A 72,089-nucleotide genomic window follows, 5' to 3' on the forward strand; every position below is an offset into this window, starting at 1 on the left:
AAGGCCTGATAGAGTTCCCAGCCCCCACAGTTACAACAGCGGTGATAATCAACACAAATGAATACATATAAAACGTACATACATATCGAAGCAGACGCAAACCCAGACGCAGCGCTCGGAAAACTAGGTGATGACATGCTTTTTTTAAAAAAAACTATATCTTGTTCCGTGGCAGCTCGGGCGACTGTGGATATTTCGAGAACGCGGCTTGGTTGCACTCCTCACGTGATCCGCAATGACGAGCGGCCGCGCTGTGTCGGCCGCGGGACGCTATAGAAAATAGCACACTTTTGGACTTTTTAACTTTTAACAGCCACGTTTGGCTCTTCAAACGCGAATTTAACCAATTTCCAGTATAAAATCAGCTTTGATTTTTTTCCTGTCATAGAAATAGAGAAACTGGACTTCACAAATCAAGTAGAAACAAAACAACTCGTAATTTTCAGAAAAAAACAATTTCACCGACGATTACGATATTCCCTATTGCGAAATTTGAGCGCAGCCCTACACGTGTTTTCATTTCGCGATATGTATTGGCTGACGCGGACAATCTGTCTCGTGCGGCGCGACTGCCTCGCTTATCTGGAGATCGCTAGAGGCCGCGCGTGGGTGGACGCGTGGGCGCGATTCACGGCAGCTGCCGCCGCAGACAGACCTCCCAGACGACGCTCGCCAGTCTGGCGCCATCTCGTAGCCATCGTCTCGCCGCACTACGCTTCTCTTCTCACGCTTTCGCCATGCCCTCCTCCTCCGCTTTCCTCCTCGCGTCTTTCATCCCCCACTGCACTCCTCGTTAGCTCTTTCATCATTCGCTGTGCTCGTTCGCTCGGTTACGCCGACGGTCGCCGCAGAAACGGGCGCCTAAGCGCTGCGCCCTAAAAAACGCTTTTCTCTTTCGACTATAGAATCTTGTTCCTTCGTTCTGGTACCTGCAGCCCGTGCTAATTGCTGCAACTACGTGTACTGGTGAATTGCTTAATATATGTTCACGCTGGCCATTCCGTATTATTCACTTTACGCCCGAGACCTGGGAGGTATTTGACACGTACGAATAACTTTTAAACAAAAGTCCGCCTCCATTCCACCTTCTGAAAGTCGATGTACGGCGAAGCTGGTGCGCAGATTAGACGACGTTACGCAAGCACCACCGACACAAGCGAAGTATACGCCATGCGCGGAGGCACGTGTGCGAATGTGCGGCGTGCATCCTCATTCTTCGATTCCGTCCGACAAGCGCAGGTGCCTCATTGAACTAGATTGATGTTTAAAAGTAAATTGCTTCAGAAAAAGCGTAAAGGACGACTTGCGCACAAGCTGCAGACATGATAGCTTCGGACTGTTATTCGAATATACGCGAAAAACGTAAACCTGTTACGCGGAAACTAAAAGACAAAGTCCCTTTTCAGCTGCCGTTCTGTCTGAGTGGCCGCGGACGCTAGGGGGCGGCACCGTTAGCACAGCACGCGTCGTCATTCTTGTTGGATCTCCGCATAGCGCAAGTGCGGTGTTGAACTAGTCGAATTTCTCATAGTAAACTGCGTCAGAAAATTCGTTACGTAAGACTTGCACACAACCCGCAGACACGACAGCATCGGATTGCGATTCCAATATACGAGAAAGCATAATTCTGTGACGCGGGAGCTTGCGAACACAAAACCATTTTCCAGCTACCGTTTTAATGGGTGAGCACGCCACGAAAAATCCTGACCAACGAGGCTAACAGCTTCGCTGTAATAAATAAATAAATTGGTCCAGCATTGGTGGAATGAGCAATTCCGATCACGTCTTGCATGCGTTTTGAATAAACATGGTCAAAGGGACAATACTATATATATACATATATATACAGGGTGTTTCAGCGAACACTTCCAAATTTATTTAAGGTTGCCTGTGGCAGATAGCCCAATTCTAGTTAATGAGCTGGTCTTCTCGAAGCGGCGGACATTACTTGCGCAAAAAATTGAAATGCATAATCGACTAATTATTAAAGATTCACTAATTAAGTTTTTAACTAATTACCTGATGGCCCGTATTGTAATTTACAAATTGTAGCAGTGGAGTTCGCAAGGCAGATCCACTTGGAACGAATTCCCGGGATGACATCGCTTTCGAGATATTAATTCCCGAACTTTGCGAAGAAATGCATTGGCGTTTCAGTTAGTTTCTTAACAAAACGTCGCTTTATGCATTGAAGCACAAAATTAACTGGAACGCCAATGCATTTCTCCGCAAAGTTCGTGAATTATTATCTCGAAACTGGTGTCATCCCGAGAATTCGTTCCAAGTGGATCCGTCTTGCGATCTCCACGGCTACAATTTGTAGATTGCAATATGGGCCATCAGGTAATTAGTAAAAAATAAATAGTGCATTTTTATTAATTAGCCAATTATGCATTTCAGTTTTTTGCGCAACTAATGTCCGCCGCTTCGAGTAGACCGGGTCATTAAATAGAATTGGGCTATCTGCCACAGGTAAACTTTAAGAATTTTTGAAAGTGTTCGCTGAAACACCCGGTATATATATATATATATATATATATATATATATATATATATATACCGGGTGTTTCAGCGAACACTTTTAAAAATTCTTAAAGTTTACCTGTGGCAGATATATATATATATATATATATATATATATATATATATATATATATATATATATATATAATATAATCAGCCTATATTTATGTCCAATGCAGGACGAAGGATTCTCCCTACGATCTCCAATTACCCATGTCTTGCGCCTGCAAATTTCCTAACTTCACCACCCCACCGAGTTTTCTGCCGTCCTCGACTGCGCTTCCCTTCTCTTGGTATCCAATCTGTAACTTATGGTCCACCGGTTATCCATCCTACGCATTACATGGCCTGCCCAGCTCCATTTTCCCCTCTTAATGTCAACTAGAATATCGGCTATCTCCGTTTACTTTCTGATCCACACCACTCTCTTTCTGTCTCTTAACGTTAGGCCTAACATTTTTCGTTCGATCGCTCTTTGTGCGGTCCTTAACTTGTTCTCGAGCTTCTTTGTTAACCTCCAAGTTTCTGCCCCATATGTTAGCACTGGTAGAATGCAATGATTGCACACTTTTCTTTTCAACGACAGTGGTAAGCTCCCAGTCATGATTTGGTAATGCCTGCCGTATGCACTCCAACCCAATTTTATTCTTCTGTAGATTTCCTTCTCATGATCAGGGTCCCCTGTGAGTAATTGATCTAGATAAACTTACTTCTTTGAAGGCTCTAGAGGCTGACTGTCGATCCTGAATTCTTGTTCCCTTGCCAGGCTATTTAACATTATCTTTGTCTTCTTCATGGTAATCTTCAACCCCACGCTTACACTTTCTCGGTTAAGGTCCTCAATCATCAGCTGTAATTCGTCCCCATTGCTGTTGAATAGGACAATGTCATCTTCAAACCGATAGGTTGTTGAGATATTCGCCGTTGATCCTCACTCCTAAGCCTTCTCAGTCTAAGAGGCTTGAATACTTCTAAGCATGCAGTGAATAGCGTTGGAGAGATTGTGCCTCCTTGCCTGACCCCTTTCTTGATAGGTATCTTTCTATACTTTTCTTGTGGAGAATCAAGGTAGCTGTGGAATCATTGTAGATGTTGGCCAAAAATATTCACGTATGCCTCCTGTACTTCTTGATTACGCAATGCCTCTATGACTGCTGGTGTCTCTACTGAATCAAATGCCCTTTTCATAATCTATGAAAGCCAAGTAGAGAGGTTGATAGTACTCCGAAGATTTCTCGATTACGTGATTGATGACATGAATATGATTCATCGTAGAATATCCCTTCCTGAAGCCAGCCTGTTCTCTTGGTTGACTGAAGTCAAGTGTTGCCCTAATTGTTTTGGAAATTATCTTGGTGAATTTTTTATACGATAATGAAAGCAAGCTAATGGGTCTATAATTCTTTAATTCTTTGACGTATCCTTTCTTATGGATTAGTATAATGTTGGCGTTCTTCCAGCTCTCTGGTACACTTGAAGTCGTGAGATATTGCGTAGAAAGGGCCGCAAGCTTTTCAAGCATGATATCTCCTCCACCTTTGATTAAATATACTATTATTCAATCTCCTCCAGCAGCGTTTCGCCTGGTCATGTCTTGCAAGGCCCTTCTAACTTCATCGCTAGTTATAGGAGCCTCTGTATCCTGTTCATCACTACTTCAAATGAAAGTAGCTTGGCTGCTCTCGGTCACTGTACAGGTCAATATAGAATTCTTCCGCTATGTCATCTTTACTATGTCATCGAAATTGCTGATTACATTACCCTTTATCCCGGCCACGGCGGCCGCATTTCGATGGAGGCGAAATGCAAAAACGCCCGTGTGCTTGCGTTGTAGTGCACGTTAAAGAACCCCAGGTGATCAAAATTAATCCTGAGCCCTCCACTACGGCGTGCCTCATAATCAGAACTGGTTTTGGCACGTAAAAACCCAGAAAGAAGTACATTACCCTGCTTATCTGTCAGTGCATACATCTTGCCTTGTCCTATGCCAAGTTTTGTTCTCACTGATTTCATGCTGCGTCCATATTTTACTGCTTCCTCAATTTTTCCGCGTTATAATTTCGGATATCCCTTCTTGTTGATCTCTCGAGTTTGCCACTTTCATTTTTTTTGCCGTTTCTTTATTAGGTCCTTTGTTACTTGGGAGAGCTTACCTACTGGTTGCCTTGGTGCCTTACCTCCCACTTCAATTGCTGCTTCTGAGATCAGCCTAGTTACGGTTATATGCATTCCCTCTATGTTGTCTTCATCTTCCTGTTCTAAAGCTGCATATTTGTTTGCGAGCACCAGGGTGCATTGGTCTGCTTTTACCCTTACTGCGTCTAGGTTGGCCTGTTTCTTCTTGACTAATTTTATTCTTTCTCTCTTCAAATTGAAAGAAATCCTAGACCTCACTAACCTATGGTCACTGCACTTAACCTACCTAACACTTCTACATCCTGCACTATGCTTGGATCGGCAGAGAGTATGAAATCAATTTCATTCCTTGTTTCTCCATTAGGGCTTTTCCAGGTCCACTTCCTGTTGCTGCGCTTCCTGAAGAAGGTATTCATTATTCGGAGCCTATTCCTTTCCGCGAATTCTACCAACATCTCTCCTCTAGCGCTCCTAGAATCGATGCCGTAATTGCCAACTGCTTGTTCACCAGCCTGATTTTCCTCCACTTTTGCATTGAAGTCGGCCATGACTAGAGTATACTGAGCTTGCACCTTCCTCATTGCTAATTCAAAATCTTCATAAAACTGTTCTATTTCTTCATCATCGTGACTGGAGGTTGGGGCGTAGGCTTGTACTACCTTCATTTCATACCCACTGTTCAGCTTTATTACGACGACTGCTACACTCTCATTAATGCTGTAGAATCCATCAATGTTGCCCGCTATGTCCTTGTGGATAAGAAATCCTACTCCGTATTCTCTCTTATCTGGAAAACTCTGTAGCAGAAGACGTGGCCGTTAGTCAGCACTGTATAAGCCTCATCAGTTATTCTAACATCACTAAGGCCAATAATATCCCAGGCAATGCCTGATAATTCCTCAAATAGCCCTACTAAGCTAGCCTCACTCCCGAGGGTGCGCGTGGTAAATGTTGCCAGGTTCAGATTCAAGTGGTGGCGTGGAGCAGAGGTAGAGCACCCGGCTTTTAATCTGAAGGTCGTAAGTTGGAATCCTCCTCCAGTCCACTACATTTTCAGGCATCCATGGAGTGGCGCCTGACACCGGCAAAAAAAAAACAAAAAATATTGCCGAGAGCTAGTGGGGCTATACTAGTCCAGGTGCAACCAAAGTAGGAAGGCCCACGAAGCTTCAACAATGTCACTCCCTCACCAGAACAGAAATTGGCCTGCCTGGTGCAGTATTCGGCCACTACCTGCCTCATGACATATATATATATATATATATATATATATATATATATATATATAATTAGTCAACGCAACGCGCGATGAACTCACCGTCGTTATTGCCGCTGCCACCATCACTTCGTCTCGTTCGTAACGCCTGCGATGTGGAATGAACATCGTATAGCGCCAGCTTTCCTTGTTAAAGCGTGCTTTGCAAATTTGCAGCTATGTTTATCCATATATACCCGTTTTACATGTAATGAGCGCCAAACTATACCTGTGCGAAATTTCTGTGTGCCCTGCACTCCGTACTTTGAGCTTACGCTATAATTTTTGTGCGTTTGCGTGAAAGAAACACAAGAATTGCGGGACAATTTTGCTGACGCAACTTTGTCGCTTCCTACTTTTTCCCGTAGCATCACTAAAGCATTCTGTTGACTTTTTTTCCCCCCTGTGCACTTACAGTAAAATGCCATTACTCCTTTATGGGAGTAACGTTTACTCTCCTAGGAGTAGCTTTTACTCCCTTCTGGATTGCAGTTTTCAGGGAGTACGAAAGAGGTCGATTGTTGTGATGCGGTTGTGCGTGACAGATCACACAAGTGTTGATAACCGTGCTAGATAGAGCGCCCATACTGAGTGCCAAGACACCAGACAGGCCGACACTACGCGGCACATACAATCATAAACTTTGCCAATATATTCATATAGCCATTCTCTGAGTGGCTGTGATGGCATTGTGAGCAGCTGTATCTCTTGGCTCTAATTGGCTCGAGCATATGAGGTCTGTCTGCCTCTAAGAGAGTCCACCTAGTGGAATGTCCACTTCGGCTGTCGCCATTGGCTGCCGCTTCACGAGCGCGAAGGTGCCAGAATAGCCCCCCTGTACAACGAATGATTTTGGAGGATCTCAAGCAATTCGTTAAAGAGGCGTTCGACTGTATACGTATGCCAGGGCTCGCGATTTGATCGAGCAAATTGAGGATGAGCCTCAGGTGGAGCATCCCAAACATGTGCACGGCCCTACGGGGTATGTGCGACGTAAGGCGAGAAACTTACACACAGGTTCCTGCCAGGCTAACGCCCGTCAACACCGTCTGCGAAAACAAAGAGAACAACAAAACTTGGAGGATGCTTAAACTTCGCCTTTAAGAGTAGAACGCGATAGCGTTATCGGGACCCGTTCGCATCGCATCGTTCGCATACGACAAGTCGACTTCATTCACTGCAACTCTGTACGTGGGAAAGCCAGCTTGCAAAGACCAAGGTTACACCGAACCCCTTGATGTCGGCTTCACTTTTAAACTGAAATGCATTGCTGGAAAGACGTGTTTCCAGGGGCAATATAAGTGGTCTTGTATTCATATGTGAAATCCCTAGCACTTTTTTAAAATTATTTTATGGATTGTTTGCCATTGCCCTGACGCGCGCAGGTCTGGTAGAAATGTTTGAGTTTCCTCGTAGCAGAATTAGGTTTTTTCGTACATTCAATTACAATCCGACGGCGAATCCGACGCCGAATGGTAAAGTCATACTTTACAATTTTTCTGACGGATTTCACTACGAGAAACTTAATTTTTGTTGACCAAAACCTTGCACCACGTGGAGGGCCTGCGCGGTCGATGTGGTTGGATGATTTTCTCAGCCACCCGCGATCACACGCCGGTTGCCGACGCCGGATTTTCTGCGACACGGGGCCCTGAGCGCTATCGCGTTAAAATGCAGGTTCTATGTTACGCGAATAATAATAATAATAATTATAATAGTAATATTAAGTTTATTTCCCATCAATGCACGCACAATAGAACTCGCTTCTGGGCCTAGTTGGTTCTTGTTGAGTGTCATAATTTGCAGCCAAAAGCACACACACCAAATGTAAACGCAACACATGCACACAACGACACACCTTTTGTCAATGCACGCACAGTTGACAAACTAGGCTGAAATAAAAGCGGCGAACCATCTGATGGGTGTGACAGTGTTCTAGCCACGTGTGCAGCAGGCAGGTGAATCCCGCCATTTACCGAGAGCAGTTTCCGAGTGGCTTAGGCACTGGACCGTGACCCGCGGCGAAATAACCGGATTCGAGAAAGCGGTAATATAAATATGCGGCCATTGCTATATATATAACGCCATATACAGGGTGTCCCAAGTATCATGTACCAAGATTTAAAAATGTGCAAAAGCCACGTAGCTGGACAGGACCGAGGTAATGTTGTTTGCCGTTGCTTGGAGATACTCAGATTATTTCTTGCATTCCGCCTAATTACGTAATTAGTCTTAATTAATTAATCAATTTCTCAAACATTATACTTAGACGAAAAGTGTCAATGAGAAAATCGTAGAGCAACATGATAAACTCCCGATCCAGCTTTCTGTTGCTCCATACGTGCTACATAAAAATACTTTTTCCGAGCGCGAAAGATGCCCGCGAATACGCGCGGCAGTTTTGCGTGTATTCGCGGGCATCTTTCACGCTCGGAAAAACACTTTTATGTAGCACGTATTGATCGCAACAGAAAGCTGTATCGGGAGTTTATCATGTTGCTCTGCAATTTTCTCATTGGCACTTTTCGTCTAAGTATAATGTTTGAGAAGTCAATTAATTAAGACTAATTATGTAGTTAGGCGGATCGACTGCAAGAAATTTAGTGTCAAATTTCTCGAAAGCGGATGACAAGAATGTGAGTAAACCACTTCTTTACAGTTACACAGGCACCGTACTTCATACCCAGAATGAATTTCGAAAGAAAGTTGCAGGCAATGTGCAATGTATTGCACAAGGGGTCTTAGGAGGATATAGCCGGGCCAAGAAGCAGGCCTATATATATACCGTATACTTACGAACACTGAGAGCAATATCATGTTTGTCGGGTGAGAACGTGCGATGTTCTGGCAGCAGACGAGCACCAGAATAATGATCATGCTGAGGATGCTGCAAGCAGAGTGTGCACGCGTCGTCGTCATTCATCATCATCACCGTCATCGTAATGATGCCCGCTACAAGCTCATGGACGCGTTTATTCGATGAAGATGTTGAAAGCGTTACCAGTTAAACAGTTAGAAACACACTTTATTGATCCACGTAACAATTGTACAAGTTTCCTAGAAACCGTATATATAATTGCTTCTTTAAGAAGTGTCTGAAACGCATAAAATTACTATCGTGATGGGCGGCACTGTTTTGTCAGCTGCGTAAGCGTGGACTGATTGTACCAACTTACAAGTGATAGATACTTTGCAATTCTTCTTTCATGTGATGCTGGTGCTTTAACTTCTTTGGATATTTTTATTGCATGTTGTATTTTTATATAATGCTGCCGTTTTGCGACCGTAATGTTTGACTCGTACGCCTAATTGTAATTCTAATAGTTGTTACTGTATTCGAAATACTGTCTCCAGCTTTAGTTTGTTTATTATGCAGTCAGGTTGTCCAGAGTGAAGAAACGTTTATCTGGCATAATTTTCTTTTATCTCAAGTGCTTGTAAGGGTTTGCTTTGTAAGAGAGACTGCTTACTCTGCATTCATTTTTTTAATTATATTTTTTGTCACCATCTGCCAAGTAAGACGCTTCCTGTGGCCACTCAAGTACAGCGCAGCTTTTAGCCCTAGAGGACATTTATAGTGTGTACTAAAAAATAAAATTGAATTAAATTGAATAATAGCGTCACACAGATCTCTGCTGTTGAACCACAGGGAAGCGAATTTTATGACCTCGTATGGCCGTTTTCGAGCTCCGGAAGGCTTATCTTGTTTGGATGGTCGGACCGACGTGATCCGGCCACATTCGGATGGTCCTCGTCGATCGCCCGACTCCATATTGGAGCGCCGAGACACGCTCCTAGTATCGACGTGGAAGCAGCAGAGAAATCTGGCTCGCTTGTCGGGCACGTGACCACGCCCCTTTTCCCCATGGTTGCACTGGCAACCATGGCAATTCTCGCTCCGTTCACGATTGTCGCGATGATTCTCGGATGCGGCGGCGGCACTGGCCGGCGTCACGGGCAGTTGCCCTCAGCTATCGCTTCCTTCCCTCTCATTTCTCTGATAAGCGGCAAGCTGTTTGGTTGGCGCAGGATATCTCCGACACTGTAAAATTACTTACACCCCTAAAAGTGAATAGGAGCGTAAATGGGTCTAACTCACACAATCACACAGTGGTGTGAGTTAGGCAGAATTACACCATTATTCACTTTTACGGGTGTAAATTGTTTTACATTGTACTTGGATCCCGAGTGCCTCTGATATCGGAGCGCTCGCATTTGGGAGGATCACAACGACCACCCGAAGATGCCATTTGTACCCTATTTTCATGGAGGTCGTGCCCTTACCTCGTTGCTCCAATCAGAATCTGTCCCTTTGGTGACTTCGCAAACTCGGTGAGCTCGGGGCTGCGAAGCAAGGTTTCAGAAATCAACAAGACATGCTGTTAACAAGCTCCGTTAATCTAACCTGCGTGAAACTCAAAATTTGAAGTTTAATTCAATATAATTTTATTTTCCTTTACATTAAAGAAAAGAGCGAGCCGCTAAAAGCTTGACCAGGTGATTTGCCCCAATATATGACGGGGCAACGGACCGTTTACAAACGAGCAGTTCGTGTACAGATATGTCACGCGTACAGTCAAGAAATCAAGTTTTGAAAAGAAGCACTCCAGTATAAAAATCAAGAATCGTGGATCTCACTAGCATGTGTGAATTGGTGATAAGTGAAGGTTTCTTCGGTGCTTAATGAAATGTTTTCATTTCCTCCCTTCTCTGTATCTCACCACTCCCCCCTCAACGCAAACCCTTGGTCCCATTTTGTCCCCTTCACTTCACTCTCCACACTCGGCCGCTTCCGTTGCCGTATTTTTGACTTGTTTCGTGTTCTCCTTGTCTATTCGGGTACCTACCAGAGGCACATACCCGTTCGGGGGTATTGGCCAACAATGTCCCGATACCCACTGGCACATTCCCTGTGGCACATTCCCTGTGGCACATTCCCTGTGGCACATTCCCTGTGGCACGTTCCCTGTGGCACATTCCCTGTGGCACATTCCCTGTGGCACATTCCCTGTGGCACGTTCCCTGTGGCACGTTCTCTGTGGCACGTTCCCTGTGGCACGTTCCCTGTGGCACGTTCCCTGTGGCACGTTCCCTGTGGCACGTTCCCTGTGGCACGTTCCCTGTGGCACGTTCCCTGTGGCACGTTCCCTGTGGCACATTCCCTGTGGCACTTTCCCTGTGGCACATTCCCTGTGGCACATTCCCTGTGGCACGTTCCCTGTGGCACGTTCCCTGTGGCACATTCCCTGTGACACATTCCCTGTGGCACGTTCCCTGTGGCACGTTCCCTGTGACACGTTCCCTGTGACACATTCCCTGTGGCACATTCCCTGTGGCACATTCCCTGTGACACATTCCCTGTGACACATTCCCTGTGGCACATTCCCTGTGACACATTCCCTGTGACACATTCCCTGTGGCACATTCGCTGTGACACATTCCCTGTGGCACGTTCCCTGTGGCACATTCCCTGTGGCACATTCCCTGTGGCACATTCCCTGTGGCACATTCCCTGTGGCACATTCCCTGTGGCACATTCCCTGTGGCACATTCCCTGTGGCACATTCCCTGTGGCACGTTCCCTGTGGCACGTTCCCTGTGGCACATTCCCTGTGGCACATTCCCTGTGGCACATTCCCTGTGACACATTCCCTGTGGCACATTCCCTGTGGCACGTTCCCTGTGACACATTCCCTGTGGCACATTCCCTGTGGCACGTTCCCTGTGGCACGTTCCCTGTGGCACGTTCCCTGTGGCACGTTCCCTGTGGCACGTTCCCTGTGGCACGTTCCCTGTGGCACGTTCCCTGTGGCACGTTCCCTGTGGCACATTCCCTGTGGCACATTCCCTGTGGCATGTTCCCTGTGGCACGTTCCCTGTGACACATTCCCTGTGGCACATTCGCTGTGACACATTCCCTGTGGCACATTCCCTGTGGCACGTTCCCTGTGGCACATTCCCTGTGGCACATTCCCTGTGACACATTCCCTGTGGCACATTCCCTGTGGCACATTCCCTGTGGCACATTCCCTGTGGCACATTCCCTGTGGCACATTCCCTGTGGCACGTTCGCTGTGGCACGTTCGCTGTGGCACATTCCCTGTGGCACATTCCCTGTGGCACATTCCCTGTGGCACATTCGCTGTGACACATTCCCTGTGGCACATTCGCTGTGACACATTCCCTGTGGCACATTCGCTGTGACACATTCCCTGTGGCACATTCCCTGTGGCACATTCCCTGTGGCACGTTCCCTGTGACACATTCCCTGTGGCACATTCCCTGTGGCACGTTCCCTGTGACACATTCCCTGTGGCACATTCCCTGTGACACGTTCCCTGTGGCACATTCCCTGTGGCACGTTCCCTGTGACACATTCCCTGTGACACATTCCCTGTGACACATTCCCTGTGGCACATTCGCTGTGACACATTCCCTGTGGCACATTCGCTGTGACACATTCCCTGTGGCACATTCCCTGTGGCACATTCCCTGTGGCACGTTCCCTGTGACACATTCCCTGTGGCACATTCCCTGTGGCACGTTCCCTGTGACACATTCCCTGTGACACATTCCCTGTGGCACATTCCCTGTGACACGTTCCCTGTGGCACATTCCCTGTGACACGTTCCCTGTGACACGTTCCCTGTGGCACATTCGCTGTGACACATTCCCTGTGGCACATTCCCTGTGGCACATTCCCTGTGACACATTCCCTGTGGCACGTTCCCTGTGGCACGTTCCCTGTGACACGTTCCCTGTGACACATTCCCTGTGGCACATTCCCTGTGACACGTTCCCTGTGGCACATTCCCTGTGGCACGTTCCCTGTGACACATTCCCTGTGACACATTCCCTGTGACACATTCCCTGTGGCACATTCGCTGTGACACATTCCCTGTGGCACATTCGCTGTGACACATTCCCTGTGGCACATTCCCTGTGGCACATTCCCTGTGGCACGTTCCCTGTGACACATTCCCTGTGGCACATTCCCTGTGGCACGTTCCCTGTGACACATTCCCTGTGACACATTCCCTGTGGCACATTCCCTGTGACACGTTCCCTGTGGCACATTCCCTGTGACACGTTCCCTGTGACACGTTCCCTGTGGCACATTCGCTGTGACACATTCCCTGTGGCACATTCCCTGTGGCACATTCCCTGTGACACATTCCCTGTGGCACGTTCCCTGTGGCACGTTCCCTGTGACACATTCCCTGTGGCACGTTCCCTGTGGCACGTTCCCTGTGACACATTCCCTGTGGCACATTCCCTGTGGCACGTTCCCTGTGGCACATTCCCTGTGGCACATTCCCTGTGGCACGTTCGCTGTGGCACATTCCCTGTGGCACATTCCCTGTGGCACATTCCCTGTGGCACATTCCCTGTGGCACATTCCCTGTGGCACATTCCCTGTGGCACATTCCCTGTGGCACATTCGCTGTGACACATTCCCTGTGGCACATTCGCTGTGACACATTCCCTGTGGCACATTCGCTGTGACACATTCCCTGTGGCACATTCCCTGTGGCACGTTCCCTGTGACACATTCCCTGTGGCACATTCCCTGTGGCACGTTCCCTGTGGCACATTCCCTGTGGCACATTCCCTGTGGCACATTCCCTGTGGCACGTTCCCTGTGACACATTCCCTGTGGCACATTCCCTGTGACACATTCCCTGTGACACATTCCCTGTGGCACATTCCCTGTGGCACATTCCCTGTGGCACATTCCCTGTGGCACATTCCCTGTGGCACATTCCCTGTGGCACATTCCCTGTTGCACATTCCCTGTGGCACATTCGCTGTGACACATATTCCCTGTGGCACATTCCCTGTGACACATTCCCGGTGGCACATTCCCTGTGGCACATTCCCTGTGGCACTTCCCTGTGCCTTGCACATTCCCTGTGGCACATTCCCTGTGGCACATTCCCTGTGGCACATTCGCTGTGACACATTCCCTGTGGCACATTCGCTGTGACACATTCCCTGTGGCACATTCGCTGTGACACATTCCCTGTGGCACATTCCCTGTGGCACGTTCCCTGTGGCACATTCGCTGTGACACGTTCCCTGTGGCACATTCCCTGTGACACATTCCCTGTGGCACGTTCCCTGTGGCACGTTCCCTGTGACACATTCCCTGTGGCACATTCGCTGTGACACATTCCCTGTGACACATTCCCTGTGGCACATTCCCTGTGACACATTCCCTGTGACACATTCCCTGTGGCATATTCCCTGTGGCACATTCCCTGTGGCACATTCCCTGTGACACATTCCCTGTGACACATTCCCTGTGGCACATTCCCTGTGGCACATTCCCTGTGGCACATTCCCTGTGGCACATTCCCTGTGGCACATTCCCTGTGGCACATTCCCTGTTGCACATTCCCTGTGAGACATTCCCTGTGGCACATTCGCTGTGACACATATTCCCTGTGGCACATTCCCTGTGACACATTCCCTGTGACACATTCCCGGTGGCACATTCCCTGTGGCACATTCCCTGTGGCACATTCCCTGTGGCACGTTCGCTGTGGCACATTCCCTGTGGCACATTCCCTGTGGCACATTCCCTGTGGCACATTCCCTGTGGCACATTCGCTGTGACACATTCCCTGTGGCACATTCGCTGTGACATTCCCTGTGGCACGTTCGCTGTGACACATTCCCTGTGGCACGTTCCCTGTGGCACATTCGCTGTGACACGTTCCCTGTGGCACATTCCCTGTGACACGTTCCCTGTGGCACGTTCCCTGTGGCACGTTCCCTGTGACACATTCCCTGTGGCACATTCGCTGTGACACATTCCCTGTGACACATTCCCTGTGGCACATTCCCTGTGACACATTCCCTGTGACACATTCCCTGTGGCACATTCCCTGTGGCACATTCCCTGTGGCACATTCCCTGTTGCACTATCCCTGTGAGACATTCCCTGTGGCACATTCGCTGTGACACATATTCCCTGTGGCACATTCCCTGTGACACATTCCCGGTGGTATGTGGCACATGTTCTGTGACACATTCCCGGTGGTATGTGGCACATGTTCTGTGACATATTTTCTGTGACCCAACTTGTATAATCGGCAAGGCAAGACAACAGCCAGCGCCCGTACGGTGTGAAAAAGAGGAAAAAAAACGCTTTGCTTTAATTTAATTTGATTTATTAATTCCTTAAGGAGGCGGGGGGGGGCGCGGTGCGTCGATATGTCAGGACAACAATATTCAATGAGGGTAGTGCTTAAACAATAATCGAATATAAATTTGAGTACAGTTGTAATACAGTTAATACAGTGTAACGCAGTTGAAAAAAAAAGCACTAGTAAAAGCGCCTGACATACATGAAATAACAAAGAACCATAACAAAAGGAAGTTATAAAGATTAAAGTTCAAGTCGAGATTGTTGCGGAAATGATCCCGTTTTCTTTTTCTGAACGATGTGCGGTCACAGCATGATGCTATGTATCGTCGGGTAGTGAATTCGAAATAACGGCGAACGGATACCCACAGTCTTTTCGAGGGCACGCAAAGCACCTCGGCAAGTAATGGCCACGCATTTTAGACGTCCATAAGTGACCATGCAAACGGTGTCAAATGTGCGAAATTCTCGCGAATACCACTGTGCATGTTTAAATAGATAATGACACGTCACTAACGGGCACTATTATAAACGAGTACTTTTCTTCTTGTCAACTATACAGCTCACAAACGGGTGCGGTGAAAATGGTGACGCGTATTCGGACAGGCTCGAACTCTCGGATGACAATGCATACATACGACGCGATCACAAATGACGATATCGCGTCGTGTGTCAATTCATGAAGTTATAAAGCTTTTAGCCCGGGCCCAACTCCGATTGCGACTATTCAAGTACATGCAATATGCAGACATGCTTTGGTGAGGCAATCACTGAACCTATATGAATGAACCTTGTTACACTTGGTAAAGGTAGTGAAGTTATAGCAACTTTAGGCGGCAGAATTTTGATTTAAGGTCATAATTTCTTTTACAAAAATTGACGTAAATCGCTGTTCCAAGAAAAGTAGGTGCACGAAGTTTACAAATCCCGTAGCTCTGCGCTAGAAACACGTATCTCAGTTCTATAAAAAAAAAACCAAAAAAACGGCATCTGTTAGAGCATCTCAAGCGGACTAATGCGATTTTTGAATTTATAACTCACGTGAGATTGTTACAATGCTTACAAGGTTGCTGCAAAAGTCCGACTTACAGATTAATGGTATACTTAAGAGCGGTGTGTAATTCATCAATTTTATCCACTGTAGATGTATTATTAGGTTAGGTTTTACAGAATTGTGATACACCACTTGCTTACTTTGTTGCAGAGTTGCAACCTTGATACTCGAGCTGTTCTTTAAAAAAAAAACATTTTAAATATTCAAGGATATTTTTTAAAACAGTTAGGGAGGTGTATTAAAAACCCACTTCTTATAGTTACTAAATTTTAACTTATTCCTTTAAATCCAACCAACCGCATCAAAATCAGTGTAGTGGTTGCCTAGAAAAACCATTTCTCCTTTCTCATGTATTTAGATCGGAGCTGCCGAGCCACAGCTTTCTCTAATAACGCGAACTACACTGTCAGGTGCGCAGGTACCTGCGCAAGCAACACGTGCGATACTCACATGAGTATGAAGATAGAAATGATGACCGACGTTACGATCAATTGCAGAGACAGTATGGCATACACCTTCCTGATGAAGCCTGCAATGAGACCGCCGAAAAAATATGGCGTTTCAAAGAACACCAAGGATGTGCGCAGGGTGATCTCTTGTAAGAAAAGGCATACTTGGTGCCTGCTTGTACGGCAGGTGTGGCAATTGTGTCACGCAAGTTGGATTACTTGAAGAGGTGGACGTTACCGTGCACCATATATGTCGCAGTGATATGTTAGCTAAGTAGCGAAGCTTTAATAGTGATTAATAATTATTCACTGCAGTACACTGGTCCTAATTGCGAAATTGAACCCAAGCCGTAGTGAAGTCGTATCCACTTAGCGGAAACCATGTGCTCAGCAACAGTACTAAGAAATACACCCTCAAATTCCGAGGCTAAATGACATGGTGATCGGGTTAACACTTAATTGTCCGCACAACATCTTTCTGCGCAATGCTGAAACTTGCTAGGTCGAGCATTCGGTTCTTTTAGAACGCTACATTGTCCTTCTTTACCGATGAACCATTAGCTGTACAGGAGTTTAAAAAAATATCTCGAAATGCATGAGGTCACGTCGAACTGATGTGTGAAATTAACGACGGCGGCGCCACCAGTGCTCTTTTTTTTTTTTTTTTCGTCTTTTCTGACTTACCAAACCCCTTATCACGATAAGAAATGCTGCTTTTCTACTGCAGAAACGTAACTTACTAGCACAGCTTATCTTGCTTTATTCTTCAGTGCGGTTATCTGAAGTTAAGGTAAATTTCCGCCTAAATTGTTACAAATTCCATCACCAAACCTAGTCCAATCAGATGTATTTCCGCGTAGTATACACGGTTCAATTGCTCAGAGCGCAAACCAATGGTTATGAAGGCTTCGCGGGGTCGGCATCCTGCTTTATCATTGAATTAAGCTCGCGAAATGTTATATCGGAGCCAGGAGACAAGCGAATAGCCCTCCACCCTTTGCCTCCTCTCTGAACTTGATCCCGTGACTTGCGAAATCAACGAAGATTACCGTAGTGTTATCTTCGTTGATTTGACGCAGGAAAGAGGAAATCATGAATGATAAAAGAGTGCTTTTAAAGGGTGCAAAAACTTCAGAGAGTGCCAAAACGCCCGTGTACCGTGCATTTGGTGCACGTCAAAAGGCCACAGCTGGTCAACATTAATCCGGAGCCCCCCCACTACGACATATACCTTATAATCATATTGCGGTTTTGGCAAGCAAGGCCTGATAATCTTTTAAATAAATATTAATTCAAAGAACACGTTTAGGAATAACTCAGGCACATCGTACAGTAGATGAATGGTGGCCGCCATATATGCTAGGGTACTAGCAAGTCTAAAAGCTGCACTGATAATACGCTGAATGAAGTACGGTCACCGTCAAGCGGCAAAGCAATGCACGCGTTTTAGTAGCGTGCACTGACCTCATCGTGACCGTCGTGTTTGAATAATATACTCCGTTTCAGAGATCAGGTGCAACGCTGTGAGGCTATAGTGACCTTTAAGCGCAAAGCACTTTAGGGGCCCGGGCTTTCGGCGTGTAATGTGATCTCATGTCATCGTGGTCACGCGCGAAAACAGGGTCAAAACAAGTGCAGAATTAATCAAAACCGAATCAAAATAAACGAACATGATTCAGAATAACGTAAAATGTAGTAGTAATTAAGCATTAAGCGCATTAATTAGCAGAAACTCGTGAAAATCTTTTCCCAAATGCCAGTCTGGTACCAGAGCAGCGCAACAGAGGGCGCCGCCACCCCACATTCCTCCTCACTCCAGCGCTACTCCAGCACCCGATCAGCGCGCGCCGTGTGGCAAGAGAGAAGGAACCGGGCTTTATAAGCAATTGGCGCGCTCCGGAACTTTCTTTGTGCCATGGACGCCGAGCTGCAGGCGCGCATCGAGCGACAACGCCTGACGCATCACTGCTTCAGCACTTCCCCAGGTTTCACGTTAGTGGAGCTGCATCAGCGCTGGATTTGAACTGCACAAGCGCATGCTTTATTTTCCAGTGGCTGCGTCCGCACTTTGATACCGTTCGTGTCTTTTTGACCGCAATTGTGCGCAACGGTTTTTCGTATAGGCCCACTATTGGATGAAACAAGTTTTAATCCTTAGAAACAAGCACAATGTGGTATACGGCTGCTAATGCGTTGTTTTAGACCATTTTGATTTTTGTGGTTGCGCTTCTCGGGTTTTTATTTGCAGCCCGTCGCGGGGAGCTTCACGTGCATGCCGTACGAGCGAACACCGTTGGCGCGCAGCGAAGCATGGACTGAACGCGCGGAGTGATAAATTTTCTTTACCGAACTTATTGCGTAGCTTCCGCAGCGTTGCATCTGATGTCTGAAACGGACTATATCTTGGCGACGTGCCGCGACCGGTGATGTCACGCGAAACTATCAACACTACGAGGACTGTGTCACTAACAAGCCCTTGCAAATGCACCGCCTATTCATCTCGAATTAGGTCCTATAAATCCTGAGTTCCGGTTCAGGTCATCTCAGAAGTACTACTTCATCTCGGCTCCACGATATTCAATACAATTCAACGTAGTGTCGAAAACATGAGGGAAGTATAGCGGCGAAGTACAGCGCCACGGGGAGGCCGATTCCTGTTCGGGCGAGGGAGTGTCTTTTTGAAGCTCAGTGGAGCCTTCCTAATTTGGTTGTAGCGGGACTAGTATTAGCGCCACTGTCGTCGTTTCAAACCGAAGCTTCCCCTGGGTTTGAAGTTCGTCGTCGTTTTTTCGCCGGATATATTTTTGTATATACATAGAAAAGTTCGATCACTGGATATGTGCTGACCGCAGTTTTGCCGGTTATACAACTGAAGCCACTGGATTATGCGAGCATTCTTGGCAACGCCCTCAGGCTATGCTCACGTCGTACGCTACTGCTGTTATCTCGCTAACTCAGGCGAGCTCGAGGTTATTTAGATTCCAACATTTAGTTGAATGGGCGACTTCATTTTTGAAACAGCGAAGCTGTTTAAGCCAGCCGTAATTTGTGGTGCGTGCCAAAAAAACTGCCGCGCCTAGCCAAGGCAACCCGGAGGAGGAGGAGACCGCACGCGGTCTCCTCCTCGCCAGCTCCCTGCCTTCCCGACCCCCTACTCTCTTCTCTCCGCGGCGCGCTGAGCCAGGACACACAGAGAGAAAAAATGTCGCAGTTTCGCCCGAAAGGCGAAGCATCAATTGCGATAGCAAATTAGTAGAGAGCTATTCGGAGTAGGGATAGTAGTTTTATCGGCTGCATAAAGTTGGACACATTCGATTACTAACTGAACTAACAAGCGTGGTTTCAGCGCGCATAAGCAAACATGAATAGATCACACTGAATGACCGCAGACGACTGTCAAAACGCTGGCAGCGCCCCCCTCTCCCTCCCGCGCTGCCTTCCCGCTTTCTTGCTTTCGCGTGGGAGATTGAGTGGCAAGTTCCCCTTACGCCCGGTTGCAAGATATGCCTTTGGTGCCGGAGCACAGCGTCGCCCCGCTTCCCTCCCTCCCATACCCCCACGGCCTTTCGCGCGACGGTCGCGTTTGCTTTCCGCCGTGCGTTCGCTCTCCGTGATAGCGCGCGTCCCCCGCGCGCCTTCGCTCGCGCATACGGCGCGCGGCGACGATTTTATCGCCCTTGAACTTTATACGGAACCTCACGGCGACGCCGACGCCGACTGCAGAAATCCGGTTGAAGTGTCCATATAATTGCTATCGCAATAAAAGAAAGGCGAAAGCTTGCACTAAGCTTTCGACACACAAAGCTCAAGAGCTTGCACAAAGCTCAAGACACAGCGAAGCTGGCCGATTGATATCAAGCGGCTAGCCTCCAACACGTTCGGCATCGGCAAGCAGCAGCGTTCTTGGCACTGTGCGAACCTTGGTTAGCCTGCCTGCGTTTGTGGCATGTCAGGAACGCTGTCGCTCGTAGGCACCGACGCGTCCAGCGCTAGTCACGCAAAATGTCGCTAACGCGTTCGGCGTCCGACAGCGTTCTTGGCACTGTACCAAACTTGGTTAGCCTGCCTGCGTTTGTGGCATGCCAGGAGCGCTGTCGCTCGTAGGCGCCGACGCATCCAGCGCTAGTCACGCGAAATGTCGTGAAAGGGAAGGTACTTCCGAAAAGGATCGCTCGAGAATACCTTCCTAAATGCGTAGTTGAGTTAAACCAAGTTAATACCTAGCAGCAACCAAGCTAATACCTAGCATGCAGTAGCAGCCAGTAAGTTTCGCCGTGCCTAAGCTTTGCGCGACCGAGTGCAAACTTGCCCGTTTGTTTTTTAAAAGGGCGTGACTGCAAACCTGAAAAAATGTAATGGCCTGTACGAGGATTCGAAGTTGGAACCTTCGGTGTGAGAATCAGACGCTCTACCTCTACTCCCCGACGCCTAATCGGTGTGGTAAAATTAAGAAAAAATGTCACAGTTTCGCCCTAAGGGCGAAGCAATGAATGCGATAGCAACACAGCAATGTCATACGAAGTAAGGTGAGCGGCTTTGGTAGCAACAACACGCAGAACTGTTGTCGACGCCATCGGCGTTTTGCCCGCGTTAGCTCAAAATGCGTGCGGCGTTGGTGACTGTTGCTGGAGCCTCTCATATAAATAGGCACTTGGTGCCGCAGCTAAACGTCGCGTCCCTTCCTTCCCCCTCCCCCACGGCCTCTCGCGCGTCTGAAGAAGGCGCGTTTGCTCTACATATATGGTGATTGTAAAGGAGAAACGAGACGCCTAATTCTGCAGCCCTTAAGCGAGCACGGCGCAGAACGCGCGTTTGTTCTCCGCCGTGTGTTCACTCCCCGTGAAAGACGCGCCCCTCGCGCCCTTTCACTCGCACATACAGCGTTCGGCGCGCGGCGACGATTTCATCTCCAAATGACGTCATACGGAACCTCACGGCGACGGCGACGCCGACGGCAGAAATCTGCTTTTGAGTGTCCATATAATTGCTATCGCAATAAAAGGGGCAGCCATCGGATGGCGTCCATTGATGCAAGACGAGGGTAATGAGAGGTGCCAGGGAAACGTCGTCGTCTTGCAGTGGTCATGAAATGGGATAATGATTGATGATGAATGTCGAAGGCAGGAACCAAATAGTAACCCCCCCCCCCCCCCCTAACCACCCACAACTCTGCCCCCTGCTGTCCCGACTTTCTGCAAAATAGAGTTGGCAACCCTTACACTACGTGGGAAGAGATGACCATGAGCAATGGAGAGCGCAATCAAGGGACATTGCTAAATTCAACATTCGTTAAGGGTCCCGTGTTACAGAAAAGCCGGCGTCGGCGCCGGCGTCCACGGCCGAGAAAATAATCCCGAGCCACCCCGACCACGCAGGCCCTCTGCGTGGCGCAGAGTTGTCAGTGAATAATTGAATTTCTCAGAGTAAAATCCGGCAGAAAAATAGTAAAGTACGACTTAACCACTACCTACAGACATGATAGCGTCGGATTGTAATTTGAATGTACGGGAATATATAATTATGTTAGGAGGAAAGTCAAACAGACACTCCTAAAACATTTCTACGATACAATAGCGGCGCGCCCGGGTAGATTAATTGCAAAAACACCATCTAGGTGGCGCTCGCCTCCTCGGCAGCTCGGCAGGTTAGGGAGCTTACATGCAACACCGTTTTAGGGTGGTGACAACACCAAGATTTTGACCGCTATTTACCGCCAAATTTGGTGGGTAGCCATTTTGGTCCCCAGTCTTTCTGGCTTTTTTGCCACGCTCTGATGTACTCATGTTGACACGCGATCGACTAAATTTCTTTAATTTAGTTTTGCGCCAATGCGCACAAGAAACCTGCATACATCTTTAATATACTAGTTGCATTTTCCTTTTACTTTAACACATCAAACTTACTTTTCTATTGCACGTCGGGCGACACATGTAAAGCAACAAGTTATAAGGCACGATGGCGTGGTCGTGGTAGCATTATCTCACGCCAAGAACGTGAACTGTATTAAGCATTGTCGTTGCCTTCCAGTTGTACATAATATATAAAGGGTGCTTTTCGAAGTGTGCTGTAATAACGACTGTCCTTACAAGCCTGTTTAACTAAAACGTAGACGTGCCGTGTACGGCGCTCAGACGCGCCATTTGTCTCTGGCTGCTGAGGCCAAAGTTTATTAAAAGAAGTTAGTTAATTTCCGGTCACCAAGGGTTGCGGGAAATGTGGTCTGTCGCTGGTCTTTCGCCATTTTGTGCCCCAGATTTAACCCGCCAATTTAGCTGGCGGTGGCAAGTGCCCTTACAAAGGCTGTCACCACCCTAAAACGGCGTTGCATGTAGGCTTCCTTAAAACGGCGTTGCATGTAGGCTCCCTACGGCAGGTCAAACTGGCACTTAGCCTGCCTAATGCGTTTTGGACACGCGCGTGCCTCGGGGCAATAGCAAAATATTAATAAAATAATAAAGAAAGGTCCTAGGCCCTTCACATTTTGTTATAAGACGGCTTATATTGCCCCTGCAAAAATGTCTTCCCAGCAATGCATCTGCGTTTAAAAGTGAAGCCGAATTTAAGGCGATTGGTGTAAGCTTTTTCCTTGTAAGTTAGTTTTGCCACGTCGGGTGTTGCAGTGAAGCCTACTCATAAAGAAAAATGCGATGCGAACGGAGCCCGATAAAGCTATCGCGTTACACTCTTAAAGGCGAAGCTTATGCGTCCTTCAATTTTTCCTTGCGTTTTCATTCAAGCAGTGGCGGCAACGTTGCTCAATACGCAGAAAGGAAGTTGAAACGCTGAAGAATTTGCTACGCTAAGTGGTGACGTAAAACGACAGCAATTGAGCGGTGAAGATGTAAAAAAAGTCGCAGTTCTGCCCGAAAGGCGAAACATCGATTGCGATAGCAAATTAGTGGACAACTATACAAAGTAAAGATAGTAGTTTTATCGTTTGCGTAGACCTGTTAACATAGGCACACAAACTAAATTAACAAGCATGATGTCACGCGCTCCCAAGCAAACTGAACGCATCTCACTCGATGACCGCGAAAACTATAGCTGCCGAAACGCTAGAGTGAGCGAACGCAGCAGCATCAGCAGCAGCGAGCGAATTGAGCTTCGTGCCGGCGCTCGCATCAACGCGATCTTAGCCTCGAGGACACGGGGAGGGTGAACTGTCCTCCCCCCTCAGATGGCTTTCAAGATATAGTCGCACGGGTGGGCGCTCGCGGCGCAGAACGCGCCCCCCCCCCCCCCCCCCCCCCCCGGAGCCTTCCATGCCGGCGGGAGCGCGCAGCCACAGTAAAACGGAGCCCCTCCACCTGCCCACCTGCCCCCCGGAGACTCCCGGCCCAGCAGGAGCGCGCGGTCGCAGTGAAGCGCGGCCCCTCCACCTCCGTACCCTCCCTCCGCAGCGTTGTGCGTGACTGGAAGAATGCGCGCTTCCTTTCCGCTTCCCGCCCTTGTTTGCGCGAGCCGCGATTGTCGGCTCACAGTCGCATGCTTTCACTCGCGCAAACGGCGCGCGGCGACAATTTATCGCCTGTGGACTTTATACGGAACCTCACGGCGACGGCGACGGCAGAAATTCGCCTAGAGTGTCCATATAATTGCTGTCGCAATAAAAGAGGAAGAGGGATCTTACCCATCCGGATGACCTTGTTGTCGAACGGGTTGGGAGTGCCCATCGCGCCTGCCTCGGCGTCACTCGAGACGGCCACGGTGACAGGCAGTGACCTACTCATGGCGAGAAGTACGCTTTGCAGAGCACGTCCCAGGCGACGATTATGGCGTGTCTGCAGGCGTTGAAAAGAGCGAGGAGACACCGTGTAGAGGGCGCCAAAAGCTTACGGAATGTGCGATCTCAGAGAGAGACAAAGAAAAACAAAACTTGTTCTTTCCGCAACCTGCGCAGTTAATATGGTATTAAGATTCCCAGGGTGTGCTAGTATGTGTAGGTTTTCACAAGATGGCGCACTTTAGGACAGGACGAAAGGAGGCAGACGCAGGACAAGCAGCAGGACTACCGCTAGGCAGGATATAGCGCTTGGTCCGTCTCTCTCTTTTTTCGTCCTGTCTTAGGATGTGGCTTGTTGAAATCTTAAGGCATACTTTTATTTATTTGTTTATTTACCTATTTACAATACTTCAAGTACCCCATTTGAGGGGCTTTAAATGAGGAATTGGCGAACTTGTTCTTTCCGCAACCTGCGCAGTTAATATGGTATTAAGATTCCCAGGGTGTGCTAGTATGTGTAGGTTTTCACAAGATGGCGCACTTTAGGACAGGACGAAAGGAGGCAGACGCAGGACAAGCAGCAGGACTACCGCTAGGCAGGATATAGCGCTTGGTCCGTCTCTCTCTTTTTTCGTCCTGTCTTAGGATGTGGCTTGTTGAAATCTTAAGGCATACTTTTATTTATTTGTTTATTTACCTATTTACAATACTTCAAGTACCCCATTTCGAGGGGCTTTAAATGAGGAATTGGCGACTGCACAAATTAGTAGAATCACGTAATAAACTACTGCGGCCAGTTGAGAAATCGCTAAGTTATAGTAAACAGCATAATAATAAAACACAGAAACAGGTTAATACAATGGCTATAGTTAAATAAAAAGGCTAGGTGAACAGGTTATCAATTACAGAAATCAACAAATATGGAATTCAATGAACGCGGAAAGGGGTGGTAACAAATTAACCGGTATAAAGCTTGGCTAGTAAAAAAGCCACATAACTCGACAAACGCATCTAAGGCAACGACAGAACCATGGTAAAGAAATGCAGCGGATACTACAAGCATATGACGTGGCCAGGGAGAAGTGATTCACTGAAACAACCAGTCCAACAACGCCTTCTTTTAAACCGTGGTATTATATGCGATAAACATGCTGTTGTACGGTCTTGCTGGCTGCGCACAACAATTGCTAGAAATTACTTTTTCGCAAGACGCACGCCCTGTAAGCGTTTGACGCCGACTGTACAGTGGACACCAAACGTTGACGAGGCGACGATTACGCGACAAAAGCGGGTTTATTTGATTCATATGTGGCGCGTATAGCCCACAGTGAGGAATCGCTATCTACGCTTCATCGACGAATTGAATTTGACTGAACGCGCTCGTCTCTTGTAGAAAAATAGACAATCGTATTTAGGAGGGAGTCGATTGAAGCTATTTGTTTACTATCAGTATATATTTGTAATGCATTGACTGACTGAGTAAATCAATTCATCGATTGAATTGAATTTGAAATACAGTCTTGTGTTTGATTCGTTCCAGTTGAAAAGGCAATACTGCTGAAAATATCCTAGAGGTATTCGAATACGTACATCATGTATTCTGTGGTGCTGATTGGTTGATTGATTGATTGATTGGTTGATTGATTACGTGCTGAAGTTACTCCCATGCCGCGACAAACGCCGTAGTGGGTCGTTCAGGGTGATTTTTTTATCTCGAAGGCCGTAAGACTTATTAATGACGTAAAACTATCCCAATCTGTTTTTATTCCAAATCCGCCATTAGCCCACCGTGACAGCTCAAAATGACTCGGGATCCACCCAAATGGGTGCGGCACCCGCCCGTATGGGCTGGGCACCCAAGCCATTTTGACCTAACGCGGAAGCCCAATGATTACTTGGAATAAAAAAAAAAACGATTGGAATAGTTTTACGTTATTCCGGCCCACGGTTCTTTATCGCGCACAAAAGAATCTCACTTAACTCAGTGGAAACTCTCAGTTGCAACTTCGATTTCAAATACATCTGTAGTAGTAGTAGTAGTAGTAGCCCCTGGTCAAACCGAAATTGGTACATTATATGACAGCCTGAGCGAAGAGTTCAGTTGCTTACCGGTGAAATGGCGAAGGTAGATATAGATGTAGAGCCCAGACGGTGCCGATGCAGAGATTCTTTGTTTGCCTCTTATTCAATGCCTCGCACCCGCTACTATAAGAGTGATCAAGAAACAGGACAAAGAAACAACAAATAACAACACAACTCGATATCTTGATTTCGCGTTTGAGTCCAACTTGTTCGAAATACACTAGTCATCTTGACTTCGCTGCTAGATTTTTGTTAATACGATGTACATTAAGCCATTCAGAAACGAATTACAATGCACAGTTAAGAAATGTGGTAAAGTCCAATAATCTTATTACTATGGGTGGGCGAATATTCGAATTGTTCAATACGAACCGAATATTACGCACTAACTATTATATTCGAAAAACAAACCAAATATTTCGCAACAACCGACTATTCAAGTCTGGTTACTGTTTCCCGTCTGCTAAACACAGTGTATCGCTAATGATCAGCAGTGAAACAAAGACAAAATTTTTCGAAGCGATGCAGGAGCAAAATGGGCAATACAAGCTTTGTTTTTGGTTTCGCGGAGGCAGCCTACGTGACAGTTTGTGAGTTTCGCTCGGAATCTGTCATTTAGTGCTCTTGGAAGTCATGTCGTGTAGCGATTTTGTCTTTTACGCTACAACCAGTATGTTTACTTCGCAACGGGCGCTTTTACACGTGTCTACGACGCACAAGTCTTTCAACATCTTTCTTTCTTTCTTTCTTTCTTCCACAACTTCGGGCCACTTTTGTTTTTTTGCGAACCATTTATTTAGCGTTTGTGGTAAGCTATATAGTCATACAGCAGCCATTCATTTTGGGAAAGGTCGTTTGCGACGAGGCTCTGAATATGTTGTGAGGCTATTCGAACTGCTCTTTTAATGACAGTTAGTGACGTTGTGTTTAAAACGCGATCCCTTGTCCTTAATAGTTAGCTGTCATTTTCGCACTAGTCTGTACAAGCGTAATAGTCCTGCTGTAAACATATGCGCCTGCGCTTGACTATTCGATTAGATGCTCGATACTTACTATTCGTATGAGATTCGTATTCGAAAAAGCTGATATTCGCCCACCTCTTCTTATTATATAGATAGGTAAAAGGATAAACAAAAGAAAAAAAGGGAAATGAAAATTGTAGTATGTAGAAAATTGTATGTAGAAAAAATAATAAAGACTAAATATAGCGATACCGATATTAGAGAACACGTACGCTCTGCATTCCGCTTGCTTGCTTGCTTGCGTGCGTGTTTGCTTGCTTGGACGGTCGGTCGGTCGGTCTTCTATGATGGCGCACACCCACTGCGGGGGATTGGCCAAGATATGCATTTTATTAGGAAACTTATTAATATTAAAATTAGTAAAATGGTCAGGAGGAAATGAACAAAAATAACGTATGAAGAATTCAAGAGAGTCTCCTTGAAACAACTATAAAACTTTACTAAATTATTCCGCTTGGCAAAGGCATCTTCTTCCTTTTCTTGAGCTCGGGCTCTTTTTTTTTTTTTTTTCTTAAGCGACGCCTCTTCCCTGACTTTTGGCGTTCGTCGCCGTTTCCTCGCCAGATGTATTTGCGGATATACCTAGACAACTTGTGCTGCCACTGGGTATGGTGCCACTGAGTGTGTGCCGTACTTCGTGCGTACAACTCTAATCAAACATTTTTTTCCCTCGACAAGAATTATACATAGCTTTCGTCCCCTTGACGCCGACAGCTAACAACTATCGCACTCATTCTTTTTTTTTTCTAAATAAACCGTCTCTACTACAATTGACGAGGATGTGCTCGGGCCATCCGGTACTGCTGCTACCTCGCTAACTCGAACAAGCTTCGCGTCGTTTATATTCCAACATTACGTTTCATTTTCACGATTACTTTTTAATGCGCTGGCATTCTTTGGGTACTTCACGCCCTTTCCGGGGGCTATCTATCTATCTATCTATCTATCTATCTATCTATCTATCTATCTATCTATCTATCTATCTATCTATCTATCTATCTATCTATTGCTATCTATCTATCTATCTATCTATCTATCTATCTATCTATCTATCTATCTATCTATCTATCTATCTATCTATCTATCTATCTATCTATCTATCTATCTATCTATCTATCTATCTATCTATCTATCTATCTATCTATCTATCTATCTATCTATCTATCTATCTATCTATCTATCTATCTATCTATCTATCTATCTATCTATCTATCTATCTATCTATCTATCTATCTATCTATCTATCTATCTATCTATCTATCTATCTATCTATCTATCTATCTATCTATCTATCTATCTATCTATCTATCTATCTATCTATCTATCTATCTATCTATCTATCTATCTATCTATCTATCTATCTATCTATCTATCTATCTATCTATCTATCTATCTATCTATCTATCTATCTATCTATCTATCTATCTATCTATCTATCTATCTATCTATCTATCTATCTATCTATCTATCTATCTATCTATCTATCTATCTATCTATCTATCTATCTATCTATCTATCTATCTATCTATCTATCTATCTATCTATCTATCTATCTATCTATCTATCTATCTATCTATCTATCTATCTATCTATCTATCTATCTATCTATCTATCTATCTATCTATCTATCTATCTATCTATCTATCTATCTATCTATCTATCTATCTATCTATCTATCTATCTATCTATCTATCTATCTATCTATCTATCCGGTATCCCCCCCACCTGGGTCACTGGGTAGTCCGTGGTCGAAAGGTTAGCGCATCAGACTGCTGTGCTGAGGGAACAGGGTTCGAAATCAATCACCGGACCAACTTGGGTCTCTGAGTATGTGGCAATGTGTGCATATCTGCCACTCTTCAACGAACCTCAGGCACGCCGACGTGGGTCGCTGTATATGCGGGACTGGGTAGTTACCGCTGTTCGAAGGAACTCTTTGACGCCGACTTGGAGTACTGAGTTTCGGTCACTCGGTCTGCGCTCCCCGGTCTGTGCTGGTCTTCAATCAATGTCTTTGATGCCAACTTGGGTCATTGGGTATGTCCCAGTAGGTGCGCGCCGCTCACCAGTGAACGTCTTTGACGTTAACTTTCATAACTAGGTATGTGTCCCTGTGAACGTGCTGTTCTACAATGACAAAAAAAAAGGTCCCTTCAGTTTCTCGGATGCTAAGCGGAATCGAGTCCACGTCACCAGGGTTCCTCAAGGACAGCAACCCGACGCATTAGCAGGCTGCGCCACAAATTCACTGTGTATGTGCCGCTATTCAATGAACCTCTTGCCAATTTGTGTTACCGACTACGTGTCACTGGGTTTGCGAGGGAACAACTGTCGGCGTTCACGGGCACCGGCGCGCCACGCTTCTGGTCTTGGAGGCCACCCGTGAACTTCTCGGCAGTGCCGTTAGATGGCGCTGCTTGTCCAGAAAGAAGCGCGAGAGAGGAGCCCGGTTGCCGCATGACGCGTTTCCAAGCGTTCGAACGCACCGGCGCGCCGTGGATTTCGGAGGCCACGCACAAGCTTCGCGGCGGCGGCGGCGCTATAGATGTTGACGAGTGTTCCTACGGAAGCGCGAAATAGCAATCTAGCTGCGGTACACGCCTCATACGTACCTCGATTCGATTGTGGCAATACGCTGTTTCGCTATATTGATTCAGTGCTAAGCGCATCACCGTTGACAGTCATCGTGAGATGGGTTCCGGCGAATTTTTTTTTGCCTCAGAAGTGTCGGTGGTGGTGGTGTCACGCTAAAACTATCCAAAACATGCCGAAAACTCGCGTCTCGTTCACTTGGTATATACCAAAATTGGCCTAGAAGAGTACAAATGTATGACTAACATGAGTGATAGGTCATAGCATCAATAACATCACAAGCTCGTCAGTTACGTCACTATTAACGATAATAAAATCACGTGTGGCTCATACCCGCATCGGATATGCGGGTATGAGCCAGGGATATGCGGGTGTGAACCAGGGACGAGAAAGGAAGAGGGAAGAAAAGAAAGAAAGAAAGGAAGAGAGAAGGAAAGAAATAAATCACTGTGACGCATACCTGCATTGGATATCCGACACGCGTTATGACGAATCAGGTGACAAGCGCGCGACCAATCAGGGTCGTCGCGAGGAGGGAAATGGAAGGAAACGGGGTTGGCGCGCGCTCCGCCGGGCTTCCCTCGTCTCGGATCAGTTTCGGCGTACGGATGGGAAGGCCTCGCGCGGTGCGTTCTGCAAAGGAGCAGGCTGCGTTTGATGAACGCCGCCGCGAACTCGCTCGGGAAAGAGCTCGTCGTCGACGTCCTGACTCTATAGCGTGAGGGCTTCCGTAGCCGAGGCTCGCCCTCAGCGAAGAGCCGAGAATCTCGAGGCGAGAGCTTCCGAAGCCGAGGCATGTCGTGAACTTTACGTTACCCTGACGAAGGTCAGATACACACACGACCAAGCTTCGCTTACCCCCATTTTCTCGCCAGGGGAAGGGCTGGTGATTTCTTTCTTTTTCTTTTCTTGGACGTACCGACCGCCTACACCAGAACGTACTTGTTTAAGACAGGGCCCATTTGTATTCGGTGCGCCATTTCGGCATGGCATGGGTTTTGTTTCGGGTTTTGCCCCTCCAAAGTTAGGAGATGCAAACCACCGCGCATACAAAAGAAAGCAAAGGGAGCGCAAAAGAACGCAAGTCGGGCAGTGGGGCTTTGGATGCGCAAAGACGCCTGGGTGCGCTATTCCTTAAAGCTCCCTAAAATACGCGATTGGGTAGCAGATAAAGAATTTCCTACTGCCTTGAGATGGAGATATGGGCGCAATCCAAGAAATGAAGCTCGTGCTGATTTGCTTATCCCCGTCAGGACTCGTCGACACACTTCGACTTTGTAATATTTCGGCTTGGTTTCATTTTCATGTTTCTCATTTAAACTCTTTTACTCGCTTTCCGCGTCTTTTTTCGTATCGTTTCAACCAGCTTCAGCGGAAGTATGAAGGGCTGCATGTTGTATGGAGTACATGTTCAGCTTTCATTAAACTAGCCCTCTCCTCGACTATAATGTATGTACACACCACTTAAGGAAAGCCCTTGTGTGACAGGCTAACACCATCGTAAGTTTGCGCGTCGGCCTAGAACTTTGCAGGTAGCACACATTGTATCGCACAGAGGTGAAGCAGCATGACCCGTATTCGTGCAGGCATACCAGGATGTGCGGTAACAGCTGGTACGGTAAACTGATTCCCGTTGGAGTTGAGGGCTGCTTATCTGCGAGGCTATCTCTGTCCGTGCCTATAAATAGCAGCACGCCCACGGCTGGAATAAATTGAAATCATCGATTGGTGAAAACACCTGTGTAAGCCCCCAGTGTTAGGCATCAATGACGTGAAAACACGGACGCCTAAACATAGCTGCTTACAGCAATCTCTCGAGTGCATGGGAGGATATATTTTTGGCTCCGGCCTTGGTCGGCCGGCCACGGTAAACTGATTCCTGTTAGAGTTGAGGGCCGCTTATCTGCGAGCCTATCTCTGTCCGTGCCTATGAATAGCAGCCCGCCCACGGCTGGAGTAAATTGAGATTATAGGTAGTTTTCACGTTTTTTTTTTTTTTTCATATATTTGCTGTGGGCGATAAAGGCGCCCTTGGTATGGCGGTGAACGTCCGACCGCCAACCACCAGTTAACGACATCGTTGACGAAATTACTCGCCCTGTTCAAGTTAAACTATTTGCTGACGACTGTGCGTTGTTTAAAGAAGTTACTTGCCACGAAGCTCAATTAATGTTTAACAGTGATCTGAACGATAATAAAACTGTTTACATTTCCGTAACAAAAACAAATAATAAGACGTATGTCTTGTTGTTGGGCTAGTTGGTACATAATTGAATTAGACGCGTACCACCCTCTGATGCTGTGCGTCTAATTCACGCCCTGTCCTACCATGATATGGTATGGTAATACTATATTAAGGTTTTACGGAACGCGCGTCAGCACTTAGCGGGCTACTCCCACGTCGGTACAGAAAGGCCGAGCCTCTCTGCTGCGTCGCGGGCCCGATGGACCGCCCATAGCTGTGCTTCAAGATCGGGGCTGCTTAGGGCAGTCTCCCATTTGGACGAGGTGACGCCGTCGCGTAACGCGGGGCACCGCCAGAGCATGTGTTCCAGGTCAGCTAGGTCTGAGCATAGCTCGCAAACATTGGTAGATTGTATCTCAGGATAGATTCTGTGTAATAGTGTGGGGTTAGGGTATGCCCCGACCTGGAGTAACCCGAGTGTTAACGCCTGTGGTCTGCCTAGTTTCCTATGTGGCGGAGGATATCGTCTCCGTCCCATGTAAAAATGTTTGGTAAGTTCGTTTTATGAGGAGGGGGGTCCCGATTGTCCATAAAGTCAGCGCCGCGCCACCCGGTAGCTAAACGGTCAACGACACCTCGCGCATCTCTGTTGGCCGACTCGTTGAGGCTGGGCGGGGCGCCCTCCATCTGCCCCATGTGTGCGGGGAACCAGATCATCGTGTGCGACTTGATGTCCTTGTCCCGCAGAATGCGCAGGACCTGCTCCGAAACGGTGCCCTTGGCGAAAGCTCGGACAGCCGTCCGCGAGTTGCTGTAGATCGTGGTCCTTCTGTCGTCCAGCAGGGTCAGGGCTACGACAACCTGCTCCGCCACCTGGGCCGACTTCGTTCGAACCGTCGCAGAGTTCGTGATTTTCCCATCGTGATCGATGCTCACCGCTACGAACGCCGTCCCGTCGGGGTACCGGGCAGCGTCAACAAAACAGCAATCCCGAGCCTGTTCCCGAGCTTTGTCCAGGAGAGCCTTAGCCCTAGCTCGTCTCCGACCCACGTTGTATTCGGGATGAACGTTGCGTGGAATTGGAGCGACGACAATGCGTTCCCGCTGTTCCCGAGGGAGACCGCAGAAGCAGGACTCGATTTCCGCCGGAGGAACCCCCAGCTTCCGCAGGATGCTCCTACCAGCTTGGGTGGTGGACAGCCTGGCGTACTGCGCTCTCTCCTGCGCTTCCGCAATCTCTTCCAGCGTGTTGTGCATGCCGATGACGTATCAGTCTCTCCGAGCTTGTGTACATGGGGAGGCCGAGGGCCCTCTTGATAGTCCATCCTGATGAACGTGTTGAGCTTGTCCCTCTCCGACCTTTGCCAATTGTGCATGGCCGCCACGTAGGTAAAATGACACATCACAAAGGCGTGCAAAGATTGTCATCCCCAAGACCCTGCTACCGGTTGGCAACTCTACGTATGAGTCTGATGGCATCATCCGTTTTCTTGGCTAGTTTAGACACCGTCAGGTTATTGGAGCCGTTCGATTCGATCGTCATACCTAGGACCCGGAGGGAGTCCACCCTGGGGATGACCTCACTTGTCCGTAGAGTGATGTCGGCGTCCTCTACCGGCTTCCAACGCTTCGGTTTGGGCCCCCTTCGTCTGGACCTGTAAAGGAGCAGTTACGATTTCCGAGGGGAACACCGAAGTCCGGTCGGATTAAGATATCTTCCGTGATCTCGATGGCTTCCTGCAACGCAGCCTCCACCCGTCCGTCACTGCATCCGGCACAGCAAATGGTGACGTCGACTGTGATTAAATCCCTCGACTTCTGAGAGACTCGTCGACAGACCGATCATGGTAAGGTTAAAGAGGGTCGGGGTTATGACAAGACCCCTGTGGCGTCCCTCTGAAACCCAGCCTTACTGAGTCCGAAACGAGGTCTTCCGTCCTGAGAGTGGCTTCTCTGTCCGCAAGGAACGATCGCGTGTAGTCGTGGAAGTGCTTGCCTAACCCGAGGCTAGATATCTGGCTCAAGACAAAGGAGTGGAAGACGCAATCAAAGGCCTTCTCCAGGTCTAATCCAAGTATGGCTCTCGTATCCCTCGTGTTGCGGTCAATCACTTGATATTTGATCTGCTTCATGGCACCCTTTTAGGCTTTTTTTTTCTTCCACTGATGCTGTGCGTCTAATTCGCCTTAAATAAAATATCGCTTGTGTATAACCTCGGCTCTGAACCACCACACCCAAAGTCAGTCCCCATAGATATCTTGGAAAATCACAATAAACAGTGATTTCAGCTGGAATTTCGACATTTCTAACATATGCGACTGGTCTTTTACGAAACTTTGTCTTCTTAAACCCCACCAAAACACGCTCGCCTTAGCACTGGATTACTTGCTTACACTTCGCTCATCCGACCGAAACTAGAATATGCCTGTATTGTGTGGGACCCTTATCAGAAAACTAAAGTTAACGCTGTAGAGACGATTCGACGAAAAACTGTAAAGTGTATTTTTTTTCTGAATATTGACTAAGTAAATTTTCCGTTATCTCCCAATGAGTTGACTTAGTATTCAGGCACTGGCAGTTACGTAACACGCACGCACACACACACGCACACACGCACACACGCACACACACGCACACACACGCACACACACGCACACACACGCGCACACACGCGCACACACGCACACACACGCGCACACACGCGCACACACGCGCACACACGCGCACACACGCGCACACACGCGCACACACACGCACACACACGCACACACACGCACACACGCGCACACACGCGCACACACACGCACACACGCGCACACACGCGCACACACGCGCACACACGCGCACACACACGCACACACACGCACACACGCACACACACACGCACACACACACGCACGCACGCACACACGCAAACACACGCAAACACACGCACACACACACACGCAAACACACACACACACACACGCAAACACACACACACACACACAGAGAGAGAGAGAGGGAGACTGCAATGTCTTTTGTATTTCTTTGCTTAAAAACAACCGTTTGTCCCTCCTCCTACGGCCTTACGTTAAACCACTTGTAGCGTGTGAAACGCGGCATCGTCACTCTGGTCCTTGAACAACTCATAACGGCGGCACTAACCTTTTTAATTTTTCTTTCTTCACACGCACTATGGCAGATTGGAACAGCCTGACATTATAGCAACTGACAAGCACTCATTCTATTGAATGCATGTGTTTGATGTCAACGGTATTGCCATTTGTCAATCTTGTAACTGCTTTATTTATTTTTACACGTTAATTTTCTTTCGTCCATTCGACATTTTCTTCGATTGTCATTATCTTTGGTATGCTAGAATCTTCGCTTGTTTATCAGCTGGCGTCTGGTGCTTATTCCCCCTTTTCTCGTGAGATTGGGTACACGTTTGTACGTATTGCCTTCATTCTTGCTGTCTTATGAACTCCGATCGATATTGTTTTAATGTATGCCATTCAGCGATTAGTGTACTTTCAGCGAATCTTATTTATTCGCCTCTATCATTCTTGCTGATCACTGTATACGTTGTATCGAGCGGGTGTGTGTGTGTGTGGTGAGTGTGTTTTGCATATGTTAACGTATTTGTCCCTCCTGCTTGGGAACCCTGATTTGGGTCTGCTGTATTGCAGAAATAAAAAAAATTACTCCATCTCCCGCTAAAGGGAACCATGTGTGGATGCGAAGCAGCGGGGAGATGGTTAGCTTGAGCGGGAGATGGTTTCGCGGCAGCGGCCCGAGCGCTCATCGCGGCGCTGCACAGGAGAGAGAATGAGGCGCGCGCGCTCCGTCATTTTCATACCGCGGAACCACCGTGGCGCCCCCAGCTGAGTATGCAGCTGTCGCACCTCCTGTCGAGCGCGCCGCTCCGGATTCATAGAGGAGAGAAAAGGGGGGAGCGCAGGAGAGGAGAGAGAGGGGGACGGGACGCGCATCCGCTGTGGGGTTTGGGACGCGAGACAGAGTCGCCGGCAAGAAATGCTTCGCATTTAATAAAATAACTGACAACCAACAATTACGAAAACATCAGATGAGTCTTTATTCCAATCGATGTTTATTTAACTCCAAGAAAGAAAAGTGGGGGGGGGGGGGAGAGATGGGAAAACGTCGGTTAGAAACAACTCGACAAAGCCCGGTCCCGTTACCTGCAGCTCGATGGCGCTGAATAACTACATAGAAAGAGCAAGAAATATAAAGTCGAACACGTCGACAGCAACTACAGAAGACATTACAATTTACGCTTACAAGAAAATTATTTCATTTCACCTTATTTTCGTTAAAAAATTGATACGTTTTTTTAACCGCAGGATTCATGGCCAATCGCCCAGAGTGGGTTGCGCCATTTCACCAAGGACCAAGAACAAAAAGATGTACTGCGCTCGCTTATGGCGGCCATATATAGCCATCCTCAGAATTCGTGCTAAATCGATATGCCTGGCAAACTTACTAGCTAACACTCGTAGATTGCAATATGCCCTGTAAATTTATTAGCTAGAAACTTAATTAGTGCAATTTGTTTTAGTTAGCCAATTCCTCATTTGATTGCTCGAGGAAGTAATGTCCGACTCGTCGAGTAATTTAGTTCAAAGGGTTAGAATCGTGTTATCTGCCACAGACGATTTTTCAAAATTTTGTGCAGTCAAAAAAAAAAAAAAAAATGAGAACATCCTATATATAAGTACCACTGCGCATACATGTACACCCTTGAAAAAAAAATGTATACGGACCACAGGCTTGTCGAAGAAATACCTGAACTTTATAATTCAGATGGGCAAGCTAAACTTAACAAGTATGCTGGAAAGTTCGTCATGGGAAGTTTGGACTGCATTCGTCCGTTTCAAGTTAGATTCATAAGGGGAGAAAAAAAATCGACTTCATCACGGAACTTCTGGTCCGTATATATTGCTCAGAGCGTGGACGCGCGCTTGTGCTTCATATCGTTCGCTTAATCCTCGATCAAACACTCAACGTGAGTGCCTCTAAAAATCTTTCCACGCATACGGCTCCACCTTCAAAGGGGTGTCTGCGGCAGCAGGCGTTTGCCGAGTTGGCGACACCACGGACCCGAACACATGAGGGTCGGACCCACCTGTGTTTAGCCGTGCACGGCTTAGCCGTGTCCGGATAAAACGGGATCCTGGTGGTAGAGCCGTCGCCGAGTGCTAGTACCTTTGATGTCATTCGGCGGAGGCAACACGCCACTTCCGCCCCGCGTAGGCGTTACGCAGGCTTCACGTACGTGTTACCCCAGCACTGACTCATCCGGGGGTAAATGAGCGGTCGCCTTTTCCGATATCCCTCTACTCGATGTATTGCTTTCCTATCAACTTTCATTTTTATGGCGTGATCTCCTTCCTTCCTAAATTATTACGTTTCATACTGCGCCGACTTCAGGTGGGCAGTTACCTCCACGGCACTCTACTACACGCGATGTACCCCTCAACATATCTAAGAGACTGCGAATTCTGCAATACACCAAACACCCTTTACCACATAGTCTGGGTAAGCAAAAAGAACCCGCGGACAACGCCCATCCAAGCACCAACACTGAGCCGAGTGGGAGGCCCAGCTGACAAGCCCGAGACCTGAGGACCAGCTACGGCTGGTGAACAGGCGAAGACTATCCGCACAGAGCCACGGCTGCCTGGAGGGTGTTCGCCCACCTTCGGGCATTGTCAGCTTGGTCTCTGTAATATTATTCACTCCCTCCCAGGTAGCCTATAGGTTAATGTACTATCGTTTATTCAGCGTTGGGTATATTATTCAGGCTAAAGTAGCTCTACACAGCTGGCGTCTGTGATTCCTTCAGGTTACTTGTTGTGCTCGGTGGTGGGCGTCTGGCATCACAGCTGAAATCAATTAAACCTCAATGGCTCCAACGCCATTTCCACGACTGCTTGATCATCCTTTATCGAAAGGGGGATACACCAATGAATGTTTTTTTTTTCATCCGACAGAAAAATATTCCCAGGTTTCCATGTGATACAAAGTGAGAACCCCGAGAAGACTGCAACCTACAAACCTGCAAAGTGGCCAACGGTAACCTCCTCCTCGACAAACGCCAGTATGAGAAATTACCTAGGCTTGTTGCACTTGATGACACCCCAATCTCCACAAGGCAGCAATGTTCTATATGCAGGGCACGAGGCCGGGTTATATCACAAATGTAAGCTAAACGCAGCCTATTGAGGGTTGGAAAGACCAAAATGCCACGAATGCGCAGCGGATTTGACCAAAGGACAAGGAAATCTTAGCACCTCATCCCAACATTACGCACAAGCACACTACCTGAGTACACTGTAACAGGCTATGTTAAAGTACACATTCGACCCTACATTTCAAACCCACGCTGCTGTTTGAAGTGATTAAAGTTCCGGTCACGATTCTCGGAGCTACCGAGGCCACCCTACGTGTGCAAAACGTGGTGTGGACTACCACCCTTCAGACAGCCGCGACGGCATACCCCCACAGCGCAAACTCCGACGGTGGGCACCCTGCTGCGTGTACTCTAGGGTCTTGTTTTGCATGGAAGAAGGAAATGGAAGTGATAACCCTTAAGGGTCAAACAGAACATCTCGTTCAAAGCAGCGCACAAACGTCTCTCATTCACACAGGGTGCTTCAATGTCCAATATGGCTCGGCAGGGGGCAGTGTCACAATGGTTCTCGACGAACGTTTGGACCACTCCCAGTGAACCTACTGAATCCACTGAGCGGAAGCAGTCTGCGTTGCTGCTCCATCACCCAGCAAGAAAAGCTGGCAGATCTCTTGCCTAGCGAGCTTTAGGGCCTTTTCGCGGGCAGAGAAGCCGAAATTACCCGCGAGAGCATAACCCAGCGACCGGGCATACAGAGCTTCGGTGAAGGTGATGGATACATCGCCCTGTACATCGGCGTCTCAGGCGCCGAAGGAACGGTGCAGACGCTAGGAGCCCGCCAAAAAAGACAAATCCCTTATCACGGGGCCTGGAAAGGGCCGTGCAAGCTAAGACGATCCTTCTCTCTTTGGCACAAAAGAGAAACACGTTCAATACGGATTCACAAATATCACTGTGCAACGTCATGGGACTACTCCACCACCTCGACAATGTCTTTTCTTTTTATTCGCTTGAACTGCCCCGCAGCATAACCTTGGGATGAAATAAATGTAAGCATGTACGAAGCTTTAATTCATGCAGATACAACAAAACTGACTTAGATAACGTGTTGTCCGTGATCCATCTTTCGTAGTCTTCAGGTTCGTCAGTTCTTAACTTCACACCTCCAAGTTCCATTTCGCGGACTGTCTTTGTCCCAGTGTTAGAGAAGTCCGATGCATAAGTTGAATCCAAGTGTGCTGCGTTGTTCAAGAGACACATTTAAAACCTACATAAACTAATGTTCTTCCGCAATTCGCAGTTTTCCGCAATGTCGGCAACGACGTTAAGCCTTGATCGTCCGGTGGTATAGGAGAGTTGATAAGCGTATAGCATGTTAGGCTTTAGGACTCCGAATGCCTATTGGGACAGTTGCAGATCCAGACGTGTTGCTTGGAAAACTAGTTACAATCTCTCCTCTGTACCGCCTAATTATAAACTCCACAGAACGGAATTTCAGACTGTAATTGAAGAGCTTCCTGAACGTCACATACTGATTGGTGATTTCAACGCACACAATAGTCTCTGGGGAGACTTTCGATGCGATGAATGAAGCCGGTTAATACAACATTTCTTTGTTTCTTTGGTCGCATACTTATTAAATATATAAAGAGCCAACATTTTACAGCCTTGCGCATAACACATCTAGTTCTATAGACTTGAGCATGATGTCCTTACAATACTATCTTACTTAGAATAGAAAGTTCTTACGAACCCTTATTGCAGTGATAATACCCCCATCTGTCTCAAAACTACAAAACAACATGATTGTCCCCCACATGCACCTCTATGGAAAGTAGCATCTGCAGTAGCATCGCTCTTAATAACTTTCCGTGGCATAAATGACGCTGCCGCCTATTTTACTGTTCTTATAATTGACGCAGCATTAGAGTGTTACTCCACAAGCGAATGTGGCCCCAACGCGTTCCATGCTGGAGTGAAGAATGTATACAAATGCGCGTGATAATGACAAAGCCTGGAACCTGCTCCCAGATTTGCCAATGGCAGAAAAGCTCATAAACTTCAGCCATGTCAAGTTACAGAGATGACCAACTCTACGTATTGCTAGAAGAGAGAGCTAGAAAACAAAAATGCATCTCGAACTTAAATTCCTATACGCAAGAAGCAAACGTATGATACAGGCTTAAGATAATTAACAGGTCAGCAGCCTCTTAAGAAGCAGATTAAGCTTCGCTTTCGTACGTTTGGACAGCAACTCGAATACATGTTTTCTGCGCTGCTCTGTATAAGTCGGACAGTTAATGCATGCCACGCAAAACATCATTTTCCGCTATGCGTGTTCTAAAAAGGGCAGCAGTTACCAAGGTGCTGACTTTGTGCCTCGACGTTCAATTATCTGGCATTTCTTCCATCCCGCTATCTCGACTCTTGATTCTACGAAACGACCTCCCGTATCGCGCACCGGGCGACGTGTGGCTGAGATACCTCCTATCAGAAGCGGGTCTGTACTTTCCGCTATGAGACAGATTGCTGCTGGCTTACATCAAACTATTCACGTCGTGTCTAGGTAATCAGTGCACCCCGGACAGACCCGCAGCATTGAAGAAAGCGGGTGAGCTGTTTATTTTGTCCCAGTGAGGAGTCCGATCCGCTGGCTTCTTTTTCGTCCGAAGCACTGGATTGTGGATACGTGCGCGCGAACGACTCCTTTCTTCAACACAGGTGAGTGTGGTATTTGGGATCGGATTGTGGGCTGTCTACGCATCCTAATGCGTGGCAATTAAACGCTCGCTTCGTGGCTTACGCCTTATAGAACTGAACCTGGACTGTGTGTAGACATCTTGTAGAGCATTCTTTCTTACAGATTGCCCACTGGGGCTGTGTAGGATGTAAGGGAAGCTAACGTGGGGAGCCGATGTTCTTGTTGAGATGAAGAAAAGACAAATTTAGTCGGGCAGGCCATGTAATGGTGTAATGCAGAGTTGGTCTATTAGGTGGTCTATTAGAGGTGGTCTATTACAGTTTCAGAACTGGTGCCTTCAAGAGAAGCGAAGTGCAGTCGAGGCTGGCAGAGGACCATTAGCTAGGAAATCGCTGGGAGAGGACTTCGTCCTGCAGTGGCCGATCATGAAGAAATGATTGATTGATTGACCGATTTACTTATTTATTTAGATATTTATTTATTTATTGAAGAAGACGAATGTCTATCAGACCTTCATTCTTGGCTTCCTAAAGAAGTAATGCGTTTTATTTTGAATATTTGTCGGTTTACTGCTCTATATCTAAAAATATCCCACGGTTAAAGCATACGTCGTTGAAGACGGCTAACAGAACTCATTAACAAGTCTATTTTCACTTCGGTCTATTAATAACAACTTCCGAACGGGTCGCCCGCAGAAAGTCTATAGGTACTCATCGACTACGACTAAGGGTGTGTGAACGTTGACTTTTTTTTTTACGTAGTTTTCGAGGAGCCGTTATTGCTTGACATTTTATCAAAGAGCGTCTCTAGCTTGTATTTTGTTTCTGTGGCATAGGTTTGAAGATTGCTAAAGTGTGTATGTTTGCGCGCCCGCTACGGAGAACGTACGCTTCGTCTTTTTGTTCCCTACATCTGTTCGTATACTGAACAGCTTCAAGCTTCTGCTGAGCGAGTATGTTTAAACCGCGACAGAGTGTAGAGCCGAAAGTCTTCGGGTTTGTCAATGAACAACCTATCAGACTCGTAGAAAGATGTCTATAGATTGTAAACAACAGCTTTGAGCAGCGCGATGCAGGACACACCAAAAGAACCACAGGACGGAGCGTTGTTCCTGCGGTTCTTTCGCTGTGTCCTGTGTCGCGCTGTTTAAAGCTGTTGTTTGCGAGATGTAGAAACCAGCCCAAATGCACACATTGTTAACTTCTACAGATTCCCTATGCACTTAATTTTTGTGTGGGAGCAGACCGATTGCGGCTGCTATGGAGAGATAAGTGGGTTCGGGGGGGGGGGAGGAGGTAAATAACACACGTGATAAAGGGGACTATCGCGTGGCTACTGAGCCCCATTATCTCGACGAACGTAGATATTATAGCGCTCCCTTCTGCTTCGATAGAAATGCAAGAACTAGCGCGTGCTTACATTTACGTGCATGCTAAAGAACCCCAGGTGGTCGAAATTAATCGGAGCCCCACCCCGCTCCCCCTCCCCCGAAACAAACAACAACCTGTCTTCCTTTCTCATTGTGTAACTTTTTATATGTATATATGCACGAGAAGACTTGTGTGCACTCTCATCCTCATGTACGATGGATGACTGTCCCAGGAGCTGGACACTAAATTCTTGGCCGATACCCCACGGATGGTATGTGCTATTTGTGCAGAGGAACAACAACCTCACGCAGTACTTTGTGTAGTTGTTCTGCGCCTCTTTTGCTTCCTCGTGTTCCGCGCTGTTCCCTAATCCAAGATGTTCAACCTACCAGCCAACAAGTTCACTTTATTAGACGATTTCTTAACGCAGAAACGAAGACCTTTCTCCCTGTCACCAGGAAGATGAAGCCGACGGGCTGCCAGTACCGCATGACGGGCTTTGGCGATTTCCTGGAATGGCGCACTCTGCGATTCGCCGAACCCTTGCCCAAGATCCGGGTGTGCGCGCTGTGCGGCGTCGTGGCCTCCGTGCTCAAGTTGCTTCCCTGCACCCACGTCCTGTGCGAGTCCTGCGAGGGCCAAGCCGTGGACAGGGATCGCGTCTGTCCCATAGAGGGCGCCAGCTTCGACGGCGAAGACGTGCAGACCATGCCGTTTCCGCGGCGCGACCTCGGCGAGCGCCGGGTGTTCTGCTTTAACAACACCGGCGACGGCGAAGGGTGCGACTTCTCCGGGAAGCTGGAAGAGATGGAGCAGCACTTCGTGGTGGACTGCTTCCACGGTCGCGTGCAGTGCTCAAAGTGCGCGGGCGAGGTCGCCCGCAAGGACGTCTTCGAGCATTACGTCGGATGTGCGGGTGGCGACGACTGGAGGTACGGCGCGGGCTTAGTCTGACATCGTCATCGTCACCATTCGTGAAATCTACCTGATTTACGCGTGCGGCACCAGGAAGCGCGGCTCGCGGTACAAGCCCGCCTGTGGCGTAGACTGGTGGCGTAAAATGAAAGCTGCCGTTTCGCTTCGCTCTTCCCACGAGCTGGGAATTCTGTGATTGTGTAATTTTGTAAATTCTGTAAGTTTACGCCTAGTGGACTCTCCATTTCGGCGGCCGCTGATTGGCTGGAGCTGAACTAGCGAGAAGGAAACTGGCTGTGGGCGCCTTTTTCTTTCTCGGTGCTACTACATATCAGCCGATCAGCACTTCAGCAGCAGACAAAATGGACGTGTCCACTACTAGGTGTACATTTCCAGAATACCAACCCTGGTTCTGATTGGGCACTTTGCGCACCTTTGCGCGGCTCCTGATTGAACGCACAGTCACTTCAGCAACAGTGGCGATACGGACCGCTTTATCGCGCAAAATGGCGAAGCTTCATTTTGCGCCGCCCCACTACGTCACCAGGGGGCTTGCACCGCAAGCCGCGTTTCGCGGCTCCGCGGGAACACTGCATAAGGAGGTGAACTTAACACATGATTTGACGGCAGTTATTGTGATCTTCATGGGCGTTCTTGAAATGTTTTAAACTTTTATGGCGATTCCCTGTAACTTTATAATGTATGCATGCGCCGTAGAGCTTGTAATCGAAAAGGTAACTGATGTATGCATGCTTAATTAGTAATATGCATAATAGTTTAATTAGTGAATGATTGCATTGTGATGTCCTCCCGGGCAGATAATTCACTGACAGTGACCTAATTCGAGTAACTTTTGCAGGCTTTTAAAAAAAAGTTGTAAAAAATGTTCGAAGCAAGAAAAACAAGCAATCCTTGGCAGATGTACGTATGTCAATCTAAGCAACTGCGCTCCTAAAGAAAAAAAAAAATACCCGCCGTGATTGCTTAGTGGCTATGGTGTTTGGCTGCTAAGCAAGATGTCGCGGGATCAAATCCTGTCCATGGCGGCCGCATTTCGATAGGGGCAAAATGCGAAAGCGCCCGTGTCCTTAGATTTAGGCGCACGTTAAAGAACTCCAGGTGGTCGAAATTATTCCGGAGTCTCCCACTACGGCGTGCCTCATAATCATATTGTGGTTTTGGCACGTAAAAAACCATGTACTTTTTTTTCTTAAAAACGTTTACACCCGTTGGGACTTATGATGTCCGACAACAATAATCGTCATCGGCCTTGCGTGCCTTTCCTTTCTTTACTGGTGCGCGCCCGGTGCTTCCAGGCCATACACAACATGCACGTCTTCAGCGGGACATAGCACTCTCGACAGGAAAGTAGCGAGCGTGGAGTTTTCAAGAACGGAAACGCAAGCGAGAATCATTGTTGAGGGACACGATAAGCCCCAAAGGGTGCAAACTTTTTTAATTAAGAGTGTGACACACCAAAGACAGCGAAGGTGACAAGGGAGTTCTCGCTCCTTCCGTCGGGAGCATAGTAGGGGTGTATTTGCTGGCTATTCTTAGTCATGATTCATCACCGACGCCGCCTCCGCGTTCCCAGCGACGCTCTGGTCACATGATCCACGCAGGCTGCGTGCTCAAGGTATAGTCAAGGTCATACTCATACTCAAGGTCAACGCATTAAGAGGATTATTCCTTTAGTACATTGCTCTGGCAAGGGAAATTGGATACTAATCATGCCGTCAGCTTTCTTTCATGGCCGCAGCTGTACATACTTTTCTTTTAGCTGGCCTCCAAAGTGGAGTCGGCAAAACGTGGCGTGTGAAACAAAAATTGCGGATTGTGAAACAATTGTAAAACAACTGCGGCTGTCAAAACCACACGAAAAAACTGTTAGTTGTTTTCTCATTTTTTTTTTATGTTTGCGTTCAATGAAGGGCTTATAGACCTCCAAACCCCAGAAAAATACTAACAAACCCGAGAGTGTCGCAAATAATTGAATATAGTATAGCTTTTCTACCGCCGGATTTTGGTTTCGTTTCCCAGGAGGATAATGTGTTGTGACGTCACGATACATTATCTGGTCACGTGGTAGCAGGACATTGCGACGTTCTGACGCGCGCTCCGATGTTGCTGCCAGAAGACCCAGCGGGCCGGACTTTAGTGTCAAAACATCGCAATGTCCTGCTCCAGCGTGACCACACACTGTATCGCGACGTCACGTCAGGGTATCCTCCTGGGAAACGAAACTGAAACCGACTTTAGAAATGCTATTATATTAATTTATTCACGGTGCTCTGAGGCTTGTTACTATTTTTCGAGGGCTTAGAGGTCTAACACCTTCACTTAACGCTAAAAAGGAACAGTCGAAAACGTCATGTCAGTACCCCCCCCTTTGACTCCCATCCCTCTTTCCAAACATACCGCCAGTTCGAAGTGGATTGTCATCCGACGGCCGAGTGAGCTTCAACGCCGAGGACGTAATGCGCTTGGCGTCAGCGCTGAGGGACATTCAGGATGGGCTGAAAAAGGCATCGCTCAACGATCCCACCGGCGACGCCAAAATTGCCGCGCTTCGACACAGGGCCAACTCGCTGGCCAACTTCCTCGATTTCTTGGACCCCCAGAGTGAAGGCGAACAGGGGGACAGGACGTCGCAACGCTACAGCTGGTGCGATTCCGAGACAGGTTGGTGCATTGAGCGGGCTTTGCCACACATCTAACGTGCCCTAATCTATAAGATGACCACGGTCTCGCTAGAAGCACTCATACAGTTGAGACATGCTTCTTGTTGCCTTGAATGATTGTGGGTACGGAGGGGATGATGTCACCGGTCTGCATATTCACACCTGAATAGGTGGTGTTCGAATTCACGCCCCCCACGATGGCATTGTCTGTATGACGGAAACGGGTCTCGAAGGCTATGTTTGTGCTTACTGCATGCGCCGGAATCAGTTTGAAAGCCGAAAACACTTCATTGACGCCATGTTTTAGACATCGCCTATTACGATTCTAGCCGCGGTCCGCCGTCTCGGTCAGGCCTGACGACTTGTGCGGAGAAGTACGCTTGCAGGTTCGGCATGGCGCCGCAAGAGGTCGCGGGTGCGATTTGTTGTCGCGGGGGAGGGAGGGAGGGGGGGGGGGGGCGAAATGCAGAAATGTGCATGTACTAGGATTTAGGTCTCAAAGGTATGGATGCCATAGGAAGGGAAGCGCAGTCGAGGGCGGAAGTAAAATTTGGTCGGGTGATGAGGAAATTTGCAGGCGCAAGTTGGTTATCAGCAAGCGCAAGACAGGGGTAATTGGAGACCGCTAGAGAGTCCTTCGCCCTGCAGTGGACGTCAAGAAATAGGCTGATGATAATGAACACTTAGCGGTCAAAAGTGTTCTCTCCACTACGACCGTGCTGTGCAGATTCGAGACGTTAATCCTCATAATCACTTAAAGCATTAAACACCATTTTGTTATTTTTTCCACGCGAGAAGCAAGATTTATAGAACGGGTGCCTGCATGGATATAAGCTGCTTTTAGGCAGCTTGGGTTAACCGAGGCAACCTCAATCTTGCGGCAGTGTTTGCGTCCAGTCAACAAGTGGAAAAAGTGGTCTCCAATCCACGCTGTGAAGGTGGTCGGACAGCGAAGCTGTAAACGACAAATACACAAATTACCCGTTGCGACGTAGCTTGAAATAAGCTTGAAATACATGGCGACATCCGCATGCACTTTACTTAATTATTAGCCCAAGACGTTTCAACGGCCTGCGACTTGGCTTGCGCCGCTACTTCGTGCACGTACAAAGAGTGGATCAGAGACAAGAGAAATGCACTTAGTCGCACTTTCGCCGCGCCTCACATGCACGCTGCTCTTCAGGAGTCCTCAATATACGTGACCTTTTCCATAACACTGTCACAACACAAATCAGTTACAAGGCGGGTCCTCCTTTTACATACGAAAGTGTAGTTAAGTCACTCACAGCTTCGTATGCTACAGTTGCCGCTTCCTGGCAACTGCAGCTTATGCAGCGATAACCTGTACCGAGAAAGGCTTTCGGTGAACGCTATTAGCGAAGGCGAGCTTTCTGGTTCTTTTTCTTTCTTTAACCCTCACGACCGGCGCCGCCAGTGACGCGGATGCGTAGGGTGCCTTGATGCCCAGTGCCGCCGTCCAGGGTGGAGACAACCCCGCTGGCGCCGCCATATTGTGTCACACGAGCTGAGACTCAGCTACGCTTGCGTTCATAAAGTGTTAATCGCGGCGCGATTCCAAGTGCTTTGCCTTGATGAGGATTTTTTTATCGGTGTCCCATCTGCATATCTTTATAACCAATAGCCGTTAACTCGTCGAAGGTCGAAGACGTAAATGTATGGCGCCGGGAACATGCCCCAAGTTGCCTAATTCAATCACATTTAATATGCCGTGTGTATGTTTAAAATACGCACTATTCTTTTTTTTGCGCTTCGATGCTTGGTATATATAAGGTTTGCGACCCCCTGTGTGTGGAAGTTTTTCTTTTTCGCTGTTGTATTTTGGTTTACACGTCACGCCTCCTTTACCGTAGCCAGCCACTCGCGCACGGCGGTTAGTTTCCCTTGCGTTGCGCGTGCTCTTCGCGTTCGTTGCAATTATTTGACGATATCTACGCGCAATTTTTGCTTTTTTTGCCCACAAAACTGTGTGCTGACAGGATTAAGCTGGTGTAAAAATAACTGCGATGTGAAAATAAGGTTAAGTTAGTGCTGTAGAGAAAAATGTAACGTAACTTGTCTGTGTCAATCTTGCGCAGTACACACAAGAAATCAAACGATGCACAAAATACATTTACTTATAATGTCTATAGTACAATCAATCATGAAAGAGATATGTACATGAAAAATTACATGTACTGTGTGGCGCCTGAAGGTTATGTTGAAAGACGAGATAAAAAATTAATTCGCAAGGTAGGCTCGACACACAATTCCGGATAGAGAGAGTTTTTTTTTATTTATTCATTACGTGGGGGGGGGGGGGGGGAGTTCAAGTGCGTACATCAACCTTATTACACACAATATAAATCGAAAACAAGAATGCAAACAAGAAAACGCAACCGCGGGTAATATTACTCAAGATATCCAGCCAGATATCCAGCCAAAATACATACATCAGCTACCATCGAATACGTCGCATCAGCCAAACACATCGATAGCGAGTACAGAACATTTCATAAATAACCATTAGAACACTGATAACTACATTGAAAAAATAAACAACACTGCATACATATCACGTACAAAAACAGTAAATGAAACTAAGACAGTCAAATACAGATTAGCAATGTTTTTCACTTCGAAAATATAGTCCATGATGATGTAGGGCTGTTGACTTTAACAGACGGCGCCCATCCTGTCGATTTCCCTCGTGCTGGTCCTCTTCAAAGTGTTTCTAAGTACAGGTAAAACAACAAAAGTGATTATTGATATGAAAGTTGCCTTGTAAATACAGAGAACCCATTACAGTGCTTAAAAATAAATTTTAGCAGAAGCAATGCTGTATTACCTCGCTTCACACGTTTCGAAGAAATGCACAGGCTACAACAGACACCATGCCAGAAAGCGCCGAAACATTTTGGTCCCATGATGCCCCTTAACTCTATTACACCTGGGCATACCGTGCACAGGCATTTAAAGACCGTCACAGTAGCCACTACGATCGGGAATGAGCATGAATGCCCATCGGCTTACGATCACCACGCTACAAATATGTACAAGTCTAAAAAATCAGCTATGTAACGTAACACCCTGAGGTCCGCAAGATATCTCCTGAGAAATCAGAGAAAATCACAATGTTTCGCTTACCACGTACAAAACAGCTGCTCTCCCCAGACGAAGCACTGCGTTCTTTAGTCCCAAATAACCAGTACCGAAAAAAGAAAAAAGAAACAAGAGACACACACGATGTGTGCTTCCCGTGAAAAAGGAAAATAGGTGGCTTATACGTGACGATTCGTAGCTAATGTAAGACTATTTCGCGGCTAAGCATCTTCGTCAGTCCTTAAAATAAGGGTACAGACTGCGCCCATCAAAACGAAAAAAGCCTATGCGACGCGCGCTCGCAAACCATACGCTACTCAGACAGCATCGGTGCAGTGCTTACTTAGTTCGTGAGCGAACGTAGGTACGTGAGCGAGGATCAGAGAATACTTTCTTATTTAAATGAAAAACACGGTGCGGTAGTCTAAACATTCTTGACACTTACCTCGCAAATGCAGGAGTTATCCGTTGCCTTGCAGTGATCGCGCTTTACTTGGGCTTCCCATCTCTTCCGTCGCTCTGGGTCCCGGGGGAAGCGAAAACAACGCAGTCCTTTACGCGTCGATCCGGCGCACTTGGGAACACAGCAGCCCGTCATGTCGACACGATGCACTTGATAGCTTGTCAGTCATGCGGCTGACCACTGTCTAGCAAGTAGAAGCGCCCGCGAAGCATCCGCGCGCACTGTGCCTCGAACTCAGCACCGGCACCAAGCAATCGCAACGGCTCGCTGTGACACAATATGGCGTCGCAGCGAGAAAGCGGCGGCGCGGGGGCGGTCAAAGGTTGGCACCACCCTGAACGGCGGCGCTGGCATCGAGGCACCCTACGGATGCGTGGAGGCGAGCGCCATCTGCTGGTAATGCAAAGAACCCGGTAGCGCGCGCCTTCCGAATGTTTGCCTATGGACACGAAGACCCATTGGGAGGTAGAGCTACACAGTTTTGCTGTAAAAATGATGCTAGTAATAACAACCATTGATAAACAGGTATACAGATGCCTTAAAAAAGAGCCGTATACCTATACACATCAAAGAATACAGAGCACATATGCGTCAATACACTTGTAAAGGGATGGTGAGGATCTACCGCGTTGTCTAAAAGAAACAAATCCGTACAATAAAAAGTATATAGACAGTAGCACGATGTGGTTTTCACGTCAAGGTACAGAAAGACATTATATTTGTTTTATGACAAAAATTTTATTGTAAGTACATGTACATATACCAGCGACAAATGGCGCTTCAGTTTTGTCAGTATCTTAGGAGGCGACAAAGCACATTGTGGTTGAATGCGAAGATATCCATCCCGAACCGTAGGAAATGTCAACCTTCCAGACATGTTCCGGTGTTTCGGTTAAGTAACAAGCTATAGATGGCTTGTTCTGGCTCTTTTTTGTGCGTTATTTTTATGATAAAGGTATTTATGATATGATTGATATGTAGTGATAAGATTTTTATGTAGAGTAGGTGAAAACATTGTAACTTTTAGCAGGTGCATCTAATTCGCCGGCTTGTATTCTCGCATCGCATTTCAACAATACTTGTTGCAGCGGAGCTGTTACATTGGAAAACGGTTTAAACCCTTAATGACCATTTATGATGCAAATTGGTCTATAACTCAAACCCTTACTACCCGTAAGGGTGTCGGAGTGTAAGTTATAGACCAGAAAACACCGTTAATTAAGGGTGTAAATTGGTTTGCAGTCTAAGCAGAGTTCCACATCGGTTTTCGTGAGGCGCCAGTGAAACATGTAAAAAATAGAAGCATGTAATTAATGATTTAGTCGCGATTAAATGAGTAATTGAAAAGCTGGAGAGTTAGATCGAATTACCCCGCACAAAGTACTACTGATAATAACATCAACCCTAGCACTTGTCGAATGGGTGCTGCAGTGCTACAGTTGTCTTACCAAGGGGGTCCGAGCTCCTCAAAAAATTGAGGGGAGTAAGGCCAAAGTCTTGGGTAGATTTCGGGCAGTGACAACAGAAGAACTTCCCTGAGGGCGCGACTTTGGGCTGCTCGGATTTGCACACATCTGCGAAGTATTTTTTTTACGAAAGTTATCTTTGGCTTCTTTGCAGGCACGGCGACGATCTGCAAGTTCGTGGGCGTCGCGTCCATGCGCAAGGCCGATGACCCGACGCTAAGACTCGGGCAGCCTCACACTCTGGAAGGATACAGCTTCAACTTGGCGTGCAAGTTCGAAAGGTCGTGGGGCAAACTTTCTGGCGTCTTCCTGCTCTTCGCCCTCTGCGCCGGCGACAAAGACGACATCGTGGAATGGCCGTTCGCCAAGCGGGTCACGCTGAGCATCGCCCACGCCAAGAAAGAAGGCAGCGACATCAGAGTTCCTGTGAATATATGCCCGGAAAAGGACGCGGAGTGCTTGAAGAGGCCTCAGGCTGACGTGGAACCGAGGTGGATACAGTCGGAGAAGGTCAGCTGGAAGCAGGTTGAGAAGAACGGTCTCGTCCATGACGACTGCCTGTTTGTCACCGTTGCCTTCGAGTAGCAACCGCCTTTGGACGACGACGCGTGTTGATCGACTCACTTCATAAGCCTAGACCTAATAGGCCTAATAGGCGAATAGGCCTAATAGTGTCCTAGAAAGGGTGGTCATGACGGGTACTTGTTGCTCCTATGGTCTACAGTACTGTAACGCATGGCGTTCGAGATCGCTTTGCGAGGAAAGCCGTCATGAAAGCTGCGTGTGGGGTATGTGATGGGAACGCCATTTTTACGCCGCTTAAACGAATAAACGTTTTCGTCGTGAGCCCACCTTCAAACAAGAGCTTCGTATTTCAGAAAACATAGACAATCGCTTTTAAAATGGATCCGCCATGTCGATCAGAACACGTGACGTGCCAAACAACTGGCTTTTCTGCTCAGTGTGTTTGCTCTCCTGTTTGTTTCTTCGTGACAATACGATTGGACATCGCATGAAACTTGCGTGGAGCTTGCGCTGTTTTCGAGCATGATTCGCTTCTTCTGACGTTTCGTGTCAGACGGCATTGCGCACTCAGTGCCTCACACGAGTTTATGATGCACATATTTTTAAATGTCTTATGATGATGATGATGATTTATTGGCATCCCCTTTGAAACGGGGTGGCGACAAATAGTCACCTAGCCTGCTTGATTTAATCAGGTATACTACACATGTTCTTTATCTAGCATTTTTGTATACCTTTTTCAAAAATTTAGCTTGTACCGCTGCCTATGATTTTAAGAGATCAGGTCGTATCCATCTTTTCCCTGCTTTTTTTCCACCAGTACTCTAATCGTCTCTTGCTGATCTCTACGGCTGATCTGTTTATGTTTCCTTCCACTTTAAACCCAAGCGCTTCTGGGAGTTGCACGTTACCTACGGTTCTCGCTGGGTGGATCCCGTCCCATTCCATTAGGATGTGCTGAGTGGTCTCTGGATCTTTACTTAATAAATTCTGTAGAGCGCCGCTCCGCGGGCGCTTCGCGCACTCGGCTCACCATTGCTATCTTTGTTGGCGCATGCGCATCACTGGCGTGCGGATATATATATATATATATATATATATATATATATAACCAGACTTTTGCTCCTCCGGGGTGGTTGTATTGCTGTCTGGGCGGCACAAAAGGAATGTGAATTAAACTTATGGCAATCGTGGGTTTTATGTGTCTCGCTTCACACTACAGATGGGAAAACAAGCGGTAATCACAACTATTTTTTAAAGTGTATTTTATAATAGGCATACGTAACATTCGTTTTCCCGGTCATTATATATCCATGTATTTTCTACTAATGTAAATATAAATTCGTGCGTGACGCAACGTTCTAACAGCGCCTAATTTCACCGTTGCCTGCACAAGAAGTGGACGCGTTAAGACAACTTGGTGGCTGATTTTAATGCAGAGCTTGCGGTAATACACCGAAACTTGAGTGTTCCCCACTATAATTAAGCGCTTAGATGTAAAAAGCAATCAAGAGCATCGTCACTTTAAGTACTTATAATGACCTTCTTTTATGTCGGAGCGGCACTCAGCTCTGCCCTTGGGCAGGGCTTCTCAGGACCTTGTGAATAAAGTTCTTTGTCTGTCTGTCTGCCCTAAAGGTAGCGGAACTGCTCTAAGAAAGTTTAACATTTAGCACGAAATTCGTAAGTACGAATTCTTTTTTCACATGTGATCGGCTGCACATTCGCTAAACTTTCCGTTTAGCCGATCTATATATTGATTGTTTCTATATTCCCCACTTTTATTCCGCAGTAGTGAGCGCGGCTTTCGAAATCGCCGACGTGCGTTTGTCGCGATGGTCTTGGAGGCCATGCATCGGTGCTACGAACTCCTGCCACGATCTCGGAGGCCACGCTGGTGCACTCGCAGTGTCACAAAAACGCTCCACATAGCGGTGAAGCCCTTTGGTGCAACGCTTACTTATAACATCTCCAAGAAACCGCACCGATGCTGACCGGGCCGCCCTGTATACCGTACGTGTACATGCGAGTGAAAGCTTGCGAGGGTCAGCCGGCGATCGCTGCCCAATCTCGCGCGCGCAAGAAAGGAAGGCGGCGCGGAAGCGCGCCGTCTTCTGTCGCGCGCGAAGCACGCGGGAGGTGAGGGGTTGGGGTGAGTGGGGCGTTCGACATCCGGCGGCTGCTACTTACGGCGCGGCCACGCGGGCGCCGTATCTTGAAAGCGATCTGCGATGTGGACAAAGTGCGCGCCCGCGCGGGCCTCATCTTCAAAACAACCTGCGATGTGGACGAAGTATGCGGAGTGCCGGTAGCTTCGTATGCGGTGTGCTTTCGACATTTGGTTCGCGTTGAAGCGAGAGACAGCGCGAAGGTCATTTCGTTCGCAGGCTGCTGCCACGCTTCTTCATGCCAGCGTTTTGACAGCTAGTTTCCGTGGTCACCGAGTGAGATGGGTTCATGTTTACCTGTGCGTGCGTGACACGTGCTTGTTAATTCATTTAGTAAGTGAATGTTTGCAAGTTTATACTGCCGATGAAACTAACATGGTCACTTCGTATATCCGTCTACTAATTTGCTATCGCAAACGATGCTTCGCCTTTAGGGCGAAACTGCGATATTTTAAAGGCAAGATCCTTAAATCTCCATGTTTCAAGGTCGCTGTGAAGTACAGAAAGGGAGAGCGAGCTTGCCTCGCGCTCGTGCCACTGCTCGCGCGTGCGTCGTCGTCTTCCACAGCTGGCTCCGACGCCGCTCATCACAAAATAAAGGGCAAGCGGAATGCAGCAATAATGCAACTTAGACGACTTTGGGGGCTACCGTAAATATGAGGCGGTGCGTGGAATCTGCAAAGGAGTAATGGGGCCAGCGCTAACGTTTGCAAATGCAATTATGTGCTAGCGTTCCCATACTGCCCTTCGCACTCAGCGCCAGTTGAGGGAAAGGGCAACAGCGGCGCTGGGGAGGAGGAGGGAAATGTCAGCGGCGGCGCCCGTAGAACGTTCTGGAAACGGCGGCAGCGCGCTCGCGCGCCTTGTATACGTCGTCGCGTGGGCTCAGAGCTTCATTCCACATCGCTATGGGTCCAACTAGGTTTTCGCCTTCACATTCTTAGAAAGTGCTAAGCATCCCCCGCAATGTTTTAATGTGTGTCTTAATGTAATGTAACTATTTTTCGCATGACACTACTCATAATTCCATGCAATAAGGAAAAAAATAACCTTGGTTGCTTAGTGGCATGTTTCGATGCTAAGTATGTTTTCGATGAGGGCATATTGCAAAAACGGCCATGTACTTAGATTTACGTGCACGCGAATGAACCCCAAGTGATGAAAATTAATCCGGAGTCCCCTACTATGGCATGTCTCCTAATCAGGTCGGGGTTTTGGCATGTAAAACTCCAGAATTTATTTTTTTTGCACTGTATTCGACTCTAAACTCTATAGCTAGTGCATGGTGGAATTTCGCGTTGCGGCAGGGCGCTACGCAAGATCCGAATTATCTCTTTTATTTTATACGTTCCATCGGCGTTTGTGTTAACAGTTTCCCAAAAGTTTCCTCTAGCAGTTCGGGGCGACCTTAACTGCAACGCCAATCCCTCTTTCAAGGATATCTTGGGGATCGATATTTTTGAAAGTGGTGCCTGCAGGTCTTGGAATTTCTGTTCAACAGACCTCGGACTTTTACTATTGCTCGGCTTCGATCTTTAGCATTTTTTTTCCTTTGGTTGCGAGCGACGACGACACCGCGGAAATTCTTTCTTCGATTTTTTTTAACATTGTTTCGTAGTTAGTGCAAACTGCGGTGATGTTTCTGCTGTTCTTACTGCCGCACGTCTATTGGTTTGTCATTGTTTTACTTTCTTGTTTGCGATCTGTCATCCTACCTGTCCGCTGCTTTATTATTTCTGTCTCCTCCTTTCTGAAGAGTAGGCAGGCCTTGTGCCCCTTTCGTCGGCGGCACAGTTGTCTTCCCTTCGTTTTCTGTCAATATACACATGTATTCATGCTTTCAACAACAACAACAACAACAACAACAACGACAACGACAACAACAACAACGACGACAACAACACAACAACAACAACAACAACAACAACAACAACAACAACAACAACAACAACAACAACAACAACAACAACAACAACAACAACAACAACAACGACAACAACAACGACAACAACGACGACGACGACGACGACGACGACGACGACGACGACGACGACGACGACGACAACGACGACAACAACATGACGACAACGACGACAACAACATGACGACAACGACGACAACGACGACAACAACATGACGACAACGACGACAACTACATGACGACAACGACGACAACTACATGACGACAACAACAATGACGACAATGACGACAACAACATAATGTATACAGGCTGGAATTCCGAATACCAGGCTGAATGACAGGCTGCGAAAATAGGTTTTTAACAGGTTCCTGCGTTGCCCATAAACTTTGCATGCCGACTGTACTATATCGTCCGCGACGTGCGTACATGCAGTCTAATGGTACATTCTACTGGTGGCTTTCGAGCGCTCTAGAGTGCTCTCGCGGAGCAGTGTACAATCGTCTGGTTGAAATTGAGCGCTCGAAACGCATTCCGCCCCGGTTCATAATACGTACAGTTCAGAGCGCTACGAGGCGCTCTCACCTTCAACCTGGGACAGAGTTCCCAGTAATGGCTCAAAAAGTTTGATGCTGCGAATTCTTTGCGTTTCCTCAAAAATATAGGTATTGCATTAGGGAAAATGAGAGAAAGAGCTTGGTGGCGCAACCTACCACCCCATTTCAAAGGGGACGCTCATAGCGTCCATCCGGGAACGGACGTGCGGGAACGGACGGGAACGGACGTGCCGAGTTCTCAGCGCAGCAGGAGAAGCGTGCCAAAGGGATAAGTTTTCTTATTCTATATTTCGCTCTTTGTTTTTTTAGGAGTGTTAGCTTAGCCGAGCGAGTTTTATAGATTACTTTTTCGTGCTTTTCAGTTTCTTGGTCTTTTCGCTTAGATACAAGTAGGTAACGAATAATTGTATTTTGTCACGTCTACGCCTTGTTAGTACAAGATGATGGTTGGTACTAGGGGGGACCCACGCGTGCGTTGTTCTGAGTGCGAGCGTTCTTACGCGTTGGAAGGAACGCGGTTTGAGTCAGCACGCGAAGCGAGCCGTGCAGATTTTATCTGTAGGATGTGTGTGCTAGGGTCGCGGCTAGACCGTGTAGAGCAGGAGAAGGATAAGCTGGCTAAGCGGGTTGGAAAGCTAGAAAAGGAACTGAAAAGCGAGCAGAAGCGGAGGAAGGAGGTAGAAGAAAAGCTAGCCAACGTAGAAATGCAGCTGAGGGCCACCATTCCGCAAAGCAATGGTGAACGCATCGAGGCGAGCACCGCGAACGGAGCTGGCTCCGATTCGAATGCAGCTATAGACAGCCGAACCTGCCACGCCGGAAAGCAGTGGCGGAAACGTCAGTGATGGTCACGAAGGGGCTACCACTGACGCGGTCGCGGGAGAAAACAACAAAGCAAAGGGTAAGAATAAGACAGGAGGGGAGGACTTTGTGGCATTAGGAGCAGCTTTCGATGGCGAGGGGGAAGAAGAGCGTGTCGTCAGTGGTAGCCCCTTCGTGACCATCACTGACCTTTCCGCCACTGCTGACCATCACGTGACCATCACTGACCTTTCCGCCAAAGAAGAACAGTTGTCTTTGTTGGTGATTCCAACATGCGTAAAGTAGAACAGGCGATAACAGAGAGGGTAAGTGCAGGCGAACGAGTCCAGGTTAGCGCGCTTCCGGGAAAACCGATTAGAGAGGTGACAGGGAAAGTCTAGGACCACATCTGGGACACAATGGAGGAGAGACACCTAGTGGTGATAATGGGTGGAGTGATTGACGTACTGCACGGACGAGGGGCAGAGATCACAAAGCAAATAGCCAAAGGGGACATGTTTCAAAGGAAGTACAAATCGCGGTGTGCACGGTGCCAGAGGTTGAAAGGCAAGGGTATGAAATTGAAGGGGCAGTTCTTGCAGTGAACAGGGAAATTGGGACTTTAGCTAAAGCAATGAATTTTACGGTCATTGACATCAACCGAGAAGTGCACCGAGCAGGCCGCGAAGGCGCTCTTGTGTGTGACGGGATACATTTTAGCGAAAGGGTAGCAACACCGGTTGGACGTCGATTCGCGGCTCGAGCTGTAGCTTCTTTAGGCGGGCCCCAGGCAATCGGGAAGCAGGATTAAGTATTGAACGTAGCAAAACACTAGTAAAGGGCAGAATTAGACGACCAGGAGTTAGGAAAAAAAAACGCACAAAGGATAAGAAAAGAGAAGCTAAAATTTGCTACATTAACATGCAGGGTGGTCGCAAGCAGGAAAAATGGCTGGCAATTCAAACGCAGCTGAATGATGAAGTGATTAGCGTGTACGCCTTGACCGAAACGCATCTAGGAGATTTGGAGCAGCCGCCTGTTATTGACAATTTTGTATGGGAAGGGTGCAACAGAATGACCGGTTCAAGGAAAGACGGAGGCATAGGCATACTAATTAGGCGAGGTCTGAAGTGGCAAACGGTAAAATAGATATATAAGGAGCATTTATGGATTAGCGGCACATGGCAAGGCAAAAGACGTGGCTGGGAGTAGCTTACCTATGGACAGGTAGTTATAGCTGAAAAAAAAAATAAGGAATTGGTTGATTGCGTTAGAAGCGATATTATTGAGTTCAGTAAATCGGGCCAGGTGATATTAGTGGGAGATATGAACGCGCACATGGATGATTTAGACGTATATAGTGATTACAATGGTTCTCTAGTGCTGGATCTGTGTTATGAACAGAACCGTATAATAGTTAACAGGGAGAATAAGTGTCATGGACAGGTAACGTGGCAATGCGGAAACAGGCAGTCATGTATTGACTACGCTTTAGTCTCAGAAATGGTCTACGAACAACTAGACCAAATGATAATAGACGAAAATGAAAAAAATAATAGCCTGGGTAGCGATCATAGACGTTTATCATTAATGTTTGGGAGAGATAGCAACGCAGAACACGAACCAATAGCCTCAGAATTTTCAAAAATGAATGAAGAGCAAATAACAGACGTCGCAAAAAACATAGAGAAGAAAATTGAGGCTTTTCCTACAGCAGTATGGGAACATAAGGAACTGGTAGACGTTATGCAGCAGGAAATAAGGCACACACGGCAAAACAATTGTTGGATTGGAAAGAGGAAACCACGTAAGTGGTGGAACAAGGAAATAAAGCTATAGAATAGCGTAAAGAGGCGTCTAGAGATCGTCGAGAAGCCAAAAACTTGCAATTACACGAAGAAGAGGTGCTCCTTAGATGGAACACATACCGAGAAAAGAAAAGCATAGAAAGTGAGCTCGTGCAAGAGAAAATTAAATGCACAAGTGAACGTTGGGTGCATAACATTCACAAAAGAGACAAAAGCGCTCCAAGAAGGTTCTGGAACCATATAAAAGCACTCGGAGCTTCAACTAAAAACTCGCAAACGGCTATAAGGGATGAAGACGGTAATATCTACGAAGGAGACCATGCACTGCGGTACATCACAGACGTTATTAGGGATAATTTCGGCACGAGAAAAAGCGTAGTGCAGACAACAGATCCAGCAACAACAGAGAGGCCTGAGAGATCAAAATTTAGCATAGAAAGATTTTATTAGAAAAAGGCAGCAGAAAATGTCCCTAATAACTCTGCAGCAGGACTCGATGAAATCCCAATACAGCTAATCAAAAACCTCGCTCCAAAGAGCAAGGCACTGCTGACTAATGCCATAGAGCAAGTGATTTGAACAAATAAAATTCCCGTTGGATGGCGCGAAAGCAAGATGAACTTCATCTACAAAGGCAAAGGAGATAAGGATAAGACGAGCTCGTACAGGCCAGTTACAGTAACGTCGGTGATATATACGTAGAATGGCAATGCAAGCCATAAAATTGGAACTGTCGAAGTGGGTGGAGAAAACGATGTATTGGGGGAACTACAGAATGGGTTCAGGCCAGGCAGACGCTTAGAGGATAATATGTTCGTACTAACTCAGTGTATAGAGATTTCAGTAGCTCAGAAAAGGCCTTTAAGGATAGCATTTCTAGATATTAAAGGAGCTTATGACAACGTAGACAGGGAATTGTTATGGGATATTCTTAAGCACGAAGGCATAGATGACGATTTCGTGGAGCTGCTGAGGGAGATATATAGAGACAACCAAGTACAAGTTGTATGGGAAGGTCGAAAAGGTAGTGAAATGTTTGCGAATTCACCAAGGATTGAAGCAAGGATGTCCTCTGTCTCCATTGTTGTTTACGCTTTACGTTAAGGGTATAGAAAGACGACTGGAAAACAGCGAATTAGGGTTTGATTTATCCTACATGCGTAATGGACAAATGCTGCAACAGAAGGTTCCTGGACTGATGTACGCAGACGACATTGTGCTACTAGCGGACAATGAGAAAGATTTACAGATACTTGCGAATATCTGTGGCAACGCTGCGATAAATCTAGGCCTTAAGTTTAGCACAGAGAAATCAGGAATTATGATCTTCAATGAAGCGACGAGTAATTACGTGGTGTCAATTCAACCTCGTCATACCCATAGTCAAGCAATATAAGTACCTCAGGGTACACATACACGAAGGAAAGAATTACTCCAGCAACCACCAAGATAATATGAAAATAAAGGGGAAGCGAAATGCAGCAATAAAGAAACACAGAGAACTTTGGGGTCACAATAAATATGACGTGGTGCATGGAATCTAGAAAGGAGTAATGGTGCCAGCGCTAACGTTCGCAAATGCCATTCTATGCTTAAAATCGGACATCTTGTCGGGGTTGGAAGTTAACCAAATATCAGTAGGCCAGTTGACTTTGGGAGCCCACGGTAAAACCACAAATGAGGCAGTGCAGGGTGACATGGGTTGGGCCTCTTTTGAAGTCAGAGAAGCACGGAGCAAAATTAGATTTGAGGAAAGGCTCAGGTACATGGATGAAAATAAATGGGCGGCTAAAGTGCAGAAGTATCTCTACATGAAAAGCGTGGACACAGAATGGAGGAAGAGGTCAAGGAAGTTGACAACCAAGTACAGGATAATCGAAACTGTAAATAGACAACCAGGAGTTATCAGAAAGAAAGTGAGAAAAATGGAGACGGTGAATTGGATGCAAAGAATGGAAGCAAAAAAAAAAAAAGACCATGGAGATTTACAAGAATGAGAAGAAAGAAATTAGAAGGGAAAATCTGTACGATAACACAAAGGGCATTGCCACCCGCCGTGGTTGCTCAGTGGCTATGGTGTTGGGCTGCTGAGCACAAGGTTGCGGGATCGAATCCCGGCCACGGCGGCCGCATTTCGATGGGGGCGAAATGCGAAAACACCCGTGTACTTAGATTTAGGTGCACGTTAAAGAACCCCAGGTGGTCGAAATTTCCGGAGTCCTCCACTACGGCGTGCTTCATAATCAGAACTGGTTTTGGCACGTAAAACCCCATAATTTAATTTTTTTTAAAGGGCATTGCCTTGCTATTTGAGTCTCGAGCCGGTTGCCTAAAGACCAAAACATACCGGAGCAAATATTCGGATCTAGATGAGGCATGCGTATGCTGCAGTAAAGATCCGGAGACCACTCAGCACATCCTAATGGAATGCGAAGGGGTTCACCCAGCGAGAACCGTAGGTAATGTACAACTTCCAGACGCGCTTGGGTTTAAAGTGGAAGGAAACATCAACCGATCCGCCATAGAGATAAGCAAGAGACGATTGGAGTACTGGCGGAAAAAAAGCGGGGAAGAGATTGATACGACCTGATCTCTTAAAATCATAGGCAGCGGTACAAGCGGTACAATGTAGATTTTGAAAAAGAAAAAGATTAATGAGAGGTATACAGAAATGCTAAATAAATAACATGTATAGTATACCTGATTAAATCACGCAGGCTAGGTGACTATTTGTCACCGCGCCGTTTCAAAGGGGACGCCATTAAATCATCATCATCGTCATCATAATCCATGCGAACATGGAAGCACGATGGAGATCCGACAGAAACTCGATCACGTGACTACTCCGATTGCTCTGGGAGCAGCTAGCACGTTAGGCTGGGGCAGGCTTCCTCTGGCTTGAATAACGAGAGTGCTACGCGTCGCTGGAAGCCGAGGTGGAACGCGGTATAGGAACCGGTCGAATGTACCGTGAGGTATACTTACAAAAATTGATTTTAAAAGAAATCTAAATTCTGGGGTGTTACGGGCCAGAACCACGACATGATTATGAGGCACGCCGTATTGGAGGGACTCCGGATTAATTGCGACCCGAGCGTTCTTTAACGTGCACCCAATGCGCGCTACAAGAAAAAAAAATGGATTCAGACAGTCTATAGACTGTCTATAGACTTCATTTAGACCGTTCTGCCTCTGCATAGATTTGTGTTCTTGTTTATGCAAAATTTATTGAATTATAGACAAAAGTGGATAACGTGCCTATTTCAGAGCGCAGCAATTGGGCACCTGTTAGCGATTAGCGCAGCGGGGGATGAAAGACGGTGATAGCGAAAAGAGCACAATGAGGAATGTGGAGGAGGGGGGTATGGCCAAAAAGCGTCAGAAAAAAAAAGGGTAGTGCCGCGCAAGACAGGCTCTGCGGCGACGATGTCTACGAGATGGCGCCAAGGTAGCGCGCGTCGTCCGTTCACCGATGACGCCAACGATACCATATAGGGAAACAAAGTGCTGCATGAGCGGAGGTCTGTCTGCGGCGGCTGCTGCGAATCGCGCCCTCGCGTCACGCACGCGCGCTGCCTCTCGCGATCTCCCGATTATAGCGAGGCAATCGCGCCACACTTCGCTCCGTTTGCAACGTGCCGCCCGAGACTCATTGTCGGCGCCAGCTAATATATCGCGAAATGAAAACTCGCGTAGGTCTGCGCTAAAATTTCGCATTAGGAGAGTATCGTAATCGCCGGTCAATTTTTTTGCACACACAGACGCACACGCGCACACATATATTGACAGGATTTAATAGCTGAGGTTGACACCTTTAGGTGGCCTCACCTGGTCCACATCGCTTGGCAAAGAAAAATGTCACAAAATTTGTACCAAAATGTGGCCCAAAAGTTTCACCAAAACAGTCAGTCAGCAATATCACAACGTTATGTACGTGAGTCCAGGGACCTACAGAAGGTAAACATATATAAAGTTGCATATACGCAAGCGCATGTGCTTCGTATTGTCGGAGAACCCATACAGAAGTTCAGTTTCGCAGACGAGTGCCCAGTATACCGTAAGTATACCCGCACACATCATACTACAGAAAAAAATTGACACCCTATCAAGCATAGACTTACATCATATATGCATTTTTCAGCGGAAACTAAAATTGAACATATACCTAAGATCTGCTATTGTCTATGAAAACGTTTAAAGCGACAATCACTTTTCTCTGAAGCCCCGATATCGTTGGCCATGGGCCAAACAATCTTTTTTTTTTTTGGGGGGGGGGGGGGGTTAAATGGTCGTCGATATCTAATAGCAATGCCCTGAATTTGCGTCTTGCAGTTTCGTGTCTTGGGCATTCGAGGAGGAGGTGATGCACATCTTCGTCTGGGTGGCCACACGAGCACATTGGACTAGAGGCTCGTTTAAAGTCTGCACAAAAAGTGCCGCGCGTATGCTTCACCAAGTCGCAGGCGGTGCAGTAATGCCTCAAATCTGTTATCTCTCAGTTTGGCGCCATTGACAATATTATACATTGGTCTGTAAAGAAAAATTCAAGGGGCACTTAGTTATCCCTACGTGGATAAACGCGAAAGCATTGAGACAACCAAGGGTCGAGGGTGCCAGCGTCCTAATTAACGCTATCTTAATTAACTGTGACTTAATTAACTTCGCCTTAATTAACACCAAAAGTCGTGGGTTCAACTCCCACCAACGGTCGTGGGTTGCAGTGCCTTAATTAACTGTATCTTGTCAACTAGAATATCGGCTATCCCCGTTTGTCCTCTGATCCACACCGCCCTCTTCCTGTCTCTTAACGTTAGGCCTAACATTTTTCGTTCCATCGCTCTTTGTGGGGTCCTTAACTTGTTCTCGAGCTTCTTTGTTAACCTCCAAGTTTCTGCCCCATATGTTAGCACCGGTAGAATGCAATGATTGTAGACTTTTCTTTTCAATGACAGTGGTAAGCTTCCAGTTAGGATTTGGCAATGCCTGCCGTACGCATTCCAACCCAATTTTATTCTTCTCTAAATTTCTTTCTCGTCATCAGGGTCCCCTGTGAGTAATTGACCTAGATAACCGTACTCCTTTAGAGACTCTAGAGGCTGACTGGCGATCCTGAATTCTTGTTCCCTTGCCAGGCTATTGAACATTATCTTTGTCTTCTGCAAATTCATCTTCAACCCAATCCTTACACTTTCTCGATTAAGATCCTCAATAATTTGCTGTAATTCGTCTTCAGCTAGGTAGGACATGTAATGCGTAGGATGGATAACCGGTGGACCATTAGGGTTACAGGATGGATACCAAGAGAAGGGAAGCGCAGTCGAGGTAGGCAGAAAACCAGATGGGATGATGAAGTTAGGATGTGTGCAGGCGCAAGTTGGAATGCGCAAGCGCAAGACAGGGCTAATTGGAGATCGCAGGAAGAGGCCTTCGTCCTGCAGTGGACATAAAATATAGGCTGATGATGATGATGATGAACTGTATCTTAATTAAACCTGCCCTAATTAACTGGCCTTAATTAGTTTCTGCTTAATTAACTTCGTCTTGATTCAATCTGCATTAATTAACTTTTATTTAATTAACTGTCTTAATTGACGTCATAAACTGCCTCGATTGGCTCACTTGACTTTTTGGACCATCGTGGCTACGCCGGATTTTATTACGCCTCATGAGCCATATAATGCTTTCGCAATAATAACTCGGAAATCTTAGACTGTTCGTCAAACCGGGTATTTCTGCTGAGACCACCGGATAACTATCTCAGGAGCAGGCGGACTTCACTACGCGAAAGAAGATGTAATATTTCTTCGTTATCTTGCGCCCGATTCGCAGCTGCCTCCGCTGCAGTGCTTCTAGGAATATCGCAGTGACCTGGTACCCCCTGAAACGCTGTAACGTGACTCTTCGCACTTACTTTTTGTGAGCTCGTTCAGCGTTTCGTACAATAAATATGTATTCAAGAATTGTATTTGCGTATTCTAACTCTATGGACTTCCTATAGACCGTCTAGCCGGAGACTTCGAGCTGGGGCTGTCCTTACACGAGCCGTCACTTGTGCTTGGGGTCAAAACCATACGATAACATTGTCCAGTGTCCGAAGTGACCCGCTCCTGCGTCTACAGAAGATGCCCGCCGTCTACTTTGGACGGGCCCTGGGACGATCGAAGACAATTCGCGGAAGTGCACTTCAAGGTGTCACATTTAACAGTGATCAAGCTGAAGACTATGAAAGATGGATTATGGACAACGCATTTTATAAGTCATTGTTGCAGTATCAAACGGGCCTGCAGGCTTATATTTAGCTCCATTATGGCGTTGTACCGCGTGGCAACCCAAGCGCAATAAATAAATAAATAAATAAATAAATAAATAAATAAATAAATAAATAAATAAATAAATAAATAAATAAATAAATAAATAAATAAATTTAAGCCAGTTTCACGCTTTTGAAATCTGATGAAACAGCGGCGCTCTGCACGCGTGAGTGTATGGCGTAGTGGATATGGCGCTCGCCTTCGGACCGTGAGTATCCCGTCTTCGAATCCCGTCTGTCTCTGTCTGTGTTTTTCTTTGTTTCTCTCTTTCTTTGTATCTTTTTCTGTCGCTCTCATTTTCTCTTTTTCTAGCCCTTAGCAAGTCGTGTTACAATCGTCGGTACAACGCAATCATACGGTTCCCATAAATGTACGTTCTGCAACTTCGGACCGTGGGCACCCGGGTTCGAATCCCGCCTCACCAAGAAAGTTTATTTTGTTTCTTAATCTCTTTATATCTCTCGCACTCCGTCTGCCTCTCTTCTTTTCCCTCTCTGCACCTCCTCTCCTCATTTCACACTCTCTCCACTTCGCTTGAAACTGAGAACCCTATCGCTCCGTAGATCGACCTTGAACAACGCGCTTTGCAGTGGCTGTCTTTGCGAGGAGACGCTAGAACACATTCTATGCGACTGTCCTGAATATAATGTTCCGAGACAGTCCCTGGCGTTCGTTCTAGCGCACCTTGATCATAGACCCATGTCAGTTGAAACGATTCTCGCGTGTCGTCGACAGAACGCATCGCAGCTGAAGGCGACGAAGGGACTACTTAGGTTTTTGAAAGAAACGGGCTTGGACAAGCGGCTGTGACAGTGATGTCACGTACCACGCAAGAGTGACGGCCTGTGACTGACGATGTGTGTGCTGTGGGCTCTCTCTCTCTCCTCCCCATCTTTCATCCCCCCCCCCCCCCCCATCCCGCTCCCATGTGTAGGGTAGCAAACCGGTCGTGCCGAACTGGTTAACCTCCCTGCCTTTCCTTCTCCACTCTTTCGTTCCTTCCTTCGACCTTAAACAGCTCCGCTGTTAAAAAAAAATTAGTTAGGGATTGAGCCCATCCCGATCTATCCATGCGATGAAAACGTTCGCCAACGTTCCGGCCCATCAAGCGCGTCTCGCATGATAAGATGATTAAGAGATACGCGTATAGTTCGGTGAAAGTGATAACACCGGCCGGACAAAAACGTAGAGGAACGCACACGTGGCAGATTAGAAAAATTGGAGTACGCTTAAGCTTCACCTTTAAGAGGGGAACGCGATAGCATTTAAAGTTACCACTGCAAAGCTGTGTGCACATTGAGCAGACACTAACCATCGAGACAAAACTGCCTAGTATTGCTTTTTTTTTCTTGCTTTTTTTTTCTTTTCCCTAGTGAGTCGCAACACTTCTCACCTAAATCTGTCCAGACACACCGTGCGCACGTATAGCGAGACCATTTACGAGTTCTTAGCGCATCCGAACAAGGAAATAACGGCGTGGGAGCACTCGAGATAAGCGTTGCTTGTCAAGTGACCCCACCGTTACAAACTTCGGCATGATTTCGTGACACGGCCGGGGTTATCTCACCGGCAGCAGGAAATGTTGCGGCGGCGGTGTACCCTATGGGGAGCAAGACTTTCATTTCAAACAGCTTGCGCAACGAATTTGTTCCCACGGTAAGCTGTCCGCGGCGAAGTTTCTGCATGCTCATTGATTCGTTGATTTGCTGATTGGAGTGAGTGGGCGAATGAATAATTTGTAATTGGCTCACTGACTGAGCGATTGCTTGGTGATAGGTTGGTTTGCCGCTGATTCATTGATTGATTGACTGACCTACTTGTGATTTATTAACTGACTCTTGATTCACCGACCTATCGATTCACTCCTTGGTGATTGCTTGATTGTAGATAACTGATTGGTTCATTGATTGAGTGACTGACAGGTTTGTGACTGATTAACTGTCCGGCTGATTCACTGACTGGTAAGAGGTTGATTAATGACTAATCAAGTGAATGATTCACTGATTGGTTGACTAATTCCGGATGGGCTGGCTGAGGTATTTATTGATTATTGTTTATTGGCTGGCTTACGTACGGTTCGACTGATTGAATTCTCTATTCGTGATTGGTTGATCGACAAACTAACTCATTAGTGTCTGATTGGTTGGCTAATTGAATAAATTATTCACAGATTGATTTGTGGCTTATTCGAGATCGGTCGACCAACTTATTGATTGGTGAGTGATTGACCAAATAACCGATTGGCTAAACGATTATAACGACCCAGAGTTGTTCGCCTGGGCTATGGAAGAGAAACTACAACGGGGCCTTAGAGATAATATAAATATCCGTGCACCGCTGTCACAGAACACAGCAGTTCGTAGTGCAACCCAGACGAGAGCACTGCATTGGCCTGATTTTTCGGCCCGGGCCCGCTTTATGAAGCCGGAGCCCAGCCCGGGCCCGTGGATTCCAAGTCGGGCCCGCTTCGGGCGTCCATTAGCTTAGCCAGGGGTGTGCATGACCAAGCCCGGCCTGTAAGAAAAAAAAAAAAAAAAAAAGAAAGAACTTTTTATTTACAGATTGCACCGTATGTGTCAGTCTCATCTTCTAGAGGTCTAATCAGGTGCTGTGTACAAGCAAATTAAAGACCGTAATTTTCGTTTCTCCCATGGGAACATCATGAGATCCGGCTCATAGCATGTGCTGTTATTTTTCCTCTGGTGCGCATGTATTTACCTTGATCGTACGATCTTGTCCTGCGAGGTCATTTAGCATGGGATTATGTAAATATAAACACGTGGATTCACGAGCATACAGCATGAAATAAACGCACAAGTAGAAAGAGGCATTCCTTGTGTTATCGCTAGAATAATATCATAGTGCCGAGAGTGGTCATATTGCAATCGCAAGTAACAGGGAACTGGTTTGAAGAGCGGTTTCTTGTAGAATTTATTTTTCCTGACGCGGAAACAATGTTCGTTTTTGTGGAAAAGAAAAAAAATGAGAACTTCATCTGTTATTCTGTTTTCTGTGCTAAGGTATACCGAGAGCCAGCTCTTTGCACGTGTCACTTCAGCTTGGCACAGAATGCCTTGAATCATGCAATGCATAACGTTCGCGTGGGCTCAAAGGCCCGACGTAGGCCCTTTAATGAGTGGGCCCGAGTCCGGCCCGGCCCGTGGCTTCAAGCCCGAGCCCGGCGCGGGCCCGCCGAAAAACGCTTCGAACGGCCCAGGGCCGGGCCCGGGCTTTCGGGTCGGCCCGGGCCCGTACAGTGCTCTAATCCAGACCTGCTAATCGAATTTCGAGCTCCGCGGCAGGGAATTGAACCCGCAACCTGGGGTTCCCCAGCCCTCGGCCACTTACCCGTCACTCACCATGCCAAAGACCTTGGATCGGCACAGCGTCGTTTTTCGAAGTCTGGCATTTCACCCGATAAATGACGCCACTATTCCGACCCAAGGCTTACCGCCTTGGGTCGGAATAGTGGCGCCATAAATCTGCCACGTGAGCGTTCCTCTACGTTTTTGTCCGGCCGGTGTTACCGCCCGTGGGGTCACTTGACAAGCAACGCTTATCTCGAGTGCTCCCACGCCGTTATTTCCTTGTTCGGATGCGCTAAGAACTCGGAAATGGTTTCGCTACGCGCGCACGGTGTGTCTGGACAGATTTAGGTGAGAAGTGTTGCGACTCACTAGGGAAAAGAAAAAAAAAGCAAGAAAAAAAAAAAGCAATACTAGGCAGTTTTGTCTCGATGGTTAGTGTCTGCTCAATGTGCACACAGCTTTTCAGTGGTAACTTTGAATGCTATCGCGTTCCCCTCTTAAAGGTGAAGCTTAAGCGTACTCCAATTTTTCTAATCTGCCACGTGTGCGTTCCTCTACGTTTTTGTCCGGCCGGTGTTATCGCTTTCACCGAACTATACGCGTATCTCTTAATCATCTTATCATGCGAGACGCGCTCTATGACGTCAGCGGTGGTAGGCACACACACTCCGAAAGCCTCTCTCGTCCCTTTCCTATCGCCAAATAAGGCTCTGCCTTCATAGCTTACGTACCGGAACAGCAAATGCCGGGCAATGAGCCACTTAGGTGATTTGCCACTTCGTACCGTAAGAATGTACAATATCACGGTCATCTTCCGACCGGACGCCGGTATAGTGCGACAGTGCTGAATGCCAGCTTCCAAAGTGGCACTGGACACTAAGTGACCGCTCGCGCCACCACAGTGGTTTCGAGCCAGTTGCACAACTAAGCGTCAGGAGCCGAGCAAGACCGCACCTGAAAAGAGCTGCCACTCGGGTATACGTACGTATAGTACGTACGTACAAGCGTACGATTATACGGCAGGCACCACCGGACGAACATAGTAACGAAACGTGCGCGCAATAATGGGCGCCAAATACGTAGACAACCTGTCGCAGTTCAAAAACAACCAAGTTACGAACGGAAAATGCAACGACCACTCCCCTCTCAACTCCCCCTGACAGCAGGCGAGTCTTAAATCGCGCTCATCCGCATCGACGAAGAGAGAAGCCGGCTCTGAGACTTGTGTCTGTCTCTGTCTCTCTCTCTCTCTCTCTCTCTCTCTTGCGGATTGCAAACGCACGCGAGCGCGAACGACGGACTGCCGTCTATGGAATTGCCTAGAAATTAGCGGAGTTATTTCGGGACCCCGTTCGGTCAGGGGGCGAGGGAGAGAAGACGACGATTGGCGGAGGTCGTTCGCTCGAAGGCGTGCGTACGGTAGCTTGCTTGCCCGCTAGTTTCACGGTGTGTACGAGATTTTGCGCTACGCGCGTAGGCGAGCTATGTTTAGCTCCCGCCGCCCATGCATTATGTATATACGCGGCGGTCGCAGGTCGTTGTGTACGACGACGCGGGGTAAAAGGTTTGGTGGTTGTACGCGCGTGCGAAAGGGGACTTGTGGTGTGCCGGAGACACTTGGAGTTGACCGCTTGAGCGGCAAGTGCAGCGTGCGTGCGTGTTCTTCTTTGGCGGGAGGTTGTGACGGCAGGTGTGGCGTGGTCGTCCGTGACGTCTGCGCGTCAGTATCGCGTATACGTGTGCGATCCGGCATATCATGGATGTGCGTACGCGCGAGATTTATGCGAACTTCCTGAATACGTTCGCCTGGGGATAGGTTGCAGGAAACCTCGCTCGCGTACTTAGTACGCATTCATTCATTCATTCATTCATTGGGGCTAGGTCGTAGTATACGTGTTTGTGTAGGTGGTGAAAGAGAAAGTATTCGGCGGATCGCTCATTCATTCACCAATCTGTTTGTTCGGTCCCCCATTTTACTTGCCCCCCCCCCCCCCCTTTTTTTTTTTTGTTGACCTGTTCCTTTGTTGTTTCTATTTGTTCGAAGGAGTGAGAACAGGCGCTTCTTTATGTTTTGATTTGAGCGTAATTAAGTTAATAAATTGAAACTTGATTGAGCAATTTGCTCTTTTTCTCTAACTATGCTGAGGTAAGCATGGCTGTACTTTTTTTTTTCCAACACACGAAAGCATCCAGTGGCCTTTGTAAACGTGATCTCGAATATAATATGCGCAGAAAGCGCTTTGCGTCGTTCTTCGAGAAGTACTGACATGATATGGTTTCTTACGCTTTCAACTTCAGAAAAAAAAAAAAAAACTGGGAAGCTTTTCTTGCCGTTTTTCGCCCCCGTGTGCTTGAGACAAGCCCCTCATCAATACGAATGAAGTATTGGTATTTGTGAACCATACTGCTTTGTTTCTACGAAGCAGTTTGTGTTTCGGTACTCAGGGGGTATACGTGTGTGCTTCGTGTGATCACCATCAGATGAGCAACAATATCATAACTAGCCATATTTTACACGAAGTCGGCGAGATTTTCTCGGTGTCATGACGGCATGATAATGTCGATAGCGCCCCTGTCCGGCATTTTGAGATAACTTTAGGATCAAATTAAATTATAACTATTTCTCAACCCTTCTGTCTGCCCGTCTGTTTTCGAATATAAAATTCCACGAAACTCAGCATACACTTAAAAAAAGGAAAAACAGCATCGTTGTTAAAAAACAGGACCACGCGTAATGCACCGCGCTCTTAACTCCCTCAGGCTGTTGTTGTGCTAATATGGATGCAACAAAATGACCCCTGCCGACTGCTAATCAATTGCATCCACCTTCGTTATGATACAGCGCCTTGAGTTACAGTGTCGAATCGGTATAGCGCTGCTGCAAAACGGCGTCGGGGACGCCGATTGTTGTCTTTCGGAGGCGTTGACTGCCGGCCATGCAATTGAGCAACAATGGGTGCGTCATGGGGAAAAAAATAGCGACGGGCCCCGGCGGCTTCCCCGGCCGTTGCTTCCGCCTTCTCTTCCCGTCTCCGAGAGTCGGGCGCCCCCGCACGCTTGGGCGCTCGGCGCGCGCGAGATGCCGCCACAGAGCGCGCCGCCGCACCCTTGGTGCCGTAATGCACACCTTTACACTGAAGGGTGTAAGGGTGTGTGATGTAAACGGGTTTGTGTAAGGATGTAAGTTATAGACACCAACCTACACCATTCTCTATCTCACACCCTTACACCAAAGAGTGTAAGGGTGTAGGTTATAAGCGGGTTTATGTAAGAGTGTGAGTTATAGACACCAATCTACACCCTTCTCTATCTCACACCATTACACCAAAGAGTGTAAGGGCGTGAGTTATAAGCGGGCTTATGTAAGGGTGTGAGTTATAGACGCCAATCTACACCCTTCTCTATCTCACACCATTACACCAAAGAGTGTAAGGGCGTGAGTTATAAGCGGGTTTATGTAAGGGTGTGAGTTATAGACCGTCTTACACCCTTCTCTAACTCACACCCTTACACCAAATAGTGTAGGGGTGTGAGTTATAAACGGGTTTGTGTAAAGATGTGAGTCAGAGACCGATTCACACGCTTGTTCACTTTTAAGGGTGTAAATTATTTTGCAGGCGGGGAGAGGTGTTTGGCTGCGGTTTAGACAGGGTGTCCGAAGAAAAAAAAAAATAACTGCGCTATGGAAA

The 72,089-nt window shown here is 47.3% G+C and overlaps 2 protein-coding genes across 4 annotated transcripts; both read left to right on the forward strand.

The window, feature by feature from the left end:
• The first annotated feature begins 40,571 nt into the window (after positions 1–40,571).
• On the forward strand, positions 40,572–44,045 carry LOC119431527 (RING finger protein 151-like). 3 transcript variants are annotated; one of them, XM_049657069.1, is made up of 2 exons: positions 40,572–41,029; positions 42,810–44,042. In XM_049657069.1, the coding sequence occupies exon 2, from the start codon at positions 42,842–42,844 to the stop codon at positions 43,331–43,333; it is 492 nt and encodes a 163-aa protein (XP_049513026.1). In that variant the 5' UTR covers positions 40,572–41,029; positions 42,810–42,841; the 3' UTR covers positions 43,334–44,042. The 3 variants fall into 3 exon arrangements, with proteins under 3 accessions (XP_049513026.1, XP_049513024.1, XP_049513027.1); XM_049657067.1 differs by having other exon boundaries at positions 40,581–41,029; positions 42,793–44,039; XM_049657070.1 differs by lacking the exon at positions 40,572–41,029 and adding an exon at positions 42,527–42,650 and having other exon boundaries at positions 42,810–44,045.
• A 1,262-nt stretch (positions 44,046–45,307) lies between these two features.
• LOC119431238 (uncharacterized) lies at positions 45,308–52,138 on the forward strand. Its single transcript, XM_037698713.2, has 2 exons — positions 45,308–45,976; positions 51,158–52,138. Exons 1-2 carry the CDS (start codon positions 45,772–45,774, stop codon positions 51,586–51,588), a joined length of 636 nt encoding a protein of 211 aa, XP_037554641.1. The 5' UTR covers positions 45,308–45,771; the 3' UTR covers positions 51,589–52,138.
• The last annotated feature ends 19,951 nt before the right edge of the window (positions 52,139–72,089 follow it).

Source organism: Dermacentor silvarum, chromosome 10 (genome assembly GCF_013339745.2).
Source record: "Dermacentor silvarum isolate Dsil-2018 chromosome 10, BIME_Dsil_1.4, whole genome shotgun sequence".
Lineage (NCBI taxonomy): Eukaryota > Metazoa > Arthropoda > Arachnida > Ixodida > Ixodidae > Dermacentor > Dermacentor silvarum.

Excerpts from the sequence above, each read along its gene's own strand:
- LOC119431238 (XM_037698713.2), top strand. The coding sequence starts at position 45,772 with ATGCGCTTGGCGTCAGCGCTGAGGGACATTCAGGATGGGCTGAAAAAG. Across the intron at positions 45,977-51,157 it reads CTGGTGCGATTCCGAGACAG|GCACGGCGACGATCTGCAAG; the intron begins GTTGGTGCATTG and ends GCTTCTTTGCAG.
- LOC119431527 (XM_049657069.1), top strand. The coding sequence starts at position 42,842 with ATGAAGCCGACGGGCTGCCAGTACCGCATGACGGGCTTTGGCGATTTC.